The following is a 71,190-nucleotide window of genomic DNA, read 5'->3' on the forward strand; positions in this document are numbered from 1 at the left end:
CATGTTTATGTGAATAACTTTTGAACCGTAAGTCACAGACGCTCGCTCTTGGCTGCATTCGTTTCAGCTCGTGGCAGCCAGTCTAAAAAAAACACTATCTTGGACTTCTCTGGATGTTTCCCAGGCGAGCTATTGGCAGCATGTTCAGAACTACTGTTTCTGAGGCTAATTCTTGAACCATAAGTCATAGACGCTCGATCTTGGCGGCATTTGTCTCAGCGCCTGGCAATTAGTATAGAAGCACTGTTTCCCACTGTTTCTGAGGCTAATTCTTGAACCGTAAGTCTTAGACGCTTGATCTTGGCGGCATTCGTCTCAGCGCCTGGCAATTAGTATAGAAGCACTGTCTTTGACTTCTCTGGATGTTTCCCAGGCGAGCTATTCACAAGTAAATCCTAGACGCTCGATCTTGGTTACTTTCGCTTTCGCGGCTGGCAGCAAAGTTCAGAACCATGTTTCTGTGAATAACTCTTGAACCGTAAGTCACAGACGCTCGCTCTTGGCTGCATTCGTTTCAGCTCGTGGCAGCCAGTCTAAAAAAACACTATCTTGGACTTCTCTGGATGTTTCCCAGGCGAGCTATTGGCAGCATGTTCAAAACCACTGTTTCTGAGGCTAATTCTTGAACCGTAAGTCATAGACGCTCGATCTTGGCGGCATTCGTCTCAGCGCATAGCAATTAGTATAGAAGCACTGTTTCCCACTGTTTCTGAGGCTAATTCTTGAACCGTAAGTCATAGACGCTCGATCTTGGCGGCATTCGTCTCAGCGCCTGGCAATTAGTATAGAAGCATTGTTTCCCACTGTTTCTGAGGCTAATTCTTAACCGTAAGTCTTAGACGCTTGATCTTGGCGGCATTCGTCTCAGCGCCTGGCAATTAGTATAGCTGCACTGTCTTTGACTTCTCTGGATGTTTTCCAGGCGAGCTATTCACAAGTAAATCCTAGACGCTCGATCTTGGTTGCTTTCGCTTTCGCGGCTGGCAGCAAAGTTCAGAACCATGTTTATGTGAATAACTTTTGAACCGTAAGTCACAGACGCTCGCTCTTGGCTGCATTCGTTTCAGCTCGTGGCAGCCAGTCTAAAAAACACTATCTTGGACTTCTCTGGATGTTTCCCCGGCGAGCTATTGGCAGCATGTTCAAAACCACTGTTTCTGAGGCTAATTCTTGAACCGTAAGTCATAGACGCTCGATCTTGGCGGCATTCGTCTCAGCGCCTGGCAATTAGTAAAGAAGCACTGTTTCCCACTGTTTCTGAGGCTAATTATTGAACCGTAAGTCTTAGACGCTTGATCTTGGCGGCATTCGTCTCAGCGCCTGGCAATTAGTATGGAAGCACTATCTTTGACTTCTCTGGATGTTTCCCAGGCGAGCTATTGACAAGTAAATCCTAGACGCTCGATCTTGGTTATTTTCGCTTTCGCGGCTGGCAGCAAAGTTCAGAACCATGTTTCTGTGAATAACTCTTGAACCGCAAGTGACAGACGCTCGCTCTTGGCTGCATTCGTTTCAGCTCGTGGCAGCCAGTCTAAAAAACACGATCTTGGACTTCTCTGGATGTTTCCCAGTCGAGCTATTGGCAGCATGTTTAGAACCACTGTTTCTGAGGCTAATTCTTGAACCGTAAGTCATAGACGCTCGATCTTGGCGGCATTCGTCTCAGCACCTGGAAATTAGTATAGAAGCACTGTTTCCCACTGTTTCTGAGGCTAATTCTTGAACCGTAAGTCATAGACGCTCGATCTTGGCGGCATTCGTCTCAGCGCCTGGCAATTAGTATAGAAGCACTGTCTTTGACTTCACTGGATGTTTCCCAGGCGAGCTATTGACAAGTAAATCCTAGACGCTCGATCTTGGTTATTTTCGCTTTCGCGGCTGGCAGCAAAGTTCAGAACCATGTTTCTGTGAATAACTCTTGAACCGTAAGTGACAGACGCTCGCTCTTGGCTGCTTTCGTTTCAGCTCGTGGCAGTCAGTCTAAAAAACACTATCTTGGACTTCTCTGGATGTTTCCCAGGCGAGCTATTGGCAGCATGTTCAGAACCACTGTTTCTGAGGCTAATTCTTGAACCGTAAGTCATAGACGCTCGATCTTGGCGGCATTCGTCTCAGCGCCTGGCAATTAGTATAGAAGCACTGTTTCCCACTGTTTCTGAGGCTAATTCTTGAACCGTAAGTCTTAGACGCTTGATCTTGGCGGCATTCGTCTCAGCGCCTGGCAATTAGTATAGCTGCACTGTCTTTGACTTCTATGGATGTTTTCCAGGCGAGCTATTCACAAGTAAATCCTAGACGCTCGATCTTGGTTGCTTTCGCTTTCGCGGCTGGCAGCAAAGTTCAGAACCATGTTTATGTGAATAACTCTTGAATCGTAAGTCACAGACGCTCGCTCTTGGTTGCATTCGTTTCAGCTCATGGCAGCCAGTCTAAAAAAAACACTATATTGGACTTCTCTGGATGTTTCCCAGGCGAGCTATTAGCAGCATGTTCAGAACCACTGTTTCTGAGGCTAATTCTTGAACCGTAAGTCATAGACGCTCGATCTTGGCGGCATTCGTCTCAGCGCCTGGCAATTAGTATAGAAGCACTGTTTCCCACTGTTTCTGAGGCTAATTCTTGAACCATAAGTCTTAGACGCTTGATCTTGGCGGCATTCGTCTCAGCGCCTGGCAATTAGTATAGAAGCACTGTCTTTGACTTATCTGAAAGTTTCCCAGGCGAGCTATTCACAAGTAAATCCTAGACGCTCGATCTTGGTTATTTTCGCTTTCGCGGCTGGCAGCAAAGTTCAGAACCATGTTTCTGTGAATAACTCTTGAACCGTAAGTCACAGACGCTCGCTCTTGGCTGCATGCGTTTCAGCTCGTGGCAGCCAGTCTAAAAAAACACTATCTTGGACTTCTCTGGATGTTTCCCAGGCGAGCTATTGGCAGCATGTTCAGAACCACTGTTTCTGAGGCTAATTCTTGAACCGTAAGTCATAGACGCTCGATCTTGGCGGCATTCGTCTCAGCGCCTGGCAATTAGTACAGAAGCACTGTTTCCCACTGTTTCTGAGGCTAATTCTTTTTTTTTGTTCAATATATTTTTATTGAGAAAAGTTTTATAACATGTGGGCTTGACATGTAGCCCGGCATAGAATATATAACATAAGAGTATGCGGCACGCAGGCCTTAAAGGAGACATAAAAACATGTGGCAAGTACAATTGTAAACATGTTTGAAAGCTTCTTGAACCTGGCCCCATGTGGCTTTATTAGAGGTCTGTCTGCCTTCCATGTCATACCTGTTCAGGCATACCCGCATTATCTAACGGGGGCAGTTCTTTTGTTTTTGACAACTAATAAACAGTAACACAAATAAACCAACAAAATAAAATAAAATAACATAAAACAGGTGACCACCATGAGAGCTTAGTGAAGTAAATATATGCATTAGTAAGCTCCTCTTCTGCATATGAGAAAGTTACCCTTGCACAAAATAGGTCAGATCAGGTCAAGAGGGAGGGTATCATAATATGACTATAAACAGGACTCTTAGTAAAATCTACCCAATTCTTCCACGTATTTAGAAATTTCACATGTGTGCCACTCTCCCACCCCGCTAGTTCTTCCATTCTGAAGATTTGTCTAGTTTTTTCTAGCCATTGAGATATTGTAGGCGGAGACTTAGAGTTCCAGTTCATAGGGATGAGAAGTTTAGCTGCTGTCAGCAAGTGGGTTGCTAGAGAATGCTTAGATGGTCTAAACGAGCTGTTAGGTAGCCATAACAGCACCAATTCGGGGGTAAGGCATATGTTCGCCCCACATATTACATTAATAAGTCTCCCAACTTCAGCCCAAAATCTCTGCAGGACTGAACAGTGGTACCAAATATGTGAGATAGACCCCACCTCCACTCCACACCTCCAACATAATTCATCCGCATTAAGCCTCCATTTATTAAGTAACTGAGGGGTTCTATACCATCTCGTCAATGTCTTAAAAGAATTCTCTTGGGTCTTAACACAACGGGAAAAGCCCTGCGAGTTGGACAAGACCACGGAGACTTCCGAAGGGGTAAAGGTGACAGATAGCTCCTTTTCCCATGCTATCATGTACCCAGGTTTATCCGGAGCTGCTAACTGAAGAAGTTTAGTATATATTTTAGAGATGAGACCTTTAGGTAGATTGGGAAATATCAAATAATGTTCTAGCCAATTAATATCCCTTAGTGGTTGTGAAAACCTATCGCAAAATTCTCTACATACCTTATTGAAAGCAAATTCATGTATAAACGAGATGGGGGTGGGGACTAGTGGGGTTAGTATGTCCGCTAGATTCGGTAGGGCAGATACATTTTGTAACGTAGGGTATATTGAAATTCGCTGTAGATGGGACCAAGGAAAATGAATCGGAGTGACATCTGCTTTCAGGAAGGCAGGAAGGACCCCCAGCGGCATGAGAGGAGAGGGTCCTGTATCTGGCATCAATTTTGTGAAGAAGTGCTGCCCCACTTCCACCGTGCCCCTCAAAGTGTCACTCATCTGACCTGTCTTCATCAGAACTGAGGACCACAGGTGTATGATCCCCTCCTCCCCAAGAATGTGTCGTTCGATATGGGTATGTGGCCCCACCATCTGCTGTGGGTGAACTAGCGACAACCACCTAGCCAGATGGATGGCTCTGTAATATGTTTGAACATCTGGTAATCCGCATCCCCCCTGTTTTCTGCCAAGTCGCATTTGAGCATATGCCAGCCTAGGACGGGCAGCATTCCAAACAAACTTTGAGAACAAGCGGTGTATTTGAGTAAAAAAGGATCTCGGGAGCCATATAGGAACAGTCTGTAACACATATAGGATTTGCGGCATTATATAGCATTTGAGAATATTCTTTCTTCCCATCCAAGAGACATACGGGATTTTCAATCCCGCTAACCGCGAACTGATTTTCTTATATAGTGTTTTATAGTTATACTCAAACAACTTAGAAGGGTCTGAAGAGATGCGGACCCCCAGGTATGTTATGTCTGTTGAGTTCCATGTGAAGGGTGTGGACAGTTTAAGACGTTGGATTTTTGACTTTGGCGCCGTGATGTTTAGGGCCACTGATTTCCCTAAATTAATCTTAAAATTAGAAGCTTTTCCAAATTCCTCCAGAATCGCAAGGATTGCTGGAAAAGCCTGGAATGGGTTTGATATAAATAGAAGGAGGTCGTCTGCAAACGCTGCCGTTGAATGCGTTACGTCCCCAATCTTAAGGCCCTGCACTTCTCGGGACTGAATGAATTTCTGGATTAGGGGTTCTATGGTCAGTACAAATAGAGATGGGGACAACGGGCAGCCCTGTCGTGTTCCGTTATAAATATCAAAGGGTGATGAAAGGGCCCCATTTATTTTGATCCTAGCGGACGGCTGATGGTAAAGCGTGAGAATGGCTCTGACAAAGGTGGGGGGAAACCCAAATCTAGTGAGAGTTGCTATCATAAAGTCCCAAGCCACGCGGTCGAACGCCTTTTCTGCATCCGTACTTAGGAGGACTAGTGGGATCTTGTGTTTTTGTGCCCAGAAGATCGCGTTAATTACCCTGGTAGTGTTAAATCTCCCCTCTCTTTGTGGGACAAATCCAGTCTGTTCGGGATTAATTAATTTAGGAAGTAATAAATTTATGCGGTGTGCCAATAACTTCGCCCACCATTTTACATCTGTGTTCAGAAGGGAGATTGGCCTGTAGCTGCTACAAATCATAGGGTCCTTACCTTCTTTTGGGATAACTGTGATATGTGCATCAAGCATTCGTTTGGAGAGAGCCTCCCCCTCCAGCAAAGAATTGCTCAGCTTCACAAAATGTGGCAACAAGGTTGCAGCAAATGTTTTATAATAAAATATTGGGAATCCATCGGGTCCAGGACTCTTACCACTAGGTATAGAGGCCAGCACTTCTCTAACTTCTTGTTCTGAAAAAGGGGCTATCAACCTTTCCAAATCACCCTCCCCAATTTTAGGTAAGGAGATTGAATCAAGGAAAGAAGCAATAGTGGCAGCACGATCTCCTATATGTGATGTTGGCCCACCTGTCTCCAGGTTATAAAGAGAGGAGTAAAATTTGTGAAACTCAGCCGCAATCTCTTCAGTGGACTGGACTACCTCACCTTTTTCTGTTTTCAGTTTGGCAATATAGGATTTCTCGTTTTGTTTTTTAAGAAGTCCTGACATAATTTTTGACCCTTTATCTCCGTGAGCATAATATTTAAATTTACATCGCTGGAGAGCTTTGGCTGCTTTGACATTCAGGAGATCCCTGAGATCATTTTTCAGTTTCACGAGTTCAGATTGAGATTTCTGTATGGACGATTGTTTTCTAAGTGTTTCTAAAGCTGAAATTCTGTTCAACAGGGAGTTTACTGTGGCCTCTCTAGCTTTTTTAGTTCTAGAGCCTAGTGCAATAAACTCGCCTCTGATACAGGCTTTGTGAGCCTCCCATACGATCGATACAGGGGTCCCCGGAATGTCATTAAAGCGAAAATACTCCTGGAGTTTACTTTCTATTCTCAAGATATCCTCTGGCGAGCCCAGTAACGTTTCATTTAAAGACCAATTCAGAGTTTTCCTGGGAAGGGACGAAATGGATAAGGACATAGAGACTAGTGCGTGGTCGGATATCAGTATGGACCCTATGTCTAATGCAGTAACTTCACCTAAGTGCCTATCAGAGATATACATGCGGTCTAATCTGTGGTAGGTTCTATGTACTGTGGAGTAGTATGTGAAATCCTTCGTGTCAGGATGTGTTGCTCTCCAAGCATCGACTAGCGATAGGTCAGCCAATGCCCTCTTCATTGTCCTAAGTGCATTGGTGGGTACAGCCGAAGATTTAGAGGTAGTATCCAACCTATAATCCAGCACACAGTTGAAGTCCCCTCCCAGGACCAGGATTCCTTCTTTAAAAGTTTGTATTTTATTTAACGTGCTAGCTAACCACTTAGCTTGATTTCTATTAGGGGCATAAATATTTGCTAAAGTAATCATAGTATTCCCTATGGTACCTTTAATGAAAACATATCTAGCAGCTGGGTCGATTTGCTGGGCCAATAAGGTAAATGGAACTGATCTACTAATAGCAATGCTAACTCCCCGTGATGCTGAGGAGTGTGTGCTATGGAACCACTGTGAGAATGAGGTGTGAGTGAGAGAGGGAGTGTGTGTGTGTCGGAAATGGGTTTCTTGCAGAAACAGGATGTCTGAACGTGCTTTCTTGGTTATGGCAAATACTTGGCTGCGTTTTTGAGGGGTATTAAGCCCTCTTGCATTTAATGAGACAATATTAACTTCAGCCATATGTACTTACGTCTAGTGGAGGGACGAAAATGTATAAGAGCCCACCATGTGTCACCTTAACTCCAAACTTAACACAAGTTGTATGAATAAACAAAACATTACAAATGTTGTAATCTTTTCTACATAAGAACCATGTAGAAAGGTCTAGGATCAAACAGGTCCCTGATCCCATGGGAATGAGAATAGTTCTGGATACGATTAAGCATAAAACCGTATACAGATACACAATACAAAATGGGTTTAGCCATTTCAATATGAAAGAAGACAGGAACATAAAAAAGAACCAATAGAAATGAAAGAGACGCACTCTTTGTTAGTAGCTACACATATCAGATAGTACCATTTTTAGCAGAATTCTGAAAGGATACACAAGAGGCTTGTTGTAAGCCACCAATTACACCACAACGATTCCTCTACTGCGAAAGGGAGAAGGTCCGCTCTTGGCTGATACCTCTACAAAGCCAATGTCCTGAATTCCAATTTCAGGTGGAGGTCCTCCTCGGGGACTTCACCTTGGTTTGTAGGTTCCACTTCTCTAGAGGTGGTAATTCCGGGAATGCCACAGGTAAATGAACCGGCAGCCACGATGGTATGTCCAGCGGGGTGACCCGAAGCACAGTCCAGATTTTGTGTAGATCGTCCGGTTGCTTTATCACTATGGGTTTACCATTGTCCATCACAGAAAGTCCAAAGGGATACAACCATCTGTAGGGAATGCGACGATCTCTCAAAATATCAGTAAGCGGTTTCAGTATTCGCCTTTTGTTTAGAGTGCTTGCCGCTACGTCTTGAAAGAACAGAATTTTGGAGTTGTCGTAGTAGATTCCTTGAGAGTCCCTGGCCCTCTGTAAAAGAGCAGCTGTGTCGACAAAACTCAAGAGCCCGCAAACCACATCTCTCGGAGGCTCTCCCGGGGCAGGCTTGGGCCTAAGAGCTCTGTGTATACGCTCGATAATCACTTGGGAGGCTCGATCCGCCCCCAGTAGATCTGCGAAAATTGAAGCGGCTGCTGCTCTCAAAGCCTCCGGAGCTACACTTTCCGGCATACCCCTTAGCCTAATATTCTTCCTCCTGTTGCGATTCTCCTGATCTTCAAGCTGAAGAAATGCAGAATTTAGATGTTCCTGTTATTGCTCCTCTGGTCTCTTCGAACCTTCCCGCCGGCTGTCTCGCCCGAAATCTAGGTCCCGGATTGACACGAGGCAAGGCCTCAACCTGATCCTCTCCCTGAAGTCGCAACCAGACCACCGAAGATGGATCCTCAAATGCCTGGACGGCGCTGCGGCGGTAGCGAGGGAGTGTCAGCTCATTCAGAGCAGTATGTATCTGCAGCTCCTCCACTTCTATTCTCACCGCTCCTTCCCGCCGATCGTCTCGCTGGAAATCGAGGTCCCGGTCGACCGCGAGGCTAGGCCTCACTAGCTTGTTCCTCCGATATTTCGGCGGAATCGCCCAAAAAACCACTCCACCAGTGCCCAGTCGTCTCCGCAGCAGCAGGGAGAGGGGAAGAGGTAGTTTCGAGCACTTTCGTTCAGCAGATGGAGCAAATTAGGTCCTCTGTTGGCGGAGCTCACCAGAGTTGCGACCGTTCACTGCAGCGCCCAAGCCACCCTGAGGCTAATTCTTGAACCGTAAGTCATAGACGCTCGATCTTGGCGGCATTCGTCTCAGCGCCTGGCAATTAGTATAGAAGCACTGTTTCCCACTGTTTCTGAGGCTAATTCTTGAACCGTAAGTCTTAGACGCTTGATCTTGGCGGCATTCGTCTCAGCGCCTGGCAATTAGTATAGAAGCCCTGTTTTTGACTTATCTGAAAGTTTCCCAGGCGAGCTATTCACAAGTAAATCCTAGACGCTCGATCTTGGTTACTTTCGCTTTCGCGGCTGGCAGCAAAGTTCAGAACCATGTTTCTGTGAATAACTCTTGAACCGTAAGTCACAGACGCTCGCTCTTGGCTGCATGCGTTTCAGCTCGTGGCAGCCAGTCTAAAAAAACACTATCTTGGACTTCTCTGGATGTTTCCCAGGCGAGCTATTGGCAGCATGTTCAGAACCACTGTTTCTGAGGCTAATTCTTGAACCGTAAGTCATAGACGCTCGATCTTGGCGGCATTCGTCTCAGCGCCTGGCAATTAGTACAGAAGCACTGTTTCCCACTGTTTCTGAGGCTAATTCTTGAACCGTAAGTCATAGACGCTCGATCGTGGCGGCATTCGTCTCAGCGCCTGGCAATTAGTATAGAAGCACTGTTTCCCACTGTTTCTGAGGCTAATTCTTGAACCGTAAGTCTTAGACGCTTGATCTTGGCGGCATAAGTCTCAACGCCTGGCAATTAGTATAGAAGCACTGTCTTTGACTTATCTGAAAGTTTCCCAGGCGAGCTATTCACAAGTAAATCCTAGACGCTCGATCTTGGTTATTTTCGCTTTCGCGGCTGGCAGCAAAGTTCCGAACCATGTTTATGTGAATAACTCTTGAACCGTAGGTCACAGACGCTCGCTCTTGGCTGCATTCGTTTCAGCTCGTGGCAGCCAGTCTAAAAAACACTATCTTGGACTTCTCTGGATGTTTCCCAGGCGAGCTATTGGCAGCATGTTTTGAACCACTGTTTCTGAGGCTAATTCTTGAACCGTAAGTCATAGACGCTCGATCTTGGCGGCATTCGTCTCAGCGCCTGGCAATTAGTATAGAAGCACTGTTTCCCACTGTTTCTGAGGCTAATTCTTGAACCGTAAGTCTTAGACGCTTGATCTTGGCGGCATTCGTCTCAGCGCCTGGCAATTAGTATAGAAGCACTGTCTTTGACTTCTCTGGATGTTTCCCAGGCGAGCTATTCACAAGTAAATCCTAGACGCTCGATCTTGGTTACTTTCGCTTTCGCGGCTGGCAGCAAAGTTCAGAACCATGTTTCTGTGAATAACTCTTGAACCGTAAGTCACAGACGCTCGCTCTTGGCTGCATTCGTTTCAGCTCGTGGCAGCCAGTCTAAAAAAACACTATCTTGGACTTCTCTGGTTGTTTTTTCCAGGGGAGCTATTGGCAGCATGTTCAAAACCACTGTTTCTGAGGCTAATTCTTGAACCGTAAGTCATAGACGCTCGATCTTGACGGCATTCGTCTCAGCGCCTGGCAATTAGTATAGAAGCACTGTTTCCCACTGTTTCTGAGGCTAATTCTTGAACCGTAAGTCATAGACGCTCGATCTTGGCGGCATTCGTCTCAGCGCCTGGCAATTAGTATAGAAGCACTGTATCCCACTGTTTCTGAGGCTAATTCTTGAACCGTAAGTCTTAGACGCTTGATCTTGGCGGCATTCGTCTCAGCGCCTGGCAATTAGTATAGCTGCACTGTCTTTGACTTCTCTGGATGTTTTCCAGGCGAGCTATTCACAAGTAAATCCTAGACGCTCGATCTTGGTTGCTTTCGCTTTCGCGGCTGGCAGCAAAGTTCAGAACCATGTTTATGTGAATAACTTTTGAACCGTAAGTCACAGACGCTCGCTCTTGGCTGCATTCGTTTCAGCTCGTGGCAGCCAGTCTAAAAAAAACACTATCTTGGACTTCTCTGGATGTTTCCCAGGCGAGCTATTGGCAGCATGTTCAGAACCACTGTTTCTGAGGCTAATTCTTGAACCGTAAGTCATAGACGCTCGATCTTGGCGGCATTCGTCTCAGCGCCTGGCAATTAGTATAGAAGCACTGTCTTTGACTTCTCTGGATGTTTCCCAGGCGAACTATTCACAAGTAAATCCTAGACGCTCGATCTTGGTTACTTTCGCTTTCGCGGCTGGCAGCAAAGTTCAGAACCATGTTTCTGTGAATAACTCTTGAACCGTAAGTCACAGACGCTCGCTCTTGGCTGCATTCGTTTCAGCTCGTGGCAGCCAGTCTAAAAAACACTATCTTGGACTTCTCTGGATGTTTCCCAGGCGAGCTATTGGCAGCATGTTTTGAACCACTGTTTCTGAGGCTAATTCTTGAACCGTAAGTCATAGACGCTCGATCTTGGCGGCATTCGTCTCAGCGCCTGGCAATTAGTATAGAAGCACTGTTTCCCACTGTTTCTGAGGCTAATTCTTGAACCGTAAGTCTTAGACGCTTGATCTTGGCGGCATTCGTCTCAGCGCCTGGCAATTAGTATAGAAGCACTGTCTTTGACTTCTCTGGATGTTTCCCAGGCGAGCTATTCACAAGTAAATCCTAGACGCTCGATCTTGGTTACTTTCGCTTTCGCGGCTGGCAGCAAAGTTCAGAACCATGTTTCTGTGAATAACTCTTGAACCGTAAGTCACAGACGCTCGCTCTTGGCTGCATTCGTTTCAGCTCGTGGCAGCCAGTCTAAAAAAACACTATCTTGGACTTCTCTGGATGTTTCCCAGGGGAGCTATTGGCAGCATGTTCAAAACCACAGTTTCTGAGGCTAATTCTTGAACCGTAAGTCATAGACGCTCGATCTTGGCGGCATTCGTCTCAGCGCCTGGCAATTAGTATAGAAGCACTGTTTCCCACTGTTTCTGAGGCTAATTCTTGAACCGTAAGTCATAGACGCTCGATCTTGGCGGCATTCGTCTCAGCGCCTGGCAATTAGTATAGAAGCACTGTTTCCCACTGTTTCTGAGGCTAATTCTTGAACCGTAAGTCATAGACGCTTGATCTTGGCGGCATTCGTCTCAGCGCCTGGCAATTAGTATAGAAGCACTGTCTTTGACTTCTCTGGATGTTTCCCAGGCGAGCTATTCACAAGTAAATCCTAGACGCTCGATCTTGGTTACTTTCGCTTTCGCGGCTGGCAGAAAAGTTCAGAACCATGTTTCTGTGAATAACTCTTGAATCGTAAGTCACAGACGCTCGCTCTTGGTTGCATTCGTTTCAGCTCGTGGCAGCCAGTCTAAAAAACACTATATTGGACTTCTCTGGATGTTTCCCAGGCGAGCTATTAGCAGCATGTTCAGAACCACTGTTTCTGAGGCTAATTCTTGAACCGTAAGTCATAGACGCTCGATCTTGGCGGCATTCGTCTCAGCGCCTGGCAATTAGTATAGAAGCACTGTTTCCCACTGTTTCTGAGGCTAATTCTTGAACCGTAAGTCTTAGACGCTTGATCTTGGCGGCATTCGTCTCAGCGCCTGGCAATTAGTATAGCTGCACTGTCTTTGACTTCTCTGGATGTTTTCCAGGCGAGCTATTCACAAGTAAATCCTAGACGCTCGATCTTGGTTGCTTTCGCTTTCGCGGCTGGCAGCAAAGTTCAGAACCATGTTTATGTGAATAACTTTTGAACCGTAAGTCACAGACGCTCGCTCTTGGCTGCATTCGTTTCAGCTCGTGGCAGCCAGTCTAAAAAAAAACACTATCTTGGACTTCTCTGGATGTTTCCCAGGCGAGCTATTGGCAGCATGTTCAGAACCACTGTTTCTGAGGCTAATTCTTGAACCGTAAGTCATAGACGCTCGATCTTGGCGGCATTCGTCTCAGCGCCTGGCAATTAGTATAGAAGCACTGTCTTTGACTTCTCTGGATGTTTCCCAGGCGAACTATTGACTAGTAAATGCTAGACGCTCGATCTTGGTTATTTTCGCTTTCGCGGCTGGCAGCAAAGTTCCGAACCATGTTTCTGTGAATAACTCTTGAACCGTAAGTCACAGACGCTCGCTCTTGGCTGCATTCGTTTCAGCTCGTGGCAGCCAGTCTAAAAAACACTATCTTGGACTTCTCTGGATGTTTCCCAGGCGAGCTATTGGCAGCATGTTTTGAACCACTGTTTCTGAGGCTAATTCTTGAACCGTAAGTCATAGACGCTCGATCTTGGCGGCATTCGTCTCAGCGCCTGGCAATTAGTATAGAAGCACTGTTTCCCACTGTTTCTGAGGCTAATTCTTGAACCGTAAGTCTTAGACGCTTGATCTTGGCGGCATTCGTCTCAGCGCCTGGCAATTAGTATAGAAGCACTGTCTTTGACTTCTCTGGATGTTTCCCAGGCGATCTATTCACAAGTAAATCCTAGACGCTCGATCTTGGTTACTTTCGCTTTCGCGGCTGGCAGCAAAGTTCAGAACCATGTTTCTGTGAATAACTCTTGAACCGTAAGTCACAGACGCTCGCTCTTGGCTGCATTCGTTTCAGCTCGTGGCAGCCAGTCTAAAAAAAACACTATCTTGGACTTCTCTGGATGTTTCCCAGGCGAGCTATTGGCAGCATGTTCAAAACCACTGTTTCTGAGGCTAATTCTTGAACCGTAAGTCATAGACGCTCGATCTTGGCGGCATTCGTCTCAGCGCCTGGCAATTAGTATAGAAGCACTGTTTCCCACTGTTTCTGAGGCTAATTCTTGAACCGTAAGTCATAGACGCTCGATCTTGGCGGCATTCGTCTCAGCGCCTGGCAATTAGTATAGAAGCACTGTTTCCCACTGTTTCTGAGGCTAATTCTTGAACCGTAAGTCTTAGACGCTTGATCTTGGCGGCATTCGTCTCAGCGCCTGGCAATTAGTATAGAAGCACTGTCTTTGACTTCTCTGGATGTTTCCCAGGCGAGCTATTCACAAGTAAATCCTAGACGCTCGATCTTGGTTACTTTCGCTTTCGCGGCTGGCAGCAAAGTTCAGAACCATGTTTATGTGAATAACTTTCGAACCGTAAGTCACAGACGCTCGCTCTTGGCTGCATTCGTTTCAGCTCGTGGCAGCCAGTCTAAAAAACACTATCTTGGACTTCTCTGGATGTTTCCCCGGCGAGCTATTGGCAGCATGTTCAAAACCACTGTTTCTGAGGCTAATTCTTGAACCGTAAGTCATAGACGCTCGATCTTGGCGGCATTCGTCTCAGCGCCTGGCAATTAGTATAGAAGCACTGTTTCCCACTGTTTCTGAGGCTAATTATTGAACCGTAAGTCTTAGACGCTTGATCTTGGTGGCATTCGTCTCAGCGCCTGGCAATTAGTATGGAAGCACTATCTTTGACTTCTCTGGATGTTTCCCAGGCGAGCTATTGACAAGTAAATCCTAGACGCTCGATCTTGGTTATTTTCGCTTTCGCGGCTGGCAGCAAAGTTCCGAACCATGTTTCTGTGAATAACTCTTGAACCGTAAGTCACAGACGCTCGCTCTTGGCTGCATTCGTTTCAGCTCGTGGCAGCCAGTCTAAAAAACACTATCTTGGACTTCTCTGGATGTTTCCCAGGCGAGCTATTGGCAGCATGTTTTGAACCACTGTTTCTGAGGCTAATTCTTGAACCGTAAGTCATAGACGCTCGATCTTGGCGGCATTCGTCTCAGCGCCTGGCAATTAGTATAGAAGCACTGTTTCCCACTGTTTCTGAGGCTAATTCTTGAACCGTAAGTCTTAGACGCTTGATCTTGGCGGCATTCGTCTCAGCGCCTGGCAATTAGTATAGAAGCACTGTCTTTGACTTTTCTGGATGTTTCCCAGGCGAGCTATTCACAAGTAAATCCTAGACGCTCGATCTTGGTTACTTTCGCTTTCGCGGCTGGCAGCAAAGTTCAGAACCATGTTTCTGTGAATAACTCTTGAATCGTAAGTCACAGACGCTCGCTCTTGGTTGCATTCGTTTCAGCTCGTGGCAGCCAGTCTAAAAAACACTATATTGGACTTCTCTGGATGTTTCCCAGGCGAGCTATTAGCAGCATGTTCAGAACCACTGTTTCTGAGGCTAATTCTTGAACCGTAAGTCATAGACGCTCGATCTTGGCGGCATTCGTCTCAGCGCCTGGCAATTAGTATAGAAGCACTGTTTCCCACTGTTTCTGAGGCTAATTCTTGAACCGTAAGTCTTAGACGCTTGATCTTGGCGGCATTCGTCTCAGCGCCTGGCAATTAGTATAGAAGCACTGTCTTTGACTTATCTGAAAGTTTCCCAGGCGAGCTATTCACAAGTAAATCCTAGACGCTCGATCTTGGTTACTTTCGCTTTCGCGGCTGGTAGCAAAGTTCAGAACCATGTTTCTGTGAATAACTCTTGAACCGTAAGTCACAGACGCTCGCTCTTGGCTGCATGCGTTTCAGCTCGTGGCAGCCAGTCTAAAAAATCACTATCTTGGACTTCTCTGGATGTTTCCCAGGCGAGCTATTGGCAGCATGTTCAGAACCACTGTTTCTGAGGCTAATTCTTGAACCGTAAGTCATAGACGCTCGATCTTGGCGGCATTCGTCTCAGCGCCTGGCAATTAGTACAGAAGCACTGTTTCCCACTGTTTCTGAGGCTAATTCTTGAACCGTAAGTCATAGACGCTCGATCTTGGCGGCATTCGTCTCAGCGCCTGGCAATTAGTATAGAAGCACTGTTTCCCACTGTTTCTGAGGCTAATTCTTGAACCGTAAGTCTTAGACGCTTGATCTTGGCGGCATAAGTCTCAGCGCCTGGCAATTAGTATAGAAGCACTGTCTTTGACTTATCTGAAAGTTTCCCAGGCGAGCTATTCACAAGTAAATCCTAGACGCTCGATCTTGGTTATTTTCGCTTTCGCGGCTGGCAGCAAAGTTCCGAACTATGTTTATGTGAATAACTCTTGAACCGTAGGTCACAGACGCTCGCTCTTGGCTGCATTCGTTTCAGCTCGTGGCAGCCAGTCTAAAAAACACTATCTTGGACTTCTCTGGATGTTTCCCAGGCGAGCTATTGGCAGCATGTTTTGAACCACTGTTTCTGAGGCTAATTCTTGAACCGTAAGTCATAGACGCTCGATCTTGGCGGCATTCGTCTCAGCGCCTGGCAATTAGTATAGAAGCACTGTTTCCCACTGTTTCTGAGGCTAATTCTTGAACCGTAAGTCTTAGACGCTTGATCTTGGCGGCATTCGTCTCAGCGCCTGGCAATTAGTATAGAAGCACTGTCTTTGACTTCTCTGGATGTTTCCCAGGCGAGCTATTCACAAGTAAATCCTAGACGCTCGATCTTGGTTACTTTCGCTTTCGCGGCTGGCAGCAAAGTTCAGAACCATGTTTCTGTGAATAACTCTTGAACCGTAAGTCACAGACGCTCGCTCTTGGCTGCATTCGTTTCAGCTCGTGGCAGCCAGTCTAAAAAAACACTATCTTGGACTTCTCTGGATGTTTCCCAGGCGAGCTATTGGCAGCATGTTCAAAACCACTGTTTCTGAGGCTAATTCTTGAACCGTAAGTCATAGACGCTCGATCTTGGCGGCATTCGTCTCAGCGCCTGGCAATTAGTATAGAAGCACTGTTTCCCACTGTTTCTGAGGCTAATTCTTGAACCGTAAGTCATAGACGCTCGATCTTGGCGGCATTCGTCTCAGCGCCTGGCAATTAGTATAGAAGCACTGTTTCCCACTGTTTCTGAGGCTAATTCTTGAACCGTAAGTCTTAGACGCTTGATCTTGGCGGCATTCGTCTCAGCGCCTGGCAATTAGTATAGAAGCACTGTCTTTGACTTCTCTGGATGTTTCCCAGGCGAGCTATTCACAAGTAAATCCTAGACGCTCGATCTTGGTTACTTTCGCTTTCGCGGCTGGCAGCAAAGTTCAGAACCATGTTTATGTGAATAACTTTCGAACCGTAAGTCACAGACGCTCGCTCTTGGCTGCATTCGTTTCAGCTCGTGGCAGCCAGTCTAAAAAACACTATCTTGGACTTCTCTGGATGTTTCCCCGGCGAGCTATTGGCAGCATGTTCAAAACCACTGTTTCTGAGGCTAATTCTTGAACCGTAAGTCATAGACGCTCGATCTTGGCGGCATTCGTCTCAGCGCCTGGCAATTAGTATAGAAGCACTGTTTCCCACTGTTTCTGAGGCTAATTATTGAACCGTAAGTCTTAGACGCTTGATCTTGGTGGCATTCGTCTCAGCGCCTGGCAATTAGTATGGAAGCACTATCTTTGACTTCTCTGGATGTTTCCCAGGCGAGCTATTGACAAGTAAATCCTAGACGCTCGATCTTGGTTATTTTCGCTTTCGCGGCTGGCAGCAAAGTTCCGAACCATGTTTCTGTGAATAACTCTTGAACCGTAAGTCACAGACGCTCGCTCTTGGCTGCATTCGTTTCAGCTCGTGGCAGCCAGTCTAAAAAACACTATCTTGGACTTCTCTGGATGTTTCCCAGGCGAGCTATTGGCAGCATGTTTTGAACCACTGTTTCTGAGGCTAATTCTTGAACCGTAAGTCATAGACGCTCGATCTTGGCGGCATTCGTCTCAGCGCCTGGCAATTAGTATAGAAGCACTGTTTCCCACTGTTTCTGAGGCTAATTCTTGAACCGTAAGTCTTAGACGCTTGATCTTGGCGGCATTCGTCTCAGCGCCTGGCAATTAGTATAGAAGCACTGTCTTTGACTTTTCTGGATGTTTCCCAGGCGAGCTATTCACAAGTAAATCCTAGACGCTCGATCTTGGTTACTTTCGCTTTCGCGGCTGGCAGCAAAGTTCAGAACCATGTTTCTGTGAATAACTCTTGAATCGTAAGTCACAGACGCTCGCTCTTGGTTGCATTCGTTTCAGCTCGTGGCAGCCAGTCTAAAAACACTATATTGGACTTCTCTGGATGTTTCCCAGGCGAGCTATTAGCAGCATGTTCAGAACCACTGTTTCTGAGGCTAATTCTTGAACCGTAAGTCTTAGACGCTTGATCTTGGCGGCATTCGTCTCAGCGCCTGGCAATTAGTATAGAAGCACTGTCTTTGACTTATCTGAAAGTTTCCCAGCGAGCTATTCACAAGTAAATCCTAGACGCTCGATCTTGGTTACTTTCGCTTTCGCGCTGGTAGCAAAGTTCAGAACCATGTTTCTGTGAATAACTCTTGAACCGTAAGTCACAGACGCTCGCTCTTGGCTGCATGCGTTTCAGCTCGTGGCAGCCAGTCTAAAAAATCACTATCTTGGACTTCTCTGGATGTTTCCCAGGCGAGCTATTGGCAGCATGTTCAGAACCACTGTTTCTGAGGCTAATTCTTGAACCGTAAGTCATAGACGCTCGATCTTGGCGGCATTCGTCTCAGCGCCTGGCAATTAGTACAGAAGCACTGTTTTCCCACTGTTTCTGAGGCTAATTCTTGAACCGTAAGTCATAGACGCTCGATCTTGGCGGCATTCGTCTCAGCGCCTGGCAATTAGTATAGAAGCACTGTTTCCCACTGTTTCTGAGGCTAATTCTTGAACCGTAAGTCTTAGACGCTTGATCTTGGCGGCATAAGTCTCAGCGCCTGGCAATTAGTATAGAAGCACTGTCTTTGACTTATCTGAAAGTTTCCCAGGCGAGCTATTCACAAGTAAATCCTAGACGCTCGATCTTGGTTATTTTCGCTTTCGCGGCTGGCAGCAAAGTTCCGAACTATGTTTATGTGAATAACTCTTGAACCGTAGGTCACAGACGCTCGCTCTTGGCTGCATTCGTTTCAGCTCGTGGCAGCCAGTCTAAAAAACACTATCTTGGACTTCTCTGGATGTTTCCCAGGCGAGCTATTGGCAGCATGTTTTGAACCACTGTTTCTGAGGCTAATTCTTGAACCGTAAGTCATAGACGCTCGATCTTGGCGGCATTCGTCTCAGCGCCTGGCAATTAGTATAGAAGCACTGTTTCCCACTGTTTCTGAGGCTAATTCTTGAACCGTAAGTCTTAGACGCTTGATCTTGGCGGCATTCGTCTCAGCGCCTGGCAATAGTATAGAAGCACTGTCTTTGACTTCTCTGATGTTTCCCAGGCGAGCTATTCACAAGTAAATCCTAGACGCTCGATCTTGGTTACTTTCGCTTTCGCGGCTGGCAGCAAAGTTCAGAACCATGTTTCTGTGAATAACTCTTGAACCGTAAATCACAGACGCTCGCTCTTGGCTGCATTCGTTTCAGCTCGTGGCAGCCAGTCTAAAAAAACACTATCTTGGACTTCTCTGGATGTTTCCCAGGCGAGCTATTGGCAGCATGTTCAAAACCACTGTTTCTGAGGCTAATTCTTGAACCGTAAGTCATAGACGCTCGATCTTGGCGGCATTCGTCTCAGCGCCTGGCAATTAGTATAGAAGCACTGTTTCCCACTGTTTCTGAGGCTAATTCTTGAACCGTAAGTCATAGACGCTCGATCTTGGCGGCATTCGTCTCAGCGCCTGGCAATTAGTATAGAAGCACTGTTTCCCACTGTTTCTGAGGCTAATTATTGAACCGTAAGTCTTAGACGCTTGATCTTGGCGGCATTCGTCTCAGCGCCTGGCAATTAGCATGGAAGCACTATCTTTGACTTCTCTGGATGTTTCCCAGGCGAGCTATTGACAAGTAAATCCTAGACGCTCGATCTTGGTTATTTTCGCTTTCGCGGCTGGCAGCAAAGTTCAGAACCATGTTTCTGTGAATAACTCTTGAATCGTAAGTCACAGACGCTCGCTCTTGGTTGCATTCGTTTCAGCTCGTGGCAGCCAGTCTAAAAAACACTATATTGGACTTCTCTGGATGTTTCCCAGGCGAGCTATTAGCAGCATGTTCAGAACCACTGTTTCTGAGGCTAATTCTTGAACCGTAAGTCATAGACGCTCGATCTTGGCGGCATTCGTCTCAGCGCCTGGCAATTAGTATAGAAGCACTGTTTCCCACTGTTTCTGAGGCTAATTCTTGAACCGTAAGTCTTAGACGCTTGATCTTGGCGGCATTCGTCTCAGCGCCTGGCAATTAGTATAGAAGCACTGTCTTTGACTTATCTGAAAGTTTCCCAGGCGAGCTATTCACAAGTAAATCCTAGACGCTCGATCTTGGTTACTTTCGCTTTCGCGGCTGGCAGCAAAGTTCAGAACCATGTTTCTGTGAATAACTCTTGAACCGTAAGTCACAGACGCTCGCTCTTGGCTGCATGCGTTTCAGCTCGTGGCAGCCAGTCTAAAAAATCACTATCTTGGACTTCTCTGGATGTTTCCCAGGCGAGCTATTGGCAGCATGTTCAGAACCACTGTTTCTGAGGCTAATTCTTGAACCGTAAGTCATAGACGCTCGATCTTGGCGGCATTCGTCTCAGCGCCTGGCAATTAGTACAGAAGCACTGTTTCCCACTGTTTCTGAGGCTAATTCTTGAACCGTAAGTCATAGACGCTCGATTCTTGGCGGCATTCGTCTCAGCGCCTGGCAATTAGTATAGAAGCACTGTTTCCCACTGTTTCTGAGGCTAATTCTTGAACCGTAAGTCTTAGACGCTTGATCTTGGCGGCATTCGTCTCAGCGCCTGGCAATTAGTATAGAAGCACTGTCTTTGACTTCTCTGGATGTTTCCCAGGCGATCTATTCACAAGTAAATCCTAGACGCTCGATCTTGGTTACTTTCGCTTTCGCGGCTGGCAGCAAAGTTCAGAACCATGTTTCTGTGAATAACTCTTGAACCGTAAGTCACAGACGCTCGCTCTTGGCTGCATTCGTTTCAGCTCGTGGCAGCCAGTCTAAAAAACACTATCTTGGACTTCTCTGGATGTTTCCCAGGCGAGCTATTGGCAGCATGTTCAAAACCACTGTTTCTGAGGCTAATTCTTGAACCGTAAGTCATAGACGCTCGATCTTGGCGGCATTCGTCTCAGCGCCTGGCAATTAGTATAGAAGCACTGTTTCCCACTGTTTCTGAGGCTAATTCTTGAACCGTAAGTCATAGACGCTCGATCTTGGCGGCATTCGTCTCAGCGCCTGGCAATTAGTATAGAAGCACTGTTTCCCACTGTTTCTGAGGCTAATTCTTGAACCATAAGTCTTAGACGCTTGATCTTGGCGGCATTCGTCTCAGCGCCTGGCAATTAGTATAGAAGCACTGTCTTTGACTTCTCTGGATGTTTCCCAGGCGAGCTATTCACAAGTAAATCCTAGACGCTCGATCTTGGTTACTTTCGCTTTCGCGGCTGGCAGCAAAGTTCAGAACCATGTTTATGTGAATAACTTTCGAACCGTAAGTCACAGACGCTCGCTCTTGGCTGCATTCGTTTCAGCTCGTGGCAGCCAGTCTAAAAAACACTATCTTGGACTTCTCTGGATGTTTCCCCGGCGAGCTATTGGCAGCATGTTCAAAACCACTGTTTCTGAGGCTAATTCTTGAACCGTAAGTCATAGACGCTCGATCTTGGCGGCATTCGTCTCAGCGCCTGGCAATTAGTATAGAAGCACTGTTTCCCACTGTTTCTGAGGCTAATTATTGAACCGTAAGTCTTAGACGCTTGATCTTGGTGGCATTCGTCTCAGCGCCTGCCAATTAGTATGGAAGCACTATCTTTGACTTCTCTGGATGTTTCCCAGGCGAGCTATTGACAAGTAAATCCTAGACGCTCGATCTTGGTTATTTTCGCTTTCGCGGCTAGCAGCAAAGTTCCGAACCATGTTTCTGTGAATAACTCTTGAACCGTAAGTCACAGACGCTCGCTCTTGGCTGCATTCGTTTCAGCTCGTGGCAGCCAGTCTAAAAAACACTATCTTGGACTTCTCTGGATGTTTCCCAGGCGAGCTATTGGCAGCATGTTTTGAACCACTGTTTCTGAGGCTAATTCTTGAACCGTAAGTCATAGACGCTCGATCTTGGCGGCATTCGTCTCAGCGCCTGGCAATTAGTATAGAAGCACTGTTTCCCACTGTTTCTGAGGCTAATTCTTGAACCGTAAGTCTTAGACGCTTGATCTTGGCGGCATTCGTCTCAGCGCCTGGCAATTAGTATAGAAGCACTGTCTTTGACTTTTCTGGATGTTTCCCAGGCGAGCTATTCACAAGTAAATCCTAGACGCTCGATCTTGGTTACTTTCGCTTTCGCGGCTGGCAGCAAAGTTCAGAACCATGTTTCTGTGAATAACTCTTGAATCGTAAGTCACAGACGCTCGCTCTTGGTTGCATTCGTTTCAGCTCGTGGCAGCCAGTCTAAAAAACACTATATTGGACTTCTCTGGATGTTTCCCAGGCGAGCTATTAGCAGCATGTTCAGAACCACTGTTTCTGAGGCTAATTCTTGAACCGTAAGTCATAGACGCTCGATCTTGGCGGCATTCGTCTCAGCGCCTGGCAATTAGTATAGAAGCACTGTTTCCCACTGTTTCTGAGGCTAATTCTTGAACCGTAAGTCTTAGACGCTTGATCTTGGCGGCATTCGTCTCAGCGCCTGGCAATTAGTATAGAAGCACTGTCTTTGACTTATCTGAAAGTTTCCCAGGCGAGCTATTCACAAGTAAATCCTAGACGCTCGATCTTGGTTACTTTCGCTTTCGCGGCTGGCAGCAAAGTTCAGAACCATGTTTCTGTGAATAACTCTTGAACCGTAAGTCACAGACGCTCGCTCTTGGCTGCATGCGTTTCAGCTCGTGGCAGCCAGTCTAAAAAATCACTATCTTGGACTTCTCTGGATGTTTCCCAGGCGAGCTATTGGCAGCATGTTCAGAACCACTGTTTCTGAGGCTAATTCTTGAACCGTAAGTCATAGACGCTCGATCTTGGCGGCATTCGTCTCAGCGCCTGGCAATTAGTACAGAAGCACTGTTTCCCACTGTTTCTGAGGCTAATTCTTGAACCGTAAGTCATAGACGCTCGATCTTGGCGGCATTCGTCTCAGCGCCTGGCAATTAGTATAGAAGCACTGTTTCCCACTGTTTCTGAGGCTAATTCTTGAACCGTAAGTCTTAGACGCTTGATCTTGGCGGCATAAGTCTCAGCGCCTGGCAATTAGTATAGAAGCACTGTCTTTGACTTATCTGAAAGTTTCCCAGGCGAGCTATTCACAAGTAAATCCTAGACGCTCGATCTTGGTTATTTTCGCTTTCGCGGCTGGCAGCAAAGTTCCGAACTATGTTTATGTGAATAACTCTTGAACCGTAGGTCACAGACGCTCGCTCTTGGCTGCATTCGTTTCAGCTCGTGGCAGCCAGTCTAAAAAAACACTATCTTGGACTTCTCTGGATGTTTCCCAGGCGAGCTATTGGCAGCATGTTTTGAACCACTGTTTCTGAGGCTAATTCTTGAACCGTAAGTCATAGACGCTCGATCTTGGCGGCATTCGTCTCAGCGCCTGGCAATTAGTGTAGAAGCACTGTTTCCCACTGTTTCTGAGGCTAATTCTTGAACCGTAAGTCTTAGACGCTTGATCTTGGCGGCATTCGTCTCAGCGCCTGGCAATTAGTATAGAAGCACTGTCTTTGACTTCTCTGGATGTTTCCCAGGCGAGCTATTCACAAGTAAATCCTAGATGCTCGATCTTGGTTACTTTCGCTTTCGCGGCTGGCAGCAAAGTTCAGAACCATGTTTCTGTGAATAACTCTTGAACCGTAAATCACAGACGCTCGCTCTTGGCTGCATTCGTTTCAGCTCGTGGCAGCCAGTCTAAAAAAACACTATCTTGGACTTCTCTGGATGTTTCCCAGGCGAGCTATTGGCAGCATGTTCAAAACCACTGTTTCTGAGGCTAATTCTTGAACCGTAAGTCATAGACGCTCGATCTTGGCGGCATTCGTCTCAGCGCCTGGCAATTAGTATAGAAGCACTGTTTCCCACTGTTTCTGAGGCTAATTCTTGAACCGTAAGTCATAGACGCTCGATCTTGGCAGCATTCGTCTCAGCGCCTGGCAATTAGTATAGAAGCACTGTTTCCCACTGTTTCTGAGGCTAATTATTGAACCGTAAGTCTTAGACGCTTGATCTTGGCGGCATTCGTCTCAGCGCCTGGCAATTAGCATGGAAGCACTATCTTTGACTTCTCTGGATGTTTCCCAGGCGAGCTATTGACAAGTAAATCCTAGACGCTCGATCTTGGTTATTTTCGCTTTCGCGGCTGGCAGCAAAGTTCAGAACCATGTTTCTGTGAATAACTCTTGAATCGTAAGTCACAGACGCTCGCTCTTGGTTGCATTCGTTTCAGCTCGTGGCAGCCAGTCTAAAAAACACTATATTGGACTTCTCTGGATGTTTCCCAGGCGAGCTATTAGCAGCATGTTCAGAACCACTGTTTCTGAGGCTAATTCTTGAACCGTAAGTCATAGACGCTCGATCTTGGCGGCATTCGTCTCAGCGCCTGGCAATTAGTATAGAAGCACTGTTTCCCACTGTTTCTGAGGCTAATTCTTGAACCGTAAGTCTTAGACGCTTGATCTTGGCGGCATTCGTCTCAGCGCCTGGCAATTAGTATAGAAGCACTGTCTTTGACTTATCTGAAAGTTTCCCAGGCGAGCTATTCACAAGTAAATCCTAGACGCTCGATCTTGGTTACTTTCGCTTTCGCGGCTGGCAGCAAAGTTCAGAACCATGTTTCTGTGAATAACTCTTGAACCGTAAGTCACAGACGCTCGCTCTTGGCTGCATGCGTTTCAGCTCGTGGCAGCCAGTCTAAAAAATCACTATCTTGGACTTCTCTGGATGTTTCCCAGGCGAGCTATTGGCAGCATGTTCAGAACCACTGTTTCTGAGGCTAATTCTTGAACCGTAAGTCATAGACGCTCGATCTTGGCGGCATTCGTCTCAGCGCCTGGCAATTAGTACAGAAGCACTGTTTCCCACTGTTTCTGAGGCTAATTCTTGAACCGTAAGTCATAGACGCTCGATCTTGGCGGCATTCGTCTCAGCGCCTGGCAATTAGTATAGAAGCACTGTTTCCCACTGTTTCTGAGGCTAATTCTTGAACCGTAAGTCTTAGACGCTTGATCTTGGCGGCATAAGTCTCAGCGCCTGGCAATTAGTATAGAAGCACTGTCTTTGACTTATCTGAAAGTTTCCCAGGCGAGTTATTCACAAGTAAATCCTAGACGCTCGATCTTGGTTATTTTCGCTTTCGCGGCTGGCAGCAAAGTTCCGAACTATGTTTATGTGAATAACTCTTGAACCGTAGGTCACAGACGCTCGCTCTTGGCTGCATTCGTTTCAGCTCGTGGCAGCCAGTCTAAAAAACACTATCTTGGACTTCTCTGGATGTTTCCCAGGCGAGCTATTGGCAGCATGTTTTGAACCACTGTTTCTGAGGCTAATTCTTGAACCGTAAGTCATAGACGCTCGATCTTGGCGGCATTCGTCTCAGCGCCTGGCAATTAGTATAGAAGCACTGTTTCCCACTGTTTCTGAGGCTAATTCTTGAACCGTAAGTCTTAGACGCTTGATCTTGGCGGCATTCGTCTCAGCGCCTGGCAATTAGTATAGAAGCACTGTCTTTGACTTCTCTGGATGTTTCCCAGGCGAGCTATTCACAAGTAAATCCTAGACGCTCGATCTTGGTTACTTTCGCTTTCGCGGCTGGCAGCAAAGTTCAGAACCATGTTTCTGTGAATAACTCTTGAACCGTAAGTCACAGACGCTCGCTCTTGGCTGCATTCGTTTCAGCTCGTGGCAGCCAGTCTAAAAAAACACTATCTTGGACTTCTCTGGATGTTTCCCAGGCGAGCTATTGGCAGCATGTTCAAAACCACTGTTTCTGAGGCTAATTCTTGAACCGTAAGTCATAGACGCTCGATCTTGGCGGCATTCGTCTCAGCGCCTGGCAATTAGTATAGAAGCACTGTTTCCCACTGTTTCTGAGGCTAATTCTTGAACCGTAAGTCATAGACGCTCGATCTTGGCGGCATTCGTTTCAGCTCGTGGCAGTCAGTCTAAAAAACACTATCTTGGACTTCTCCGGATGTTTCCCAGTCGAGCTATTGGCAGCATGTTTAGAACCACTGTTTCTGAGGCTAATTCTTGAACCGTAAGTCATAGACGCTCGATCTTGGCGGCATTCGTCTCAGCACCTGGAAATTAGTATAGAAGCACTGTTTCCCACTGTTTCTGAGGCTAATTCTTGAACCGTAAGTCATAGACGCTCGATCTTGGCGGCATTCGTCTCAGCGCCTGGCAATTAGTATAGAAGCACTGTCTTTGACTTCACTGGATGTTTCCCAGGCGAGCTATTGACAAGTAAATCCTAGACGCTCGATCTTGGTTATTTTCGCTTTCGCGGCTGGCAGCAAAGTTCAGAACCATGTTTCTGTGAATAACTCTTGAACCGTAAGTGACAGACGCTCGCTCTTGGCTGCTTTCGTTTCAGCTCGTGGCAGCCAGTCTAAAAAACACTGTCTTGGACTTCTCTGGATGTTTCCCAGGCGAGCTATTGGCAGCATGTTCAGAACCACTGTTTCTGAGGCTAATTCTTGAACCGTAAGTCATAGACGCTCGATCTTGGCGGCATTCGTCTCAGCGCCTGGCAATTAGTATAGAAGCACTGTTTCCCACTGTTTCTGAGGCTAATTCTTGAACCGTAAGTCTTAGACGCTTGATCTTGGCGGCATTCGTCTCAGCGCCTGGCAATTAGTATAGCTGCACTGTCTTTGACTTCTCTGGATGTTTTCCAGGCGAGCTATTCACAAGTAAATCCTAGACGCTCGATCTTGGTTGCTTTCGCTTTCGCGGCTGGCAGCAAAGTTCAGAACCATGTTTATGTGAATAACTTTTGAACCGTAAGTCACAGACGCTCGCTCTTGGCTGCATTCGTTTCAGCTCGTGGCAGCCAGTCTAAAAAAAACACTATCTTGGACTTCTCTGGATGTTTCCCAGGCGAGCTATTGGCAGCATGTTCAGAACCACTGTTTCTGAGGCTAATTCTTGAACCGTAAGTCATAGACGCTCGATCTTGGCGGCATTCGTCTCAGCTCCTGGCAATTAGTATAGAAGCACTGTTTCCCACTGTTTCTGAGGCTAATTCTTGAACCGTAAGTCTTAGACGCTTGATCTTGGCGGCATTCGTCTCAGCGCCTGGCAATTAGTATAGAAGCACTGTCTTTGACTTCTCTGGATGTTTCCCAGGCGAGCTATTCACAAGTAAATCCTAGACGCTCGATCTTGGTTACTTTCGCTTTCGCGGCTGGCAGCAAAGTTCAGAACCATGTTTCTGTGAATAACTCTTGAATCGTAAGTCACAGACACTCGCTCTTGGTTGCATTCGTTTCAGCTCGTGGCAGCCAGTCTAAAAAACACTATATTGGACTTCTCTGGATGTTTCCCAGGCGAGCTATTAGCAGCATGTTCAGAACCACTGTTTCTGAGGCTAATTCTTGAACCGTAAGTCATAGACGCTCGATCTTGGCGGCATTCGTCTCAGCGCCTGGCAATTAGTATAGAAGCACTGTTTCCCACTGTTTCTGAGGCTAATTCTTGAACCGTAAGTCTTAGACGCTTGATCTTGGCGGCATTCGTCTCAGCGCCTGGCAATTAGTATAGAAGCACTGTCTTTGACTTATCTGAAAGTTTCCCAGGCGAGCTATTGACAAGTAAATCCTAGACGCTCGATCTTGGTTACTTTCGCTTTCGCGGCTGGCAGCAAAGTTCAGAACCATGTTTCTGTGAATAACTCTTGAACCGTAAGTCACAGACGCTCGCTCTTGGCTGCATGCGTTTCAGCTCGTGGCAGCCAGTCTAAAAAATCACTATCTTGGACTTCTCTGGATGTTTCCCAGGCGAGCTATTGGCCGCATGTTCAGAACCACTGTTTCTGAGGCTAATTCTTGAACCGTAAGTCATAGACGCTCGATCTTGGCGGCATTCGTCTCAGCGCCTGGCAATTAGTACAGAAGCACTGTTTCCCACTGTTTCTGAGGCTAATTCTTGAACCGTAAGTCTTAGACGCTTGATCTTGGCGGCATTCGTCTCAGCGCCTGGCAATTAGTATAGAAGCACTGTCTTTGACTTCTCTGGATGTTTCCCAGGCGAGCTATTCACAAGTAAATCCTAGACGCTCGATCTTGGTTACTTTCGCTTTCGCGGCTGGCAGCAAAGTTCAGAACCATGTTTCTGTGAATAACTCTTGAACCGTAAGTCACAGACGCTCGCTCTTGGCTGCATTCGTTTCAGCTCGTGGCAGCCAGTCTAAAAAAACACTATCTTGGACTTCTCTGGATGTTTCCCAGGCGAGCTATTGGCAGCATGTTCAAAACCACTGTTTCTGAGGCTAATTCTTGAACCGTAAGTCATAGACGCTCGATCTTGGCGGCATTCGTCTCAGCGCCTGGCAATTAGTATAGAAGCACTGTCTTTGACTTCTCTGGATGTTTCCCAGGCGAACTATTGACTAGTAAATCCTAGACGCTCGATCTTGGTTATTTTCGCTTTCGCGGCTGGCAGCAAAGTTCCGAACCATGTTTCTGTGAATAACTCTTGAACCGTAAGTCATAGACGCTCGATCTTGGCGGCATTCGTCTCAGCGCCTGGCAATTAGTATAGAAGCACTGTTTCCCACTGTTTCTGAGGCTAATTCTTGAACCGTAAGTCTTAGACGCTTGATCTTGGCGGCATTCGTCTCAGCGCCTGGCAATTAGTATAGAAGCACTGTCTTTGACTTTTCTGGATGTTTCCCAGGCGAGCTATTCACAAGTAAATCCTAGACGCTCGATCTTGGTTACTTTCGCTTTCGCGGCTGGCAGCAAAGTTCAGAACCATGTTTCTGTGAATAACTCTTGAATCGTAAGTCACAGACGCTCGCTCTTGGTTGCATTCGTTTCAGCTCGTGGCAGCCAGTCTAAAAAACACTATATTGGACTTCTCTGGATGTTTCCCAGGCGAGCTATTAGCAGCATGTTCAGAACCACTGTTTCTGAGGCTAATTCTTGAACCGTAAGTCATAGACGCTCGATCTTGGCGGCATTCGTCTCAGCGCCTGGCAATTAGTATAGAAGCACTGTTTCCCACTGTTTCTGAGGCTAATTCTTGAACCGTAAGTCTTAGACGCTTGATCTTGGCGGCATTCGTCTCAGCGCCTGGCAATTAGTATAGAAGCACTGTCTTTGACTTATCTGAAAGTTTCCCAGGCGAGCTATTCACAAGTAAATCCTAGACGCTCGATCTTGGTTACTTTCGCTTTCGCGGCTGGCAGCAAAGTTCAGAACCATGTTTCTGTGAATAACTCTTGAACCGTAAGTCACAGACGCTCGCTCTTGGCTGCATGCGTTTCAGCTCGTGGCAGCCAGTCTAAAAAAAACACTATCTTGGACTTCTCTGGATGTTTCCCAGGCGAGCTATTGGCAGCATGTTCAGAACCACTGTTTCTGAGGCTAATTCTTGAACCGTAAGTCATAGACGCTCGATCTTGGCGGCATTCGTCTCAGCGCCTGGCAATTAGTACAGAAGCACTGTTTCCCACTGTTTCTGAGGCTAATTCTTGAACCGTAAGTCATAGACGCTCGATCTTGGCGGCATTCGTCTCAGCGCCTGGCAATTAGTATAGAAGCACTGTTTCCCACTGTTTCTGAGGCTAATTCTTGAACCGTAAGTCTTAGACGCTTGATCTTGGCGGCATAAGTCTCAGCGCCTGGCAATTAGTATAGAAGCACTGTCTTTGACTTATCTGAAAGTTTCCCAGGCGAGCTATTCACAAGTAAATCCTAGACGCTCGATCTTGGTTATTTTCGCTTTCGCGGCTGGCAGCAAAGTTCCGAACCATGTTTATGTGAATAACTCTTGAACCGTAGGTCACAGACGCTCGCTCTTGGCTGCATTCGTTTCAGCTCGTGGCAGCCAGTCTAAAAAACACTATCTTGGACTTCTCTGGATGTTTCCCAGGCGAGCTATTGGCAGCATGTTTTGAACCACTGTTTCTGAGGCTAATTCTTGAACCGTAAGTCATAGACGCTCGATCTTGGCGGCATTCGTCTCAGCGCCTGGCAATTAGTATAGAAGCACTGTTTCCCACTGTTTCTGAGGCTAATTCTTGAACCGTAAGTCTTAGACGCTTGATCTTGGCGGCATTCGTCTCAGCGCCTGGCAATTAGTATAGAAGCACTGTCTTTGACTTCTCTGGATGTTTCCCAGGCGAGCTATTCACAAGTAAATCCTAGACGCTCGATCTTGGTTACTTTCGCTTTCGCGGCTGGCAGCAAAGTTCAGAACCATGTTTCTGTGAATAACTCTTGAACCGTAAGTCACAGACGCTCGCTCTTGGCTGCATTCGTTTCAGCTCGTGGCAGCCAGTCTAAAAAAACACTATCTTGGACTTCTCTGGATGTTTCCCAGGCGAGCTATTGGCAGCATGTTCAAAACCACTGTTTCTGAGGCTAATTCTTGAACCGTAAGTCATAGACGCTCGATCTTGGCGGCATTCGTCTCAGCGCCTGGCAATTAGTATAGAAGCACTGTTTCCCACTGTTTCTGAGGCTAATTCTTGAACCGTAAGTCATAGACGCTCGATCTTGGCGGCATTCGTCTCAGCGCCTGGCAATTAGTATAGAAGCACTGTTTCCCACTGTTTCTGAGGCTAATTCTTGAACCGTAAGTCTTAGACGCTTGATCTTGGCGGCATTCGTCTCAGCGCCTGGCAATTAGTATAGAAGCACTGTCTTTGACTTCTCTGGATGTTTCCCAGGCGAGCTATTCACAAGTAAATCCTAGACGCTCGATCTTGGTTACTTTCACTTTCGCGGCTGGCAGCAAAGTTCAGAACCATGTTTCTGTGAATAACTCTTGAATCGTAAGTCACAGACGCTCGCTCTTGGTTGCATTCGTTTCAGCTCGTGGCAGCCAGTCTAAAAAACACTATATTGGACTTCTCTGGATGTTTCCCAGGCGAGCTATTAGCAGCATGTTCAGAACCACTGTTTCTGAGGCTAATTCTTGAACCGTAAGTCTTAGACGCTTGATCTTGGCGGCATTCGTCTCAGCGCCTGGCAATTAGTATAGCTGCACTGTCTTTGACTTCTCTGGATGTTTTCCAGGCGAGCTATTCACAAGTAAATCCTAGACGCTCGATCTTGGTTGCTTTCGCTTTCGCGGCTGGCAGCAAAGTTCAGAACCATGTTTATGTGAATAACTTTTGAACCGTAAGTCACAGACGCTCGCTCTTGGCTGCATTCGTTTCAGCTCGTGGCAGCCAGTCTAAAAAAAACACTATCTTGGACTTCTCTGGATGTTTCCCAGGCGAGCTATTGGCAGCATGTTCAGAACCACTGTTTCTGAGGCTAATTCTTGAACCGTAAGTCATAGACGCTCGATCTTGGCGGCATTCGTCTCAGCGCCTGGCAATTAGTATAGAATCACTGTCTTTGACTTCTCTGGATGTTTCCCAGGCGAACTATTGACTAGTAAATCCTAGACGCTCGATCTTGGTTATTTTCGCTTTCGCGGCTGGCAGCAAAGTTCCGAACCATGTTTCTGTGAATAACTCTTGAACCGTAAGTCACAGACGCTCGCTCTTGGCTGCATTCGTTTCAGCTCGTGGCAGCCAGTCTAAAAAACACTATCTTGGACTTCTCTGGATGTTTCCCAGGCGAGCTATTGGCAGCATGTTTTGAACCACTGTTTCTGAGGCTAATTCTTGAACCGTAAGTCATAGACGCTCGATCTTGGCGGCATTCGTCTCAGCGCCTGGCAATTAGTATAGAAGCACTGTTTCCCACTGTTTCTGAGGCTAATTCTTGAACCGTAAGTCTTAGACGCTTGATCTTGGCGGCATTCGTCTCAGCGCCTGGCAATTAGTATAGAAGCACTGTCTTTGACTTTTCTGGATGTTTCCCAGGCGAGCTATTCACAAGTAAATCCTAGACGCTCGATCTTGGTTACTTTCGCTTTCGCGGCTGGCAGCAAAGTTCAGAACCATGTTTCTGTGAATAACTCTTGAATCGTAAGTCACAGACGCTCGCTCTTGGTTGCATTCGTTTCAGCTCGTGGCAGCCAGTCTAAAAAACACTATATTGGACTTCTCTGGATGTTTCCCAGGCGAGCTATTAGCAGCATGTTCAGAACCACTGTTTCTGAGGCTAATTCTTGAACCGTAAGTCATAGACGCTCGATCTTGGCGGCATTCGTCTCAGCGCCTGGCAATTAGTATAGAAGCACTGTTTCCCACTGTTTCTGAGGCTAATTCTTGAACCGTAAGTCTTAGACGCTTGATCTTGGCGGCATTCGTCTCAGCGCCTGGCAATTAGTATAGAAGCACTGTCTTTGACTTCTCTGGATGTTTCCCAGGCGAGCTATTCACAAGTAAATCTCTTTGTTTCAGGTTATAGAGAGGATGGGCTTTCCGCCAATTTTCGTTAAGGCCATTAGGAGCCTGTATGAAGAAATAGGGAGTTGGATTCTAGTTAATGGCTTTCTAAGCAATAGAGTTAGTGTTTCCTCGGGAGTCAGACAAGGCTGCCCGCTATCACCGCTAGTTTTTATTTGTGCTATGGAACCTTTATTCTGCATGATACGGAGTGACAAGTTTATGGGAGGGGTAAAAATACCTGGGAGTGGGGGCCAGTGTGTGAAAGTCTTAGGTTATATGGATGATGTGTGTGTGGTGAGTGAAAATAAAGCTGAATTGTTAAGAGCTAAACTATTAGCCAACATATATTGTGGAGCATCGGCTTTCAGAATAAATTGGGACAAATGTGAAGTCAAATGTTTTGGAGGTGCATGTGACATGTCTGATGTGGGGGTTAAAATTGTTGACAGTATAAAAGTTCTGGGTCTTCAGTTTGATGAAAGATTAAATGGTCAGCAGAGCTGGGGAACGGTGAGGGAGAAAATAGCGAGAAAACTGGATTTCTGGGAATTGAGGGATTTAACTTACACTGGAAAGGTGTTGATGGTCAAATGTGTAATTTTGCCCATGTTGCTGTATGTGGCGAACATTTTCCCACCCAGTTACATGGAACTCAGAAAAATTAATAGGGTTATCTTCCTCTTCCTATGGGGTTGTAAAATGGAAAGAGTTAAACGGAGTACAGTAGTGAAATCTAGGAAAAACGGAGGATTGGGTTTCCCTGATGTTCACCTTTTTCTAGCCATTAACCTTATAGTTACTGTATTGAGACTGTTTAAAGGTAACACAAAAGTAGCCCACATGATTCGATACTCGGGAGGATGGATATGGTGTAGAATGGGATGGTGTAGCCGTAACCTGCGACAACCCGTGGCCTTTCTTTGTCCATCCTGGTATAAATGTATAGAAATTTTTGTTATTAAACATGAACTGTGTGACTTAAGTACAACGGACCTATGCAATAAAAATAAAGTCCTGGCAGCCTGTACAAAGGATGAGACGACGACCAACATAGATCTCCTGACATCTGTAGAAACCCAACAGGTATGGAAAAATCTGTCTATGGATGGTATGACTAACAAACAAACACAGGTAATGTGGCTCAGTATGCAAGGGGCCTTACCAGTCAGGGAAGTACAGAAAAAGAGGGATTTAGTAAGAACGGATATGTGCCCAAGACAGGGATGCGGGGGCAGGGAAAGCATTCTGCACCTCTTCTGGAATTGTGATTTTGCGCAACGGGTTTTAGACCAATTAAAAAACGTAGTCAAAGAACTGACAGGGATTCAATACCTCACATTTGACTATGTTCTTTTTGGAATAGGGTTGACAGACAAACACAAGAGCCGAGTGTTATGGTTGCTCATGTTATGTGTCAAAGAAGTCTTATGGGACGCCAGAAACATTTATGTATATAAACGGGAAGTGTGGGAGGACTCTGATTGTGTCAAATTGATTTTAAGCCGACTGTACTTATGTTACCTTTGGGATAAACGGAAAGGAGACAAGTTTGACGCTGAAGGTGTTTGGAAGTTCAAAAAATGGAAACACCTAGTTTAAAATAAAAACATACACTTAAAATTGTATTTATCCTGTTAAATTTTACCTGCACACCTTTTGTCAAATAAAAAATAAATGAATAAGAACCACATGATGACCTGGTTATGGCTTGAAATCTTGATGAGTTTGCTTTTTGTCAAGTTATTTAGGCCTTTACCACCAGACCTGATGGTTTTAAAAAAAAAAAAAAAAAAAAAAAAAAAAAATCTGTTCTTATCAGTTTAATATCTGATACGTCCCCTATCTGGGGACCATATATTAAATGGATTTTTAGAACAGGGAGATGGAAATAGAGCTTGCTCTGTCCACTCCACGCATTGACCTGGTATTGCAGTATTTCCAGGACCGGTGCACCCTTTCCTTATGTGTTGACTAAAATCAGATTCCAAAAGTGTTTTTTGTGTTTGCCATTGTTTCTGTCTTTCTGAAGGGATCTCCCCTTTTAATCCCATTATTTCAACACCTGTTGGACAATGCATGAGTGATAATGAGCTAATTGATTAAATGCAATTAATGAATACATTGCCACCTCTTGTTTTGTGTCGTCTGTGTGTCTGTGTTTCCGGCATTTCACATTGGAACAGCTCATTCACCTTCCTTGTCTTCTCTCCGCCCTCCCTTTTAGGTAAGTTAAAGAGCTGCACCTGAGCCAGCCACTGATTGATGCAGCACCACAGTCAAATAGTGGAGTGGAGTAGGGGAACAGCAAACAGCCATTAAAGCCGCCCGCCCGCCACAATGGACCTACCTGTGTACACTAGATGGATGTGATGGAATGTACTGTCGTCCCTACATTTCAAGAAGGAGTAAGAATTGCAGTTGCAACAAAGCCTTGCTTGCCTACAAAGAGAGCAGCAATTTGGATTTGTTACTATGTTACCTAGAAGAATAACAAACTGTGCAAGGATGGAGGTTGTAGGAGCAAGGAGAAGTTGTCTGTAAAGTTGGTGGATGCTTATTTTCCATTTTGCAGTCCCTTGTCTCCCTCTTGTGGCCTCCTGGAGGCAACTAGCTGTGCAAAAAAAGACAGCCTGGCGGCCGGCTGTTGCAGTGTTGCCCTCTCAGGCAACACTGAGTGACTGACTGAGCCGCACCGTCTTATATAAAGTTCAGACGGAACTTTGCACGTGTCATAGTGGAGCCCTGAGGAGCCAGAGCCAGCTTTCTGACATCATAATGGGGCCTCAGAGATAAAAGCCTGGGCCCAGGCAGTGTTGGTCAGTGCTGCTCAGCAGGCAGCACTGGACTGGACTGGATTACAGCTGATACAAGGTGTGAAGGAACAAGGGGTGGCTGTGGGCATGCACTTGCTGCCGCTGCCAGTGTTAATCTGAATGGCAGCAGGGCATTTGGGCGCTGCCAGGAAGGCGTTTTTATGTAGATTCCTCCTCTTTCAGCACTGCATTGTGGTGCAAGCAAAAGAAGCAAATCCTGTCTGGCTTCCTCTCCGGCCTTTATTCACCTCCCGTGTAGCTGTGAGTGTGTGAGCCTGCAGGGCCCCATGGAATTGCCTAGAAGTAGGCTGAATCGCTGCAAGGGCTGAACAGCAGTATCGGGCAGGCTCGGGCAACGCGCGGCCCGTTCGGGTTATCGCTTCTCGGCCTTTTGGCTCAGATCAGAGTTTATTGCTCTGGTCTGGGTCGGGGGTGCGAGTGTTCCTGTGGTAGCAGGAGACCTTTTGAGTGGCGATCCTCCTATGGTCCTGGACCGATAGGCTGAAAAGATGGCAGGTATGGAATTTTCCTCAGGTATCCAGAAGACAGTCCGGCTGAAGGTGGAGATCTCTGACAGCGTGAAGAACAGCATCTCATATGTTGGACACGAAATTGTGGAGAAGATGGCTGGTATTTCCCTGGAAAATGATGTTTTTTGTATTCAAGAATCAAAAAAACAAGGTATCTATGACATTTCCTTTTATGTGGATGGGACCTGCCTGCTATTCTATGAATGTCTGAAGACCAATGCATCTAACCAGGTACTGAGGAATGTCACATTTGTTCCACTGTTTGAACTAGAAGAAAAAACTGTTTTTATCCATGTGTTTAACCCTTTCACGGATGTTAATATCCTAAAGAACTTTCTTGGACAGTACTGTTTAAGTGTGAAAGGAGGGGTAAGGCAGAAAAGTATCCTTAACATCTTTAATGGAACATATAAATTCTGGGTGAAATTAAGACCTGATGAAAGCTGTATTGGGGGAGTGAGACACCCACCTGCCAATTTTTCTGTGGCTGGAAACAGAGGCTATCTGTATTATCAAGGACAGCCATCCTTTTGCAGGAACTGCTTTAAATTTGGCCATTTAAAGGAGGATTGCCCAGGGGTTAAACTGTGCAGGAACTGTAAAAATCCTGGACATGAGGCTGGGGCGTGTCCACAGCCTAGAGCCTGTGATTTATGTGGATTGACTGGGCATATGTACAGAGACTGTCCTGAAGTGGTAAAGAGGAGGGAAGAAAGGAAGAAGCAGGAGGAGGCTAGGAAGCAAAGGAATCAAATGGATCTTGATAGGAAGAGGGAGGAAGGAGCAAGATTCTTGAGGATGTCTGAGGAGGCTGAAAAAAGACAAAATGAAGCTGTGCAAGACCAGCAGCAGGTGGAAATGGGGGAGGGGTTGATTAGCCCAGCTGTGGAATCTCCCATGAGCATTTTGATTGATGAGTCAGCAAGAATAGACTGGTCTCTCTCCGAGGAAGATGAACCTCCTGGGGGGGAAGTGACTGTCACAGGTGCAGAATGTTTTCGTCCCCCCAGGAAAACGGCAAAAAAGCCACGTTTTGAGAAGGTGGAAGAAGAGGCGATTTCGTTGGAGAACCCATTCGAATGTTTATTTGAGGCCCATATGGATACAGGCTCTGGCGGAGAAGGTTCTTCCAAAGTACTCCAGAGGAAAATCTTAAAATAATGGCGTTGCTAAATTTTCTTCCTTTGGGTTGTTTTAGATTATGTCTTTGAAGTTTTTGTCATCCAATGTGCGTATGTTTAGGAGTAGAGCCAGAAGAGCTCTTATACTAGATATATTAGCAAATCAAAATGTTGATGTAATTTGTGTTCAAGAGTGTGGATTGGATTTTGTGGTAGGGCAGGAGGAGTGGGTGCACGGGCCTGCAATATGGTCAGTGTCAAACAAAAATAGAAATGATGGTGTGGGGATTTTATTCAAAAACAAAAAAATAGAAATTTGTAGTCATACTGTTATTGAGGAGGGAAGGTGTGTGATGGTGGTGGTGAGATTTAATAGAGTGAATGTTCGTATAATTAATATATATGCTCCAGTTAATAAGAATGAAAGAGTGGAATTGTTTGAAAAAGTTAAAATGTTTTTGCCTGGGAAGGATCCGGTTGTGTGGATAGGGGACTTTAATTGTGAGATTGATGGAAAAAATGTGGATGTGTCTGGTAATGTGGTTAAAAATATATTGTTTGATTTTCAGTTGAAGGATGTGATAAAATTATGTGGGGTAGACCCCCAAGATACATATTTTTCAGACAGGGGTATTTATAGTTCGAGACTAGATATGTGTTTTGTGTCGAAAGGTATTATGGGCAAAAATTATATGCAAATGAGGGTAATATATTCGGATCATGAGTGTGTGATGTGTGAACTGGTTTTGGATGTGGAATGTATAAGTGGGAGGGGTTTATGGAAATTAAATGTTAATTTGTTAGAAGATGAGGAGGTGTATGGGAAATATGTTAATTTGTATGGGAGTTGGTGTAGAAGGAAGAATGAGTTTGTAGATGTGTTGGAGTGGTGGGATTGGGTGAAGGAAAAGACAAAAGTATATTTTAAGAAAGTTGGTTATAGAAGAGCAGCTGGTAGAAGGAGAAAGTATGAGTGCTTGTATAAAAGATTGGGGTTTTTGAGAAGTTTGAAGAAGAATGGTTGGGAGGTGGATGAGAAGATTGAGGAAGTTAAGAAGAATATGAAAGAATGGATGGTGAAAAAGGGTAAGGAAATTATGTATCAAGCAAGATTGGATAAGTTAGAAAAGAATGAGAAATGTTCGAGATATTTTTTTAAAAAAGTGATTGGGAGAAAAGAGGATTTGGTATGTGTGTATGATAAGGATGGGAATGTGGTAAAAGGGAAAGTGGTGTTAGGAGTGGTTGAAGAGTTTTACAGAGAATTGTATGCAGTAAAGGAGTGTGATAGAGATTTGGAGTCGGAGGTGGTGGCTGTGATTGAGAAGCAGGTGGACAGAGTGGAGTATGATAGGCTGGTGAGAGGAGTTGGGGAGGAAGAGGTTAAATCAGCTATTGAAAGCATGTCAGTGAATAGAACACCGGGAGAGGATGGGTTGCCAGTGGAGTTTTATAAGCGAATGTGGGATGTGATTAAGTTAGATATGATTGAGATATATGTTTTTATGCGGGAAAAGTGTAGATTGGCGGAGAGTATGAAGAGTGGAGTGGTTGTGCTGATTTATAAGAAAGGGGATGAGAAGGATGTAAGGAATTGGAGACCTATAACTTTGTTGAATGTGGATTACAAGATTTTTGCTAAAATGATTGCCAATAGAATGAGAGATGTGATCGATCAGGTGATTGGGGAGGATCAAGTGTGTGGAATTCCTGGGAGAAGGATTGGGGAGAATCTTTGTTTATTGAGAGATGTGTTGTGGGATGCAAGGGAGAGAAAGCAAGAGCTTAGTGTGTTATCTATTGATTTTGAAAAAGCGTTTGATAGGTTGTCGCATGATTTTTTGTTTAGAGTGTTGGTGAGGATGGGGTTTCCTGGAGAGTTTGTGAATATGGTGAGGATGTTGTATAAGGGTGTGGGCAGTAAGATTTTGATAAACGGATGGGTGAGTGAAGAAGTGAAGGTGTGTTCGGGTGTAAGGCAGGGATGCCCTTTGTCCCCTATAATCTTTGTGTGTGCTTTAGAACCATTATTAGAGATGATTAGGAAGGATAAGTGTATGAGAGGAGTGCAGATTCCAGGGAGTGGTGGGAAAGAGCTGAAAGTGTTGGCGTATATGGACGATGTGTGTGTGCTGTGTGATTCTTTTGCAGTTTTGAGGAGGGCAAAATTATTGGTGTCTTTGTTTTGTGGTGCGTCAGCTTTTAGGGTAAATTGGAAGAAAAGTGAGTATAAGAGGTTTGGATGTTCAGGTATGAATGAGGACTTGGGGGTGAAAAGAGTGGACGGTGCGATTCAAATTTTGGGGGTTAAAATGGATGAAAAATTGGATGGAAGTGAGAGTTGGGTAGATGTGGAGAAAAGAGTGAGTAGGAAGTTGAGATTTTGGAGTTTGAGAGAGTTGACGTTTGAAGGAAAGATAATGGTGATAAAAAGTGTGATTTTGCCGATTTTTCTGTATCTTGCTGTGGTGTTTCCTCCGGGGTATATGGTTGTAAGGAAATTGAATAGAATTATGTTTGTGTTTTTTTGGGGAACGACAATGGAGAGAGTGAGAAGAGAGACTGTGCTGAAGGACTGGGTGAATGGGGGTATGAATTTTCCTAATATTGAAGTGTATTTAGGGGTGAATGTGATGTTTGCAGTGAAGAGGATGCTGGGAGGTGATTGGAAATTTGCATGCATGGTGAGATTTCTGGGTGGGAAGGTGTTAGGGAAAATAGGATGGATAAAAAGATATTTAAGGAAGCCGTATGCGTTTGTGAGTCCTAAATGGTATGAGTTTATTGAGAATTTTATGAGGAAATTTGGATTGACAGCGGTGAAGAAAGAATGTTTGAAAGATAAGAAGAGTGTGTTTAAGTGTATAAAAGATATGGAAGTCCAATGTAATATAAATATGGTGAGAGGTCAGTGTGTTGGTAAGGTGTGGAAGGGGTTGAGGACAGATGGTATTACAAATAGACAGAGAGAGATTGTATGGCAGAGTTTGCATGGTGGGTTGTCAGTTAGAGAGTTTCAGAAAAATCGTGGAGTTGTGAGGAGTGATTTGTGTCCAAGAGAGAATTGTGGTGGGAGTGAAAGTATAGTGCATCTGTTTTGGAATTGTGGGGTGGCACAGGGAGTTTGGAGGGGTATGGGTCCGTTACTTAAGGAGTTGGTTGGGATTAATAGGTTATGCATGGAAATAGTTTTGTTTGGGCTTGCGAGTGTAAGTCAGAAAAATCAAAGGGTATTATTTGTCATATTAGCAATTATAAAAGAGGTTTTGTGGGATGTTAGGAACCTGTATGTGTTTAGAAAGAAAAATGTAACTGTGGAAAGATGTTTGAGAATGGTATTGGATAGGATGTATACAGTGTATTTGGTAGATAAGGAAAGGTTGGGGGAGGTGGATGCAGAAGGGATTTGGAAGGTTTTGAAGTGGAGGTATATGGTGAGAGTGTAGTGGAGGGGTGGAATTTTTATATTGTTTCTGTATTTGCTTTGTGTTATATGAAAATTTAAAAAACCAAAATGAAAAAGCCTGATGATGATTGGATGGAATCGTTCAGAAATGTCTAGGATACTGATAGTAAGTATCGACAGGATATGAACGAGTGTTTTTAAAAATAATTAATCCAAACCTGAAGGTTTTAAAAAAAAAAAAAAAAAAAAAATCTGTTCTTATCAGTTTAATATCTGATACGTCCCCTATCTGGGGACCATATATTAAATGGATTTTTAGAACAGGGAGATGGAAATAGAGCTTGCTCTGTCCACTCCACGCATTGACCTGGTATTGCAGTATTTCCAGGACCGGTGCACCCTTTCCTTATGTGTTGACTAAAATCAGATTCCAAAAGTGTTTTTTGTGTTTGCCATTGTTTCTGTCTTTCTGAAGGGATCTCCCCTTTTAATCCCATTATTTCAACACCTGTTGGACAATGCATGAGTGATAATGAGCTAATTGATTAAATGCAATTAATGAATACATTGCCACCTCTTGTTTTGTGTCGTCTGTGTGTCTGTGTTTCCGGCATTTCACATTGGATCAGCTCATTCACCTTCCTTGTCTTCTCTCCGCCCTCCCTTTTAGGTAAGTTAAAGAGCTGCACCTGAGCCAGCCACTGATTGATGCAGCACCACAGTCAAATAGTGGAGTGGAGTAGGGGAACAGCAAACAGCCATTAAAGCCGCCCGCCCGCCCGCCCGCCCGCCACAATGGACCTACCTGTGTACACTAGATGGATGTGATGGAATGTACTGTCGTCCCTACATTTCAAGAAGGAGTAAGAATTGCAGTTGCAACAAAGCCTTGCTTGCCTACAAAGAGAGCAGCAATTTGGATTTGTTACTATGTTACCTAGAAGAATAACAAACTGTGCAAGGATGGAGGTTGTAGGAGCAAGGAGAAGTTGTCTGTAAAGTTGGTGGATGCTTATTTTCCATTTTGCAGTCCCTTGTCTCCCTCTTGTGGCCTCCTGGAGGCAACTAGCTGTGCAAAAAAAGACAGCCTGGCGGCCGGCTGTTGCAGTGTTGCCCTCTCAGGCAACACTGAGTGACTGACTGAGCCGCACCGTCTTATATAAAGTTCAGACGGAACTTTGCACGTGTCATAGTGGAGCCCTGAGGAGCCAGAGCCAGCTTTCTGACATCATAATGGGGCCTCAGAGATAAAAGCCTGGGCCCAGGCAGTGTTGGTCAGTGCTGCTCAGCAGGCAGCACTGGACTGGACTGGATTACAGCTGATACAAGGTGTGAAGGAACAAGGGGTGGCTGTGGGCATGCACTTGCTGCCGCTGCCAGTGTTTATCTGCATGGCAGCAGGGCATTTGGGCGTTGCCAGGAAGGCGTTTTTATGTAGATTCCTCCTCTTTCAGCACTGCATTGTGGTGCAAGCAAAAGAAGCAAATCCTGTCTGGCTTCCTCTCCGGCCTTTATTCACCTCCCGTGTAGCTGTGAGTGTGTGAGCCTGCAGGGCCCCATGGAATTGCCTAGAAGTAGGCTGAATCGCTGCAAGGGCTGAACAGTCGTATCGGGCAGGCTCGGGCAACGCGCGGCCCGTTCGGGTTATCGCTTCTCGGCCTTTTGGCTAAGATCAAGTGTAGTATCTGTTCTTATCAGTTTAATATCTGATACGTCCCCTATCTGGGGACCATATATTAAATGGATTTTTAGAACAGGGAGATGGAAATAGAGCTTGCTCTGTCCACTCCACGCATTGACCTGGTATTGCAGTATTTCCAGGACCGGTGCACCCTTTCCTTATGTGTTGACTAAAATCAGATTCCAAAAGTGTTTTTTGTGTTTGCCATTGTTTCTGTCTTTCTGAAGGGATCTCCCCTTTTAATCCCATTATTTCAACACCTGTTGGACAATGCATGAGTGATAATGAGCTAATTGATTAAATGCAATTAATGAATACATTGCCACCTCTTGTTTTGTGTCGTCTGTGTGTCTGTGTTTCCGGCATTTCACATTGGAACAGCTCATTCACCTTCCTTGTCTTCTCTCCGCCCTCCCTTTTAGGTAAGTTAAAGAGCTGCACCTGAGCCAGCCACTGATTGATGCAGCACCACAGTCAAATAGTGGAGTGGAGTAGGGGAACAGCAAACAGCCATTAAAGCCGCCCGCCCGTCCGCCCGCCACAATGGACCTACCTGTGTACACTAGATGGATGTGATGGAATGTACTGTCGTCCCTACATTTCAAGAAGGAGTAAGAATTGCAGTTGCAACAAAGCCTTGCTTGCCTACAAAGAGAGCAGCAATTTGGATTTGTTACTATGTTACCTAGAAGAATAACAAACTGTGCAAGGATGGAGGTTGTAGGAGCAAGGAGAAGTTGTCTGTAAAGTTGGTGGATGCTTATTTTCCATTTTGCAGTCCCTTGTCTCCCTCTTGTGGCCTCCTGGAGGCAACTAGCTGTGCAAAAAAAGACAGCCTGGCGGCCGGCTGTTGCAGTGTTGCCCTCTCAGGCAACACTGAGTGACTGACTGAGCCGCACCGTCTTATATAAAGTTCAGACGGAACTTTGCACGTGTCATAGTGGAGCCCTGAGGAGCCAGAGCCAGCTTTCTGACATCATAATGGGGCCTCAGAGATAAAAGCCTGGGCCCAGGCAGTGTTGGTCAGTGCTGCTCAGCAGGCAGCACTGGACTGGACTGGATTACAGCTGATACAAGGTGTGAAGGAACAAGGGGTGGCTGTGGGCATGCACTTGCTGCCGCTGCCAGTGTTTATCTGCATGGCAGCAGGGCATTTGGGCGTTGCCAGGAAGGCGTTTTTCTTCTAGGTAACATAGTAACAAATCCAAATTGCTGCTCTCTTTGTAGGCAAGCAAGGCTTTGTTGCAACTGCAATTCTTACTCCTTCTTGAAATGTAGTGACGACAGTACATTCCATCACATCCATCTAGTGTACACAGGTAGGTCCATTGTGGCGGGCGGGCGGCTTTAATGGCTGTTTGCTGTTCCCCTACTCCACTCCACTATTTGACTGTGGTGCTGCATCAATCAGTGGCTGGCTCAGGTGCAGCTCTTTAACTTACCTAAAAGGGAGGGCGGAGAGAAGACAAGGAAGGTGAATGAGCTGTTCCAATGTGAAATGCCGGAAACACAGACACACAGACGACACAAAACAAGAGGTGGCAATGTATTCATTAATTGCATTTAATCAATTAGCTCATTATCACTCATGCATTGTCCAACAGGTGTTGAAATAATGGGATTAAAAGGGGAGATCCCTTCAGAAAGACAGAAACAATGGCAAACACAAAAAACACTTTTGGAATCTGATTTTAGTCAACACATAAGGAAATACTGCAATACCAGGTCAATGCGTGGAGTGGACAGAGCAAGCTCTATTTCCATCTCCCTGTTCTAAAAATCCATTTAATATATGGTCCCCAGATAGGGGACGTATCAGATATTAAACTGATAAGAACAGATTTTTACATTTTAATTTTTTTAGTTCTTATTCAGCTATTTCTTATAAAATCTGCGAAACAGAAAAAAGCTTCAGTTCAAACATCTTCCAACAGGACGTTCCAACTTCTTAAATTCCACCAGCTTGAGGCTTTTGGACCCACTCTCTTCCTGTCCAACAAATAGAAGACGTAAATTTCACTTAGGGCCAGCTTTATACAGTCTTTCTCGGAAATGGTGTCTCTTCTGAACAGTAAGATGTTGCGCACCTTCCATAGGGCATTTTTTAAACAGTTCAAGATAATCCACAACACTCTCTTCTTCTCTCCCACAGGATGCTTGAAGTCTCCATACAGCACCACTTCATGGTTCAGGAACCTTAATTCACAGGTAAATTTCAGTAGAATGCCAACAGTTTTCCATACCTTCTGAGCATAGGCACAGTTCCACATTAAGTGCATGACGCTTTCTTCTCCAGGACACCCAGCTCTTGGGCATCTTGGAGTGGAGACGAGCCCTCTTCTATACTGAAATGCCCTGGTAGGGAGACTTTCGTGTAGAATCATCCAAGACAAGTCTTTAAGAACATTGGATAGGTAAGGAGCATTGGTGTTTCTCCATAGCTCCATAGACTTTGATGTAGTGAAGTTACTCACATTTGTTGTCTCTTGGTGACTGTCCAGCAACATTCTCAGCTTTCTGGCATTCTTAAGATGTTCCTGTTCCATACCTTCCAGTTGGTAGACACGGATGGTTCTTTCCAAACATACATACTGCACAGGTGGTAGCAGCAGGGTAGGCTTTGTAAGGGGCAGCTCTATCCACTTTCTCTTTCTGAACACGTGTCCAGCGGCATACCTTAGAAAATAGGCCCAGGTTTTATTCGTCTTGATGTTCTTGAAACACAAGGAGAAATACTGCAGATATAGAAAGCGTTTAAAGAAGATAATCTCCTTTCCTCCATTCTTCTTCTGCTTGTACATTATCTCTCGTCTAACTTTCTCCATTTTTGAATTCCAGATGAAATGGAAACATATCCTTTGGAGTTCCTTAAGACGATTTTCGCTTGGTAGAAAAACCTGGCTCAAGTACAACAGCAGAGGTAGTACTAGTGCCTTGATGACCAAGTTCTTCCCTTCAATTGTTAGCTGTCTGAGTTTCCAAAACTCAATCTTCTTCTTCACCTTTTCACTTATCAGCTCCCAGCTTTCTTTTCCATCATTCTGGGGCGTGAATATGACACCAAGAATTTTGATTCTGTCGCACTGGGTATTGACCTCAGGTAAGTCGAAATCCCTCCATTCCTTCAGTGTGAAGCAGTCGCACTTATTCTTATTCAATCTGAATCCTGATGCTTGACAGAAGAAGTCTGTTAGCAGTAGCGCCCTCCTCACAGATTGTTTATTGGAGCATAGAATATTGACATTGTCCATATAGGCACTTACTTTCACTGACTGCCCACCTCCTCCTGGAATCGGCACCCCTCTAATGATCTTATCTTTCCTCAACAGCGTGAGCAGGGGTTCGAGGACACAGATGAAGAGGATGGGCGACAGGGGGCATCCTTGTTTTACCCCAGACATCAGATCCACTTTTCCAGACAAGAAGCCATTAATGGTAACTTGGCTATAGGATTCTTTGTACAGTAATGCGACTTGTTTGATCACTGTCTCAGGAAAATTCATTTTCTTCAGCACAAGCCACAGGAACTCGTGCGAGACTCGGTCATAGGCCTTCTGAAAGTCCAGTGACAACACGGCCAAATCTTGCTTTCTGTCTTTGGAGTACCAGATGCAGTCCCTGATGGTATTTAGGTTATCTGCAATACTTCTACCCGGTACCCCACAAACTTGGTCTTGGTGGATGACCTTGTCGATGTGTTTCTTAATTCTATTAACCAAGATTTTGGATAACACCTTGTAATCGACATTGAGGAGGGTTATTGGCCTCCAATTTTCAAGACTGGTCTTGTCTCCTTTCTTGAACAGCAAAGTAACTATTCCTCTCCTCCATGACTCAGGTAACAGCTCGCTCTTCATTGCTGCTTTGAAGATCTCCAGCAGGTCTTCCTTCAGAGTGTTCCAGAATGTTGAAAAGAACTCCACTGATAGACCATCTGATCCTGGAGCCTTCCCTCTTGCGAAACTCTTGATTACACTCAGGAGTTCTCCCAAGGTAAGTTCCTTGCATAAGTCTTCTTTCTCAGCTTGGCCAAGCTTAAGTTCTAGCGCTTCTAGGGCGTGTGAGACAAAAGACATATCTATCTTCTTTTTGTCAAAGAGAGACTGATAGAATTTCTTGGCCTCTTGAAGCATACCTTCTTTGCTGGTTTGACCAGCGATATTGGTCATGATATTTTTCTGTTCCATACTTTTCTTGAAAAAGAAGCGTGAACATTTCTCGTTATTTTCCAACTGTTGCACTTTAGTATTAAAGATCACTTCTTGTCCTTTTTGATGGATGACCTCTTTAATTTCTTTCTTAATTTTTCCCACCAGGTCAGCGATATCAACACCAGCGTTCTTCAAACTCAGGTAAGTCTGTAATTTTGTGTTGAGTCTCTTGTACCACCTTTTCTTCTCTCGGGCTCTTTTAATCCCATAATCTAAGAAGAAGTTCTTGATCTTCTCTTTAGTATTGTCCCACCATTCTAGGATTGATGGAAATTTTCCTTTAGCAGTTGCCCATTTTTTATAGGCTACAATGAATTCCTCCTGCATCACTTTGTCTTCCAGAAAGCTGGTATTTAATCTCCATACTCCTCTTCCTCTTTCATTTGCAGGGATATGAATAGTTACACTGAGCATTTTATGGTCAGAGAAGATATTGTCTTCAATCTTAATATCCACTGGCTTCATATTTTTGGATGTGAGTACATAATCCAGTCTGGACTTGACTGTAACGTTCTCCCAGGTATAACCTGGTTCAGACCTCTTCAGACTCCTCCATACATCAGACAATTCAAAATCGCAAATGAAATTTTTCCACTGTTGTACGGTTTTATCTACTCTTCTTGCAGCACCTCCAGTTCGATCTTCACTTTCGAGTGCACAATTGAGATCACCTGCTACTACAAGCGATGTTGAGCCGGCAATAAATGGCTGGATATCTTCAATCAATTCTGACCTTTCATTAGTATCAGGTGAGGCATACACATTGAGGAGTTTCACTTCACTCCCATTATAGTCAACAATAACTAAAAGCGCCCTCCCGGGGATAAGTTCAACAAAGGAAATAATTCGGCAATTCTGCCCTTTCAATAAAACGCCTACTCCTGTTGACTTATTTGAATTTTCGCCTGACCAAACCGATTGTCCGTGAGGCCAACTGTCTCTCAGCTCTTTATAGTCCATACTGTGATCTATATCACATTCTTGCAGAAAAACAATATCAAAGTTCAATGTGCTCAAAAACGAAAAAAAGGCAGCCCTTCTGGCAGAGCTCCTCACACTCCTCACATTCAGCGAGAGCAACTTCAGACAGGACATCATTCAGACTTCATGATGACCCATCAGAATCAGAAAGTTCAGGAAGTATATCCCCCAGGCTTGGAGTTGCGAACTCCTGGATATCCATGGTGGGCTGGATAGGTTGGGACATTTCAATTGCCGATACTGGCTGCGGTGTCTCCATTGCCAGCACTGGCTGTACGTCTTTTAATTTTGCCTTCATAGCCTTTTTCGACTTGACACTACTAGACTCAGCCGACTCAACCTTTTTCCTTTTTCTTTTCTCCTCCAGCTCCATAACTTCGCCCCAGTCATCCTCTTGGCCATCAGGAAGACTGGGAGAGCGGACATCAGTCACACGAGAACCGCTAGATGGCAGACCCTCGGCTTCGGATGGGACATCGGACTCTGTAACTGCTACAGGACCGGCCACCATTACGGAAGGACTCAGGATAATGGATAGGTTCTTTTTTCCCTCTGATACTGGGGCCACCTTCCGTATGAGGCCAGCAACAGATGGCCCAGCAGCAGGCTCCTTGGATAGAATAGTCAGTCCAGGTTGTTGTTGAGCTGACGCTGCAACCTGCGCCCAAGTCTTTACCCTATCTGGGCAATCTTTGAATGTGTGTCTCTTCCCACCACACAGATTACATGTGATCTCCGCCTGACACTCGTCTCTATTGTGGCCAAGCTTCCCACAGTGACTGCAGAAGCGTGTGTCAGCCGCCTCTGCTTTACATCCATCTGGCTTGTGCCCAAACTTCCTACATTTCCTACAATAGGAGGGCATATTATTGTAGAACAGATAGCCTCTGTCACGGCCAATGGTGAAATTGGAAGGCGGGTGGTGAACTCCCCCAATCCCATCTGGGTCTGCTCCAAACTTCACCAAAAATTTGTATTTGCCTGTCCATAGGCCAACTTCGTCCATCACCTTCTGGCCATTTTTAATGTCCGTACAATACCGCAGCAGGAACCGAGCAATATTGTCCATGGTGACATACGGATTGTACATAAAGACAGTCACATACGCTTCACCATAGGAGTAGAGCAACGTGAATTTAAGTCCCTCCAGCTCTGGACTCCCCTCTTTCAATTTCAGAGTCTGGTAGAAGTTCTGGCAGGCAGCTGTTGTCTCCAAGACCAGGATGTAATAGTGTTTTGCCGGATGTTGTAGGCAGAGAATGTCATTCTTTTCCACCAGAAGAAGTCCAAACAGGATCTCTGTAGCCAGATGTTTCAATCCGAACTCCTCCCGATAATTTTCTCCAATATCAATTCGGATGCCGTTCTTCACAAAATTTTGTCCACGCTCCAGGAATCGGATTCGGCCATAAGAAGCCATATTATCTGTATCCCTGTCTGGGAACTCAGTCGATCGCCTTCTTGTTCTCCGTGGTCTTCCCCTTATAGCAGCATAGAGCTTCAGACAGTAAACTGCCAATGCTCTAAGGCCAAGGGTATGACAGGCTAGGAGACCCTCTGACAAGCCACTTGAGCTTAGCCAAAAGGCCGAGAAGCGATAACCCGAACGGGCCGCGCGTTGCCCGAGCCTGCCCGATACTGCTGTTCAGCCCTTGCAGCGATTCAGCCTACTTCTAGGCAATTCCATGGGGCCCTGCAGGCTCACACACTCACAGCTACACGGGAGGTGAATAAAGGCCGGAGAGGAAGCCAGACAGGATTTGCTTCTTTTGCTTGCACCACAATGCAGTGCTGAAAGAGGAGGAATCTACATAAAAACGCCTTCCTGGCAACGCCCAAATGCCCTGCTGCCATGCAGATAAACACTGGCAGCGGCAGCAAGTGCATGCCCACAGCCACCCCTTGTTCCTTCACACCTTGTATCAGCTGTAATCCAGTCCAGTCCAGTGCTGCCTGCTGAGCAGCACTTACCAACACTGCCTCTCAGGCAACACTGAGTGACTGACTGAGCCGCACCGTCTTATATAAAGTTCAGACGGAACTTTGCACGTGTCATAGTGGAGCCCTGAGGAGCCAGAGCCAGCTTTCTGACATCATAATGGGGCCTCAGAGATAAAAGCCTGGGCCCAGGCAGTGTTGGTCAGTGCTGCTCAGCAGGCAGCACTGGACTGGACTGGATTACAGCTGATACAAGGTGTGAAGGAACAAGGGGTGGCTGTGGGCATGCACTTGCTGCCGCTGCCAGTGTTTATCTGCATGGCAGCAGGGCATTTGGGCGTTGCCAGGAAGGCGTTATTCTTCTAGGTAACATAGTAACAAATCCAAATTGCTGCTCTCTTTGTAGGCAAGCAAGGCTTTGTTGCAACTGCAATTCTTACTCCTTCTTGAAATGTAGTGACGACAGTACATTCCATCACATCCATCTAGTGTACACAGGTAGGTCCATTGTGGCGGGCGGGCGGCTTTAATGGCTGTTTGCTGTTCCCCTACTCCACTCCACTATTTGACTGTGGTGCTGCATCAATCAGTGGCTGGCTCAGGTGCAGCTCTTTAACTTACCTAAAAGGGAGGGCGGAGAGAAGACAAGGAAGGTGAATGAGCTGTTCCAATGTGAAATGGCGGAAACACAGACACACAGACGACACAAAACAAGAGGTGGCAATGTATTCATTAATTGCATTTAATCAATTAGCTCATTATCACTCATGCATTGTCCAACAGGTGTTGAAATAATGGGATTAAAAGGGGAGATCCCTTCAGAAAGACAGAAACAATGGCAAACACAAAAAACACTTTTGGAATCTGATTTTAGTCAACACATAAGGAAAGGGTGCACCGGTCCTGGAAATACTGCAATACCAGGTCAATGCGTGGAGTGGACAGAGCAAGCTCTATTTCCATCTCCCTGTTCTAAAAATCCATTTAATATATGGTCCCCAGATAGGGGACGTATCAGATATTAAACTGATAAGAACAGATTTTTTTTTTTTTTTTTTTTTTTTTGAAAGCCCGAGTCGTGCTTTCTATCACCCAAGTGCATAAAAAGTGCAGAGGTGCCACACAAAAAGTGCACAAGGATGCGGTCTATCGCAGCCCTTCTCTTAAAAGAGAGAGGCCCCGCATAACCATTCCCTGACCCTCCAAACCATAGGCCTAGAGGATCAAGGATCGATGGTCCCCCCTCGCCGAAGCTTAGGGAGACCCAAACACACTCCTAGGCTTCTACCTGGGCTGCCACCCCAGTGTCCACCTAGGAGCCTGCATCCAAGTTGCACCTCCCCTCTGAAGAAGGGAGGCCGGGTTGCAGGGGAAAAAGGAACCAGAAGGCCACACATTTTCCCCCTAGACCTCAGGAGGGTCCCAAAAGGGCACCGCATCCCAAAATCCTTGTGACAAACGTGACAAACACACAGTGAAAAACAAAATTAAATAAGTGGATGTGCGCTGTGATACAGCCTGGACATCCGCCAGGTATAAAAAATTCCTCATCTCCCAGCCAGAAGGCCGGGAGAAAAAAAGGTGTGTGCTTAGAAGTGTGAAAGAAGAGTGCGTGCAAGTGTGCCTTCACTCAGTGGGATCCCACCCCCAGTGAGTTAGGGCACCCCAGGGTCACCAGCCCTGGGGCACATAGCAACTCGGGCTTTCATACTACCCGACCTCCTGACCTCGATCCGGCGGTCGCCTGGTCACCTACAAATGGTACCTTTAAACCAAATGCGTACACCAGAGCGATGACCGTTGTGGTTCCCTGCCCTCACCTCGGCGTTCTATCATCCCCCTACGATGGCCCTACAACCACCGGCAGGAATGATTACTAACCTCAGCTTGAGCAGGTACTACACTTGATCTTAGCCAAAAGGCCGAGAAGCGATAACCCGAACGGGCCGCGCGTTGCCCGAGCCTGCCCGATACTGCTGTTCAGCCCTTGCAGCGATTCAGCCTACTTCTAGGCAATTCCATGGGGCCCTGCAGGCTCACACACTCACAGCTACACGGGAGGTGAATAAAGGCCGGAGAGGAAGCCAGACAGGATTTGCTTCTTTTGCTTGCACCACAATGCAGTGCTGAAAGAGGAGGAATCTACATAAAAACGCCTTCCTGGCAACGCCCAAATGCCCTGCTGCCATGCAGATAAACACTGGCAGCGGCAGCAAGTGCATGCCCACAGCCACCCCTTGTTCCTTCACACCTTGTATCAGCTGTAATCCAGTCCAGTCCAGTGCTGCCTGCTGAGCAGCACTGACCAACACTGCCTGGGCCCAGGCTTTTATCTCTGAGGCCCCATTATGATGTCAGAAAGCTGGCTCTGGCTCCTCAGGGCTCCACTATGACACGTGCAAAGTTCCGTCTGAACTTTATATAAGACGGTGCGGCTCAGTCAGTCACTCAGTGTTGCCTGAGAGGGCAACACTGCAACAGCCGGCCGCCAGGCTGTCTTTTTTTGCACAGCTAGTTGCCTCCAGGAGGCCACAAGAGGGAGACAAGGGACTGCAAAATGGAAAATAAGCATCCACCAACTTTACAGACAACTTCTCCTTGCTCCTACAACCTCCATCCTTGCACAGTTTGTTATTCTTCTAGGTAACATAGTAACAAATCCAAATTGCTGCTCTCTTTGTAGGCAAGCAAGGCTTTGTTGCAACTGCAATTCTTACTCCTTCTTGAAATGTAGTGACGACAGTACATTCCATCACATCCATCTAGTGTACACAGGTAGGTCCATTGTGGCGGGCGGGCGGCTTTAATGGCTGTTTGCTGTTCCCCTACTCCACTCCACTATTTGACTGTGGTGCTGCATCAATCAGTGGCTGGCTCAGGTGCAGCTCTTTAACTTACCTAAAAGGGAGGGCGGAGAGAAGACAAGGAAGGTGAATGAGCTGTTCCAATGTGAAATGCCGGAAACACAGACACACAGACGACACAAAACAAGAGGTGGCAATGTATTCATTAATTGCATTTAATCAATTAGCTCATTATCACTCATGCATTGTCCAACAGGTGTTGAAATAATGGGATTAAAAGGGGAGATCCCTTCAGAAAGACAGAAACAATGGCAAACACAAAAAACACTTTTGGAATCTGATTTTAGTCAACACATAAGGAAAGGGTGCACCGGTCCTGGAAATACTGCAATACCAGGTCAATGCGTGGAGTGGACAGAGCAAGCTCTATTTCCATCTCCCTGTTCTAAAAATCCATTTAATATATGGTCCCCAGATAGGGGACGTATCAGATATTAAACTGATAAGAACAGATTTTATTTTTATTTTTTTTTTTTTATTTTTATTTTTTTTTATTAAACCATTCAGGTTATTTTATTAAAACCGAGAAATATAGCCATCCATTACAGATAACTACTTCTCTATTTTCCAATAACTCATCACCATGGTTCGTTATTTATTTTTCAAAATTTGCATAATCAAATACATCCTAACAAACTATCACACCAAGTACCTCCATTTCAACATTCTCCATATCCCTTCCGCATCCATACCTTTCTCTAAATCCCACTTATAATAAAAGAACAATTTAGCCAACACCATTCTAACCACTTCATCCACCTCAAATTCTTCTCTTCTGTACACATTCAAATTCCTCGTATCCCACAATACCTCTTTCACACAAGCCAAGAAAATCCACAACACTCTGTCTTTCTCGCAACCCAAACTACACAAACCAAACAAAACAATTTCATATGTCAGTTTCTTCAGACCCGTTATCTCTTCACACAACCCACTCAACTTTTTCCACACATCTTTAGCATATTTACATGACCAAAACACATGACTCACATCCTCATCATCACCACAACCTTGTCTCGGACATCTCTCAGACGCAACCAAACCTCTTCTTTTCTGTACACTCCTCACAGGCAACACTCCATGCACTGACATCCATAACAAATCTTTCTGTTTATTTGACACATCATACTTATTAATCTTCTTCCACACTAATTCAGACTCTGCACAATTCAAACCATTTATAGAGCACATCACATTATTCATACACATCCTCTTAACAACATTCTTCTCTTTCAAATATTTCTCCATTCTTACATCATCCAACTGAAATTTCCTGATAAAACTATCTATATATAAGTAAAACCCAGTACAATCAAACGCCATAGGTCTACATAAACTCTTATTCCCCCATTTTAAACGCCTAATAACTGTCCCAGCCAAATACTCCATCATCCCGGACGCTTTCGATTTTTTCAAAAACAAACACACAAAAAAACGCACACAGTTAATTCCAATAAAAACTTCTAGATTGGGGAAATCCAAGCCACCCTTTCCTCTAGTCTTCATTAGCGTTTCCCTTTTTGCCCTCTCCATCCCACTACCCCACAAAAAAAGGAACAAAAGTCTATTCAACTTTTTCAGTGTGGCAGCGGGAGGGGGAAAAACCAAGGCAACATACAAAATCATAGGTAAAATAACACTTTTAACAATAAGCACCTTCCCAGAAAACGATAACTCTCTCATCCTCCACATTTCTAATTTCCTTACAATTCTTCCACCCAATTCTTCCCAACTTTCTCTCCCTTTCAGCTCCTCATCAAACACTATCCCAAGAACTTTCACACCATTCACATGTTCCATATCCGAATCACAAACTCGCTCATGACTGAAAAAAACTTTAAACTTACTTTTCCCCCAATTAATCTTAAACGCCGACGCAATACAAAATAAATTAACAATCAGTTTCACTCTAGCCATATCATACCCTGACTCACACAAAACACAAATATCATCCATATAGCCTAACACTTTAACACGCTTCCCATCACACCCAGGCACCAAAAAACCTTTCACAACTTTATCTTTCCTAATCATTTGCAGCAAAGGCTCCATCACACAAATAAACAAAATCGGGGACAAAGGACAACCCTGCCGCACACCAGACTTAATCTTAAATGGTTCTGTAAGGAATCCATTCACCTGCACACAACTCTCTGCACTCACATATAAACTCTTTAGACATCTCACAAACTGCTCTGGAAACCCCATTCTCTCTAAAACCTTAAACAAAAACACATGCGCTACCCGATCAAATGCTTTCTCAAAGTCCAATGCACACACAATCACTCCCTTCTTCCTACACTTACAATCCTCAAGTACGTCACGCACCAACCCTACATTCTCATGCAACTTTCTCCCAGGAACTGCACATACCTGATCTTCGCCAATCACATACTCAACAACCTCTCTCATCCGATTAGCTAGCAACTTAGCATATATTTTATAATCAACATTTAGTAACGTGATTGGCCGCCAATTTTCAAGACACCGCTTGTCTCCTTTTTTATACAGCAAGACCACATTTCCTTGTTTCATGATCACAGGCATTTTCATACCAGCAAACACAGCTCTCATCATCTCCACTACATCTTCACCAATCACATCCCAATATCTAACATAAAATTCAACCGGAATACCATCCATCCCTGGTGATTTATTTTTTGCCATGCCTTTAACAACCTTTTCAACTTCCAAACCCACAATCTCACCAAGCAACACTGAACATTCACTCTCAGGAACTAAGTTTTCTATCATATCCAAAAACTCATCATCCTCACCCAAATCACATCTTTTCTTATCATACAAATTTTTGTAAAACTCAGACACCACATCAAGCACATCCTTACCACATACCTCCCTTTCTTCCTTGTTCAGCAACACATTCATCCCACTTTTTCCTCCACACATTTTCTTAAAGAAAAAACTAGTACATTTTTCATTTTTATCTCTCACCTCAACTTTTGATCTAAAAATAATTTCTTTTCCTTTTTCATAAAACCAATCACTCACTTCTTTTTTAGTTTCTTCCAAATCACGCTTCACATCCATCCCCAAAGATTTACATTTATGCAAAAAAGATAAACGCATATTAAACCGTAAGTATTGCATCCTTTTCCTCCTCGCTCTCCTGTATCCTAGTCTCCTGAAAAACCCTCCAATTTTCTTTTTCATCCATACCCACCATTCACACAGATTTGAAAATAAAATCTTCTTCCTCCTCCAAAAAACATATTTTTTGACAAACGCACTCTTAACCCTCTCCTCAGACAAAAAACTCACATTCATTCTCCAAACACCTCTACCATAAAAAAATTCATTAACGTCAAAAACCCCTATTAAACATTCGTGATCCGAAAAACAAACTTTTTCTTGTGCATACTCGGTGCACTTCATCGCTCGAGCTGAAAATAAAAAATAATCTAAGCGAGAGCTGGTCTTCCCATCGTCCGCATAATAGGTGTAAGGACCCGGTTTTGTCTCCACCGCATCCTTCAAAGAAAAATCCAATATGTATTTTTTCCACAACTTGCCGGTGATATCCACATCAGATTCAAAGGAACCAGCTCTCTCGCGCTTATCCAAGACACAATTTAGATCTCCAACGATGATCACGGGTAATTTGCCATGCAGAAAAAATTTCATTTTCTCAAAAAGAGCAAGTCTGTCATTTTTACATGCATGACCATAAATGCAAAATAACTTAAATTTCCACCCAAAATAAATCAGGTTAAGGCAAATGCATCTTCCTTCTTCAATGACCAAAACTTGATTAGCTTCAATATTTTTGTTTTGCAACAAAACACCAATACCGTCATTCCTATTGGTCGAAGAATAAGACCAATACGCTTCTCCATATTTCCATTCATTTTTCTTTGGTTTCCTGGACAAACCACATTCCTGGACACAAACAATATCCCCACCTTTTAAGGCAAGATATTCTAGCACCGCTGCCCTTTTGTAGGCCGAGGTGAACACTCTAACATTCTGTGAAATGATTTTGATTTTCAGAGACATGTAGGTGTGCAAGGGTTAAACTAGCATGAAAACCTCAGGTATCATTAGGGAATTGCAGCACTTTCTCCAAATCCGCCACCTGCTCCTCACATAAATAACTCACTGAGGGAGAGCTGGATGCCCCAGGAAAAACCTGAGCAAGCTCAGGACTGCCACTCTGATCAGAGTCCAGTATTGCATAAGGATTTTCAGATGTTACAGAGTCCAAACAGCCTCTTTTCAACCGTTTCACTGTTTTGCCAGAGCCTTTCCTCTTAGAAACCACCTTATAAAAAATAGCAGCATTTTCAGCATGTGGCATACGGGCTTGCTCTCTTTCATCTTCAGACAGCGACCACTCTAGTACCTGGGATCCCTCTCCCTGAGCCATTTCAGGGCTGCTCATTTCCTCAATCTGCATACTGAGGTTAGGCTCCTCCCCTTCACTCTCAGGCTCACCTGGGGCTTCCTTCACAGGCATGGCTTCATTGCCAGCAGACAGACCAGGAACCACACCCTCCACATGAGAAACAGCATTTTCTTCGGGCGTCGCCACACTAGCAAGCCCAGCAGCAGATGCAACATTATCATCCATGTTTCCCATTACCTGGAAACCAATGCTAGCTGCAACATCAGCATAGGTCACCACTCTGGCCTTTTCCTGCGTCACTGGTCTTTTCCCTCTTCCATCCAATGCTGCTCCCAACAATGATCTCTGGTTAACACCAGGACACCTCCTACAAGTGTGGTCAGCAGAACCACAGATATCACACATACGGGGTTCAGGACATGCCCCTGCCTCATGGCCTGCTTGCTTGCAGTTCCTACATGTGACTCCTTGAGTGCAAAGGTCTTTAGTATGCCCATAATGATAACACTTGCGACAAAATGATGGCATATCAAAATAATGCAAATATCCCTTGTTCCCTCCAATAGAAAAATTGGCGGGAGGGTGCTTCACTCCACCAATACCATCCGGGTCTAATCTTAAACGGACCCAAAACTTAATATTTCCATTAAAAACTCCCCACAGGTTTTTTTGGTCAACCCCTCCTCTAATGTGGGAACAATAGTTTTCCAGGAAAGCCTTAACCATACTTTTTTCCACAAATGGGTTGTACATGTGGACTGTTACACACTTTTCTATAGTAGAAAAAAGAGGCAAAATAGTAATGTGCTCAAGATACTTGTGCTGGTGTCTCTCCTTCAGGAATTGAAAAAAATCCAAGCAATCCGCTTCAATACAAAAAGAAATATCGTACGTACCGATGTTGAAGAACTCCTGAATACAATATAATTTATCCAACCTTACACACGCCAAATCCAAGATAATATTTTCCATGATGTAGCCGATTCCAATGCTTGTCTTCTTGTCTGCAGATACCACCATGCGCACCGTGTTCCTGATTGCCGCCATCTTTCTTCAAATGCCCAGGGCACGTGATCGCTATCCCGAGAACTCCGGAGTCTCCTCCACGATATCCCGCCCCTCTCAGCCAAGCCACTTGAGCTTAGCCGAAAGGCCGAGAAGCGATAACCCGAACGGGCCGCGCGTTGCACGAGCCTGCCCGATACTGCTGTTCAGCCCTTGCAGCGATTCAGCCTACTTCTAGGCAATTCCATGGGGCCCTGCAGGCTCACACACTCACAGCTACACGGGAGGTGAATAAAGGCCGGAGAGGAAGCCAGACAGGATTTGCTTCTTTTGCTTGCACCACAATGCAGTGCTGAAAGAGGAGGAATCTACATAATGGGGCCTCAGAGATAAAAGCCTGGGCCCAGGCAGTGTTGGTCAGTGCTGCTCAGCAGGCAGCACTGGACTGGACTGGATTACAGCTGATACAAGGTGTGAAGGAACAAGGTGTGGCTGTGGGCATGCACTTGCTGCCGCTGCCAGTGTTTATCTGCATGGCAGCAGGGCATTTGGGCGTTGCCAGGAAGGCGTTTTTATGTAGACTCCTCCTCTTTCAGCACTGCATTGTGGTGCAAGCAAAAGAAGCAAATCCTGTCTGGCTTCCTCTCCGGCCTTTATTCACCTCCCGTGTAGCTGTGAGTGTGTGAGCCTGCAGGGCCCCATGGAATTGCCTAGAAGTAGGCTGAATCACTGCAAGGGCTGAACAGCAGTATCGGGCAGGCCCGGGCAACGCGCGGCCCGTTCGGGTTATCGCTTCTCGGCCTTCTGGCTGAGATCAAGTGTAGTTCTGATTACTTGTAGTCAGTGCTGCCTGGTCTTGGTTAGGAGGTGCTCAGGTACCCTCTCTCTCGGCCTCGGGGGATCGTCCAGGTTCGCCTGGACTTCACCCCCGTGCTGCTATTTGGGAGAGAGGCTTAGTCCTGAGCAACGAGTTGCGATCCACATACCCCCGTGTAGGCTTCGGCCGAAAAGGGGAGGCTGCGTAGACGTTACGTCACCAACGGGTGGCGTGACTATTCCAAAAGATTCACTATGGATGAAAATCCAGGTGACATACCGGCGTATGCCCGGATTAAGAATACCGTGCGAGTTATTCTTTCGGAGGAGAAGGCGACGACTTGCGGCTTGAAATTCGTGGTGGAGACCGTGCTTGTTGGCATTTTCAATGTCCAAAAGAGGGAGATTTTGGCAGTGCAGGACTACCCAAGAAGAAGAACCTATGACATCACATTTATACAGAATGGAGTATTCCAAGATCTGCTGGCGGCATATGCAGTAAAAAAGGACCCGAGACTGGACGGAGTGGATTTTTACGAGCATGTTTTGGACATCACAAAAATGATTGTTATTAAGATGTACTGCCCATTTGCTGACGTAAAAGATGTGATGTCCTTTTTATCCCCCTATTTTAAAACGGTAAAGTGTATTGGCAAAGTCATGAATGAGGTTGGGGTCTGGACCTCTAAATGGAGATTTCTAGTGACATGCTACAAAGATGCCAATTTTACAGGAGGGATAATGCTGCCGCCAGCACGTTTTAAATTAGGAGATATGGCAGGAGACTTTTATTTTTCAGGGATGCCTCCATTCTGTAGGAAATGCCAAAAGTACGGTCACACCAATGAGTCCTGCGAGGGCACCTGTAGGAACTGTGGCAGCTCTGAGCACGAGGCCAAAACTTGCCCTCTGGGGAAAAGGTGTCGATATTGCAGCCGAGTTGGTCACCTTTTTGCATTTGGTCCCCACAGATCGGAACAACCCGAGGTCCGGCCGAGGCGTCCCGATCAGCCAGCAGGCCAGATCGTACCCCCAGAAGGAGAGGAACCCCAAGGAGAAGGCCAGGATGAGATGGATACCTCTAGCAGACCCCCCCAAACAGGTGACCCAAAAGAGCAGAGACGGAACAAGCGTCGATCCAGTGATCAGCGGACGAAAAAGCCCCCCCAGGAAACTGGGGAGACGGGTAGTTCGGATGAAGCTGATCCTACTGGTCCGCAAGAGATGCTGGGTCAGCCTGTACCTGAGGCAGAGGACCCGGGCGGAGCGGCAGCGACACACAAGCGACGTAGGGCGTACTCGGAGGTGGCAGCGGGGGTGCCGATGGAAGTACCTGCATTGGCGAAGGCAGGGAAACCACTGGACGTGCCCCCGAAAGTGACAACTAAAGGTCCACCCCCTTCTAGCCAGTTGGGGGATACACGGACAGCTGCCTCCGAGGTGACGGAGGTGCCAGAGACGTCAGGGAGCGCAATTCCTGCCCCTATCGAAGGGGAGGTCGCTGCCAAAAAAGCTCCAGCAGATGAAATGTTGCCCGTGGAGTCCATATGGGATCCATTTATGATTAGTGCCTCAGGTATGGCGGGGGGTCAGCTAAGTGATGGGAGTTCCTCTCCTACCTTCTCCATATTTTCCGTGGACTCCAAAATTGAAGGCTATGAGAGTGCAAGTGGGGTCTCTGGCGACGCGGAGGACTGCTGAGGCCACCTCGGGTAAGATTATAAAGACTGTCTCTCTCCCTTTTCCTCATGGCTGAGTTATGTGGTCTTTCCTTAAATGTAAGAAGCGTGCATTCTAAGACAAGAAGAGCTGCCCTGTTTGATTACCTCTCTATTCTTACCGCGTCAGTTTTTTTCCTACAGGAATGCTGCATCCCACATCGCATGGACTATAAAAAATATGAAAGAGATTGGAGACTCGGACCTTCGGTGTGGTCCGGGTCTAACGAATCTAAAGCCGCAGGTGTCGCCATTTTATTTAAAGGGAACGTTTTAATTGACAGTTTTTATGAAATTTTACCAGGCAGAATTTTAATGGTCAAAGCTTTTATAGACGGTATTAAATGGCAGTTTTTAAACTTTTATGGTTCTCCTGAGAGAAATGAAAGAGCTAGAATGCTAGAGATTTTACCCCTTTTTATTAATGATTCAGAACCACTTGTTTTAGCGGGTGATTTTAATTGTATTTTAAAGGGGGAACGCCGGTTCTCTAATTCAGTAAGCAGGAACTACGACAAGACCTCGTCAATTTTAAAAGATATTGTTACTGATTTTAAACTCACCGATGTTTTTAAAAAATGTAACAGGGATTTATGTGAAGAGGCCGGCGTTACCTGGAGCAACGTGACCTGCAGCTCCAGGATTGATTTTATCTTCTGCTCTTACCAAATACTGCCTTTTAAATGTGATATTAACCCAAACGTCTTTTCTGACCATAAGTTATTGTATTTTAAAGTGAAATGTGATAACGAAAGAAGAACTCCGAAAAAAGCCTGGAAATTAAACGTATCCCTTTTAGAAGATCCGCAAATTTTAGCTGATTTTATTACCTTTTACAAAGGCTGCAGACGGGTAAGACATCCCAATATGCCCATCGTCACCTGGTGGGAAAAAATGAAAGTTAAAATAAGAGATTTTTTTATTAAGATTGGGATGAGAAAAGCAAAAGAGAAATGCAAATTTTATGCAAATTTAAATACCCGTCTGCAGACCCAATATAAATTCAGAGAACGGGTATGCTGGTGGACAAGGAGATCATTGAGATTAAAAAAGAGATCTCCCAGTGCCTGGAGCAGAGGGGAAAGGAAATAATATTTCGCTGTAAGGTAAAACATCTTGAGGAGAACGAGACCTGCTCCAGGTATTTTTTTAAGAAAATCAATGATAAGCATACCCTGTTGGATAATATTGAAGGTGAAACAAATACCCAAAATATTTTAAAAAAGGTACATGGGTTTTATGCGGATCTTTTTAATGTTAAAAACATTGACAATGCTTTTATGAATGACTCATTGAAGGAGGTTGATGCTGTTTTAGATCCTGTCTCCCAAAACTTTTTATTACAGGAGATTTCAGAACAAGAAATTTTAGAAACTACCAAGAGTTTTAAAACAGGTAAAGTTCCTGGTCCTGATGGTATACCCATAGAGTTTTATGTTCTATTTTACGGTGTTTTAAAGGAGGATCTCCACTCTCTTTTTACACAAGTTTTTAGAACAAAAGCCCTCCCGGGGTCCTGGAAGAAAGGTGAGGTGTCCCTGCTGTACAAAAAGGGGGACAAAACCGACATTAAAAACTGGAGACCAATTACACTGCTAAATTGCGACTACAAGATAATGGCTAAAATTTGTGCAAATAGATTAAAAGCAGTCGTAAACAAAATAATTCACTCCAACCAGGTCTGTGGGATACCCGGGAGGAGCATATGGGATAACCTGAACCTTTTAAAAGATGTTATTAATGACACAAAGGAGAGGAAAGGCAAAATGGCAGTTTTAACAATCGACTTCGAGAAAGCCTTTGACAGAGTGTCACACTTTTATCTTTTTAAGGTTTTAGAGAAAATGGGTATACCGGAAGGTTTTATACAGTCTCTGAAAGCCTTTTATGACAACTGCACTAGCAAGATTTTAGTCAAAGGTTTTAAAACACAGGATGTCCTTTTAAATTCCGGAGTGAAGCAGGGGTGTCCCTTGTCCCCACTACTTTTTATTTGTGCAATTGAGCCTCTACTGTGCACCTTGAGGAAAAGCAAACAGATACGTGGAGTCCCCCTGCCGGGCGGGGGGGGACTAGAGGCAAAGGTAGTGGGGTACATGGATGATGTCGCGGTACTGTGTAGGGACACCCTATCACTGCAAACAACTTTAAGACAGATCTATAAGTTTTGTTGCTCCTCCGGTTTTAAAGTCAATTTTAATAAAAGTAACATTTTAAACATTGGCAATATGATTTTACAGGACATTCCAGTCCCTGTGTCAGAGACTGTGCAGATTTTAGGGGTCTCCTTCAATGAGTTAAACAATGGTTTTAACAGTTGGGACTTGGTGGCACAAAAAGTTAATAAAAAGATTTGTATGTGGAATTTGAGAAAGCTGACTATGGAGGGAAAAGTTTTAATTACCAAAATGGTGATTTTACCGATTTTATTATATTTGAGTATGGTTTTCCCTCCCCCTGATATTTTATTAAAAAAAATAAATAAAGCTTGTTTTACATTTTTATGGAACTCCAAAATGGAAAAACTCAGGAGAGAGAAGGTGATGATGCCAAAACTAATGGGTGGTAAGGATTTCCCTGACATAAAGACCTTTCTTTTAATCAAATTTTTTACTGCATGTCTTAACGCTGCTTTTAAGGATCACTACTGGTCATATTTTATCCGTTTTAACACCGGTTATTTTATGAGGAGGAACGGATGGTTCTCCACGGTTTTAAGCTCCCCGTATGCTTTTAACCTCCCTGACCAGTACAAGATTTTAGAGAAAATTGTGAACCTTTTTAACTTGAAAGGCAAGAGAATTGAAGACGTGCAAAATAGTAAAAGTGTTTTAAAAAAGATAAAAGAAAATGTTTTAGTAGCCCCCATTAGTAATTTTAGTGAACAAAAGTGCAAACAAATATGGAGAATGGTAAATATTAATTATCTTTTTAATCCTCAGAAAGATCTGGCCTGGAGTTGTGCCCACGAGTGTCTTCCATGCCGGGCATTCCAGCATCGAAGGGGACTGACCAACTCGGCTGCGTGTCCAAGGGGAGGTTGCAGAGATGATGAGACAGTCTACCACCTTTTCTGGCAGTGCTACTACCCGCAATTGGTGTGGTCAAGAATCCTCCCCTTGGCACAGAAGATTACAGGACTACAGAGATTTACAAGCAATGGCGTTTTTTATGGATGTCTGGAATGCCCAACACAGACCCGTAAAATGATGGCATGGAAGATCACTAACTGCGTCAAAGCAGCTCTGTGGGCGGCCAGAAACATTCTTTTATTTAAACATGACGTTTTAACTGTGGATGATGTTTTAGCCATTTGTTTAAGCGAGATGCACAAGTATTTTCTTTTAGATAAAAAACTCTCTCCTGTTTTATGTAGAAAATGGTTTTTTAGTGAATGGAGTTCCATAATATGATGCCACCAAGTGCCCTTTTATAAGTTATGTGATTTTATCTGATAACTTGTATTTATTATTGTCATACCATTGTTGTAAACTCTGTGTATTTATTGATCTTATTGTAAAAATGTAAAGATTGTAAACCTTTTGTCAAAAATTTTTAAATAAACGGTTACCTCCTTTGTTGGGGTAGTCAACTCAAAAAAAATCTGTTCTTATCAGTTTAATATCTGATACGTCCCCTATCTGGGGACCATATATTAAATGGATTTTTAGAACAGGGAGATGGAAATAGAGCTTGCTCTGTCCACTCCACGCATTGACCTGGTATTGCAGTATTTCCAGGACCGGTGCACCCTTTCCTTATGTGTTGACTAAAATCAGATTCCAAAAGTGTTTTTTGTGTTTGCCATTGTTTCTGTCTTTCTGAAGGGATCTCCCCTTTTAATCCCATTATTTCAACACCTGTTGGACAATGCATGAGTGATAATGAGCTAATTGATTAAATGCAATTAATGAATACATTGCCACCTCTTGTTTTGTGTCGTCTGTGTGTCTGTGTTTCCGGCATTTCACATTGGATCAGCTCATTCACCTTCCTTGTCTTCTCTCCGCCCTCCCTTTTAGGTAAGTTAAAGAGCTGCACCTGAGCCAGCCACTGATTGATGCAGCACCACAGTCAAATAGTGGAGTGGAGTAGGGGAACAGCAAACAGCCATTAAAGCCGCCCGCCCGCCACAATGGACCTACCTGTGTACACTAGATGGATGTGATGGAATGTACTGTCATCCCTACATTTCAAGAAGGAGTAAGAATTGCAGTTGCAACAAAGCCTTGCTTGCCTACAAAGAGAGCAGCAATTTGGATTTGTTACTATGTTACCTAGAAGAATAACAAACTGTGCAAGGATGGAGGTTGTAGGAGCAAGGAGAAGTTGTCTGTAAAGTTGGTGGATGCTTATTTTCCATTTTGCAGTCCCTTGTCTCCCTCTTGTGGCCTCCTGGAGGCAACTAGCTGTGCAAAAAAAGACAGCGCAGTGTTGCCCTCTCAGGCAACACTGAGTGACTGACTGAGCCGCACCGTCTTATATAAAGTTCAGACGGAACTTTGCACGTGTCATAGTGGAGCCCTGAGGAGCCAGAGCCAGCTTTCTGACATCATAATGGGGCCTCAGAGATAAAAGCCTGGGCCCAGGCAGTGTTGGTCAGTGCTGCTCAGCAGGCAGCACTGGACTGGACTGGATTACAGCTGATACAAGGTGTGAAGGAACAAGGGGTGGCTGTGGGCATGCACTTGCTGCCGCTGCCAGTGTTTATCTGCATGGCAGCAGGGCATTTGGGCGTTGCCAGGAAGGCGTTTTTATGTAGATTCCTCCTCTTTCAGCACTGCATTGTGGTGCAAGCAAAAGAAGCAAATCCTGTCTGGCTTCCTCTCCGGCCTTTATTCACCTCCCGTGTAGCTGTGAGTGTGTGAGCCTGCAGGGCCCCATGGAATTGCCTAGAAGTAGGCTGAATCGCTGCAAGGGCTGAACAGCAGTATCGGGCAGGCTCGGGCAACGCGCGGCCCGTTCGGGTTATCGCTTCTCGGCCTTCTGGCTGAGATCAAGTGTAGTGCTGTTTATTCGTATCAGTACTGCCTTGGTCTTGGTTGGGAGGTGCTCCGGTACCCTCTCTCTCGGCCTCGGGGGATTGTCCAGGTTCGCCTGGACTTCACCCCCGTGCTGCTATTTGGGAGAGAGGCTTAGTCCGGAGCAACGAGCGGCGATCCCCCTGGCCACAGTGACCCGTGTGTCTCTGTGGTGCGATACCCATTCAGTGAGTTATCATGGCGGCAGATGATACTCTCACGTTCGAGCCGAACTTCACTCGGCTAAAAAACTCGGTACGTTTTACGTATACGGAGGAGGCTCCAGCCAATCGTGGATTGAAACACCTGATCGAAGAGGTGCTTTTGGGAGTATTTGCGATCCGGCCATTGGAGATTTTGGCAATCCAGGACTATCCTAGGCGTGGGATCTATGATGTGACCTTGCGATATGACGGTATATACTTGGATTTTGCAAATCGCTTGAAAAAGGTAGGCAGAGATCCCAGGCTTAAAGGGGTCCAGATTATGGAGCATTTTTCTTCAGATCGGAAACTCATGGTGATTGAAATGTATTCTCCTTATATAACTGAAGATGAGATAATATTTTTTTTAAAAAATTTTTGTACTTTGGTTATTCCTAAGGGGAAGGTTATGAATGAGTTTGATGTATGGACCTCTAAATGGAAATTTTTTGTTGAACTTAAAGACGACCCAAAAGCACCTGAGGAAAAATTGGTACCCCCAGCTCGTTTTAAATTGGGCAATATTAACGGTGATATTTTTTTTAACGGTATGGAGGAATTTTGTAGAATTTGCAAAAAATATGGGCATACAAAAAATGATTGTGAGAGTACTTGCACAAATTGTGGCAGCCAAAACCATACTGTTAAAAATTGTAACAAACCAAAAAAGTGTAGTTTGTGTCAAGACACCAGTCACTTTTACATAGCTTGTCCCCACAGACAGAAACCGCAGAAGAGACCACAAATTTCTACATACCGACCCCAACGAGAGAAACAACTGGAAAACCAGCCGGCCCCCGAAGAGGAAGCAAGAATGGAGACCCAAGAAGCAAGTCACACTTTGGACATTAATACTGGTAAGTCTGTTGCCTCTCTTGATAACGAAGGATTTCAGTCTCAAATTAGGATGAAGGACCGACAAAAGGAGAGGAAGCGAATAGAGAAGCAGGGGACGGGGATGCCTTTTTCTCGTAAGGAAGGTAGAAACCCGGAGGAAGCTGCTTCTCAGGAAATACAAGAAGATCTAGGTGCGAAAAAACGGAAGACAGGTGAGCCTCAAAATCAGGACGTACTAAGGATGACAAACCGTTACTTAGCTATACAACCTGTAGGTGAACCTGGAGCAACCAGCACTGTCCCGGAAACCCCAGAAGAGATGGCCCAGAAGTCTGTTGGACAGCCTGGAGCTTCCCATTCAGGAGGCCCTATGGAAGAGACGGACTACGGGTCAAAAATACCAGAGAGGGGAAAGACGGGTTTAACGACCATTCCAAATACTCTCCTTAGTCCTCTGTGTGAGGATTTTTCGGAGGAGGCAACAGACAGCGATTCCAGTTCTACAGGCTTCTTGCACTGCGTGACTTCTAGAGGTGACCTGGAAAACTCTGACAGCTCTCAGGGGTTGGCTAGGCTGGAAGAAGAAATAAAGATTTTAAGGGGTTGAAAATTGTGTTTTATCCCACCTTTATATTCCATCAATGGCAGTTTTAAAAGGACTCTCCCTAAATGTAAGGGGACTCAAGTCAAAAATACACAGAACAGTCCTTTTTAATTATTTATCCCTGCTTTCTGCTTCAGTGTTCTTTTTGCAGGAGTGTGGCATCCCTCATCGGGCAGAATATCAAAAATACGAAACAGATTGGAAATATGGAACTTTGGTATGGTCTGGTTCTAACCTATCAAAATCTGCAGGAGTGGCAATCCTTTTTAAGGGTAATATTAACATTGCTTTTAAACAAGAAATTTTACCAGGCAGGATTTTATTAGTAAAGGCTTTTATAAATGGTATTAAGTGGCAGTTTTTAAATTTTTATGGATCACCAGATAAAAAAGAAAGAGAAGAAATGCTGGGAATTTTACCTCTTTTTATAACCGATTCCTGTCCCTTGGTTTTAGCTGGGGATTTTAATTGTGTTTTAAGAGGTGAAAAAAGAATTACGCAGTCCTCCAGTAGAAACTACGATAAAACTTCTGGTCTTTTAAGTAACATTGTGAGTGATTTTAAACTTACAGATGTCTTCAAAAATTGTAATAAAAAAATGTCAGATCTAGATAGCACTACTTGGAGTAACATACGATGTAGCTCAAGAATTGATTTTATTTTTTCTTCTCAGCAAATTTTACCTGTCCACTGTGAGCTTTTAACAAACATGTTCTCTGACCATAAAGGCCTTTTATTTGTTCTAAATTTTGACTCTGGTTTTAGAAGAGGCTCCAGTTCATGGAAGATGAATGTAGCACTTTTAAAGGATGAAAAAATAATTGCAGATTTTATCAGGTTTTATAATAGGTGTAAGCGAAAGAGAGACCCTACAGAATCCATGACGTTATGGTGGGATAAGATGAAGAAGAAGATCAAAAATTTTTTCATAAGGTATGGAATTCAAAGAGCAAAAGAAAAAAGAGCGGTCTATGAAAAATTAAATATTCAATTGCAAACTCTTTACAAAATAAGGTCTGTGGGGGTAGAAGTGACTGAGGAGATAATACAGGTAAAAAAAGAAGCCCAAATGTTTCTGGAAGATAAAGGAAAAGAGATAATTTTTAAAGCAAAAATACAACACATGGAAGAAAACGAGAAATGCTCCAGATACTTTTTTAAAAAAAGTATACAAAAGAAGATTCATATAGATAAAATGGAAGGAGAAACCGATATTGACAACATTTAAAAAAAAACTCATATTTATTATAAAAATCTTTTTAGCGAAAAAAATGTGGATACTAATTTTATGGAGAACGTTTTAAAAGAAGTTTCATGTGTTTTAGATTTTAATGCCCAATCTGCTTTATTACAGCCCATCACCGAGAAAGAGATGCTGGATACTATAAATAGTTTTAAGTTGGGCAACGTTCCAGGAGCTGATGGGGTACCAATCGAATTTTACAGAACTTTTTATGAGGTTTTAAAGGATGATTTTTTATCTCTCCTTTTAGAAGTTTTTAGCTCAAAGATTTTACCAGAATCCTGGAAAATGGGTGATGTATCATTACTGCACAAAAAAGGTAATAAAGAAGAGATCAAGAACTGGAGGCCGATAACTTTATTAAATTGCGACTACAAGGTAATGGCCAAGATCTGTGCAAACAGACTCAAAACTGTGATTGAGAAACTTATTCACCCCAATCAAGTCTGTGGAATTCCAGGAAGAAGTATATGGGAAAATCTTAACCTCATAAAAGATCTGATAGATGATGCAAACAGCAGGAAAAGCAACTTGGCAATTTTAATGGTAGATTTTGAAAAAGCATTTGATAGGGTCTCACACCAGTTTTTATTCAATGTTTTAGGAAAGATGGGCGTACCAGAAAATTTTATAAATTCTTTAAAAGCATTTTATAGGGACTGTCAAAGTAGAATTTTAATTAATGGTTTTAAGTCCCAGGCTGTTCCCCTCAGGTCCGGTGTGAAACAAGGTTGTCCCCTATCACCTCTACTTTTTATCTGTGCCCTTGAACCCCTTTTATGCATGATTAGGAGAGATAATGACATTTGTGGGGTAGCTCTCCCGGGTAGCAAGGGTACTGAAGCCAAGGTTGTAAGTTATATGGATGATGTTGCAATAACCTGTAAGGATAATATATCATTAAAAAAGACCTTAAAGCAAATCCATTATTTCTGCTGTGCATCAGGTTTTAAAGTAAATTTTAATAAATGTGAGATTTTAAAGATTGGTGCAATAAATATGCAAGACATTGAGATTCCAATTGTAGAGAAAGTGAAGATTTTAGGTATTTATTTTAATGAATACAATAATGTAACGGAGAACTGGGAGGGGATCATGCAAAAAGTAAACCAGAAGTTATGTATATGGAGAATGAGAGATCTGACTATGGAGGGCAAAGTGCTTATTATTAAAATGGTGATCCTGCCTTTGATTTTATACTTGAGCTTAGTCTTCCCCCCTCCCACCCGTATTTTATGCAAATTGCAAAAAGCATGTTTCACTTTCTTTTGGAATTCAAAAATGGAAAAATTAAAAAGAGAAATCGTTTTTAAACCCAAAGATAAAGGAGGAAAAGATTTTACTGATTTTAGAGTTTTCTTATACACTAAGTTCTTTTCATTATGTTTTAAGAATTTTTTTAAAGAAAACTATTGGTCATTCTTCTTGAGATATAATTTGGGAAATTTCATGAGGCGTTTTGGGTGGTTTCAAACTGATCTTAAACATCCCTACAGTTTTAACATGCCAGATATTTATGAGATTTTAGAGAAAATTGTTATCCTTTTTAATCTCACTAAGGTAAAAACAGATGTCTTAATGAATGGCAAAGTTTTAACGAAATTTATTTCAAAATCCACTGAGGTTTGTTTTATTGGGAATTTTAATGAGATACAATGTAAGAATATATGGAAAATGCTGAATTCTTTTTAATTCCCAGAAAGACCTAGCCTGGAGCTGCGTCCACAGTTGCCTGCCATGCCGTTCCTTCCAACACAGAAGGCATTTGTCATCTACAGCCAATTGCCCAAGAGAGGGATGCCACAACGAGGAAACTGTTTTTCATCTATTATGGACTTGCGATTTTGCGAAGGACGTTTGGAAGAAGATTTTACCGCTACTAAAAACAATCACGGCAATAAAGACTTTGAACTATTACGTCATATTATATGGACAAATAGACTGTGTTTCCTTTCCAGACAGATGGACGGCATGGAGGATCATAAACTGTGTGAAGGCAGCTCTTTGGAAGGCACGGAACATTTTACTTTTTAAAAAGGATATTTTATCGGTGGATAATGTAATTGGGATGATTTTAAGTGAAATGTTTTTATATCTTTTACTTGATAAACAAAAGGACGCTTCTGCATATGTAAAATGGCATTTTAATGATTGGAATTCTATATTGTAAATGTCTTGCACCTGTATGTAAAATCTTTTGAAATTTGAATAAACGGTTTTGTATCCTTGTGGTACAGCCAAAACAAAAAAAATCTGTTCTTATCAGTTTAATATCTGATACGTCCCCTATCTGGGGACCATATATTAAATGGATTTTTAGAACAGGGAGATGGAAATAGAGCTTGCTCTGTCCACTCCACGCATTGACCTGGTATTGCAGTATTTCCAGGACCGGTGCACCCTTTCCTTATGTGTTGACTAAAATCAGATTCCAAAAGTATTTTTTGTGTTTGCCATTGTTTCTGTCTTTCTGAAGGGATCTCCCCTTTTAATCCCATTATTTCAACACCTGTTGGACAATGCATGAGTGATAATGAGCTAATTGATTAAATGCAATTAATGAATACATTGCCACCTCTTGTTTTGTGTCGTCTGTGTGTCTGTGTTTCCGGCATTTCACATTGGAACAGCTCATTCACCTTCCTTGTCTTCTCTCCGCCCTCCCTTTTAGGTAAGTTAAAGAGCTGCACCTGAGCCAGCCACTGATTGATGCAGCACCACAGTCAAATAGTGGAGTGGAGTAGGGGAACAGCAAACAGCCATTAAAGCCGCCCGCCCGCCCGCCCGCCCGCCACAATGGACCTACCTGTGTACACTAGATGGATGTGATGGAATGTACTGTCGTCCCTACATTTCAAGAAGGAGTAAGAATTGCAGTTGCAACAAAGCCTTGCTTGCCTACAAAGAGAGCAGCAATTTGGATTTGTTACTATGTTACCTAGAAGAATAACAAACTGTGCAAGGATGGAGGTTGTAGGAGCAAGGAGAAGTTGTCTGTAAAGTTGGTGGATGCTTATTTTCCATTTTGCAGTCCCTTGTTTCCCTCTTGTGGCCTCCTGGAGGCAACTAGCTGTGCAAAAAAAGACAGCCTGGCGGCCGGCTGTTGCAGTGTTGCCCTCTCAGGCAACACTGAGTGACTGACTGAGCCGCACCGTCTTATATAAAGTTCAGACGGAACTTTGCACGTGTCAAAGTGGAGCCCTGAGGAGCCAGAGCCAGCTTTCTGACATCATAATGGGGCCTCAGAGATAAAAGCCTGGGCCCAGGCAGTGTTGGTCAGTGCTGCTCAGCAGGCAGCACTGGACTGGACTGGATTACAGCTGATACAAGGTGTGAAGGAACAAGGGGTGGCTGTGGGCATGCACTTGCTGCCGCTGCCAGTGTTTATCTGCATGGCAGCAGGGCATTTGGGCGTTGCCAGGAAGGCGTTTTTATGTAGATTCCTCCTCTTTCAGCACTGCATTGTGGTGCAAGCAAAAGAAGCAAATCCTGTCTGGCTTCCTCTCCGGCCTTTATTCACCTCCCGTGTAGCTGTGAGTGTGTGAGCCTGCAGGGCCCCATGGAATTGCCTAGAAGTAGGCTGAATCACTGCAAGGGCTGAACAGCAGTATCGGGCAGGCCCGGGCAACGCGCGGCCCG

At 44.7% G+C, this 71,190-nt stretch overlaps 7 non-coding genes and 2 pseudogenes across 7 annotated transcripts; 5 read left to right on the top strand and 4 right to left on the bottom strand.

The window, feature by feature from the left end:
* The first annotated feature begins 33,963 nt into the window (after nt 1–33,963).
* On the top strand, nt 33,964–34,154 carry LOC142729684 (U2 spliceosomal RNA). Its single transcript, XR_012878434.1, has one exon. It is a non-coding gene; the product is annotated as a U2 spliceosomal RNA (small nuclear RNA).
* Nucleotides 34,155–40,286: 6,132 nt separating this feature from the next.
* LOC142729691 (U2 spliceosomal RNA) lies at nt 40,287–40,470 on the top strand. Its single transcript, XR_012878440.1, has one exon. It is a non-coding gene; the product is annotated as a U2 spliceosomal RNA (small nuclear RNA).
* Nucleotides 40,471–41,712: 1,242 nt separating this feature from the next.
* Nucleotides 41,713–41,903, top strand: LOC142729665 (U2 spliceosomal RNA). The gene has a single exon (XR_012878419.1). It is a non-coding gene; the product is annotated as a U2 spliceosomal RNA (small nuclear RNA).
* Nucleotides 41,904–43,435: 1,532 nt separating this feature from the next.
* On the bottom strand, nt 43,436–43,626 carry LOC142729702 (U2 spliceosomal RNA). Its single transcript, XR_012878447.1, has one exon. It is a non-coding gene; the product is annotated as a U2 spliceosomal RNA (small nuclear RNA).
* Nucleotides 43,627–49,764: 6,138 nt separating this feature from the next.
* On the bottom strand, nt 49,765–49,986 carry LOC142729697 (U2 spliceosomal RNA; annotated as a pseudogene).
* Nucleotides 49,987–50,745: 759 nt separating this feature from the next.
* Nucleotides 50,746–50,811, bottom strand: LOC142729703 (U2 spliceosomal RNA; annotated as a pseudogene).
* Nucleotides 50,812–52,041: 1,230 nt separating this feature from the next.
* Nucleotides 52,042–52,226, bottom strand: LOC142729686 (U2 spliceosomal RNA). The gene has a single exon (XR_012878436.1). It is a non-coding gene; the product is annotated as a U2 spliceosomal RNA (small nuclear RNA).
* A 10,984-nt stretch (nt 52,227–63,210) lies between these two features.
* Nucleotides 63,211–63,399, top strand: LOC142729675 (U2 spliceosomal RNA). The gene has a single exon (XR_012878428.1). It is a non-coding gene; the product is annotated as a U2 spliceosomal RNA (small nuclear RNA).
* Nucleotides 63,400–69,763: 6,364 nt separating this feature from the next.
* Nucleotides 69,764–69,956, top strand: LOC142729679 (U2 spliceosomal RNA). Its single transcript, XR_012878431.1, has one exon. It is a non-coding gene; the product is annotated as a U2 spliceosomal RNA (small nuclear RNA).
* The last annotated feature ends 1,234 nt before the right edge of the window (nt 69,957–71,190 follow it).

This window comes from Rhinoderma darwinii, unplaced genomic scaffold, assembly GCF_050947455.1.
Source record: "Rhinoderma darwinii isolate aRhiDar2 unplaced genomic scaffold, aRhiDar2.hap1 Scaffold_731, whole genome shotgun sequence".
Lineage (NCBI taxonomy): Eukaryota > Metazoa > Chordata > Amphibia > Anura > Rhinodermatidae > Rhinoderma > Rhinoderma darwinii.